The sequence below is a fragment of the Pholcus phalangioides genome, unplaced genomic scaffold (genome assembly GCF_987345545.1).
Source record: "Pholcus phalangioides strain wild (caught in Gottingen) unplaced genomic scaffold, Ppha-v1.0 ptg000032l_1, whole genome shotgun sequence".
Taxonomy (NCBI): domain Eukaryota; kingdom Metazoa; phylum Arthropoda; class Arachnida; order Araneae; family Pholcidae; genus Pholcus; species Pholcus phalangioides.
The window spans coordinates 2,518,965-2,586,270 of NW_028301622.1; the positions used below are offsets into that span (position 1 = coordinate 2,518,965).

Genomic DNA, 67,306 nt, shown 5'->3' on the forward strand with positions numbered 1-67,306 from the left:
CAGGATTGGTAGTTAAATCTGGATTTTTTTAAAATATATACTGTATTTACATGATAATCACAATCTAGTAATTCGTTGCTTTCAAAATTTACACTGTAACTTGAACATAATTAAGGCACAAATTCAAACTACGTAAAAAAAAGCTAACATTTTCCTCACTTAAGAAATAACGACAAATCAATTATCAAAAATAATTTATTCATATTTATATGGAAGTATTTGAGATTGCTAAAAAAAATAATGGTACGTATAACACACACACAAACATTGTAAATAAATATTGAGATTTTCTTCCGTGATTGAGTCAGCTCGTCTTCAGTGGCCACATTTTATCAGATGTGTTTTTACCCTACTTTTGCTCCCAAATACTTGTTTCATCTGAAAAATTAAAAACATAGTTTTCATGAAAAAAAATTTCCCTAAAGAATGAAGCAAATCATACTCATGTGTTGTGATTTCAAATACAGTGAAATCATACTGCATAATACGAATAAAGCACATGTAATCAGCAATCACGTGGTACTAGTTATGTAATGATAGATTACTTAAATATTATAAATTTCACTCAATCATTGCCCAATGCTGGCATGAACTGCACATAAATAAGGTTCCAAAAAGTAATTTCATGAATTTTTGAATTGGTGTTTTGAGCACGAAAGGTATGATCACACACTAAAATCTCAATAAAATGATATTCTGCAAATCAAGAAAAAATATCATTGTAGAGGGATTGCTGTTGTATTAAGATTAGAGATGTAAAATTCTTGAGAATATTATAACGAAGGACTACTATTGTAAATAACTTGAGAATATTCTTATTATTCTTAATAAGAATATTCTCCAGTTATTTATAATATAATTATATATAATATCCTAGAGAATATTCTTAGGAAAGACTACTTTTATAAATTACTGGGGAATATTCTTATCAAAAATAATAATTATTCTCAAGTTATTTCTCATATTAATATTCTCATCTCACATCTGTAATCGAGTGGCAGCAGTTTAACATTATACTATAGGAATTTCCAAACAAGACTTTCAAAATATTGATGTAGAGGGATTTATTTTTATATCAAGTATCATTGTAGTGAGGTTTAACTGTAAATAATAAACGAATGAACTAATATTTATATGCAAAATACTGATGCACAAATAGAATGAAATGAGCTGATAATTATATGATTTTGGATAATGAGAGTGCATCACAGAAAATATTTTTTGTTGTGCACGTGTTTTCATTTGTGCAAATACTGTGGATTCTGCTTATAAAGGGTTTTTTTTTCAAAAAATTACCATGAAAAATGTAACCGGGGAAAATGCTTTAAACAGGAAATCTTAATAAAAATTAATTCGAGTACTAAGCAGGAAAATATTATACATGGGAATGTCATAAGCGAGATCGACTGAATATAGAAGGAAAATGTCATGTTTACACACAGCAGCAAAGTATCAAATAAATATATTATTGCCAAGAGGTAAAAGCTAAAAAAGGGTAATATATTTTGCTTGGCATTAATATAAATATTTTCATATTAGAGACGAAACATTTCATACACAAATCTATATTTTAGAGTGTTGGTGAATATTGTATTGTTTAGGAATTAAAATGCACTACTGCAATGATCGCTTTTGCCTAGTACAGTTTGCGAGTTCTTAATGTACGAGGCTCCTCAAGAGAAAAAAAAGCCCCACAAAAATGAGATCTGGTTGAAATTTTCTAGAATTTACCAGGTAGGACCACAGAAAAATTTCTCGTCTCGGGGGGGGGGGGGCATCATGCTCTTAAGATGGTCCTGGTTAGGGAAATTTTTTTTTTTTGTATACAAGTAATACAAAAAAAATTTTTTTTTGTAAACACTGTCATTAATATCAATACATGAGTATATTACTCATATTATTAAATAATCATTATTTGATAATGATCATTTTGTTAGCGAATGAAGTTCAGATTTGAAGGAAATCATAGAAAAGTATCATTACTCACCTTCTTTCGTCACTTGTTGATGGCTTCAAGTAGTAGTTGAAAGCTTTCATTGATCGGGGATAATTACTTAACATATATTTAATACCTAAACGCGGTCACTCATCACCTTATAATTAATAAATTATTCTAAATTCCCTATTTCATTCCGGGTCATCGTAAAAACAATTCAGCGCGACTGCCATTACTATGTCGATGTTTGCGGCGATGATAATGTTCACTGCGCATGCGCTGAAACTCGATCCACCCTGCTGGATCGCCGATATCGGAGATTGAGTTTCAGGCTCGAAAAGCTGGTCCGTGGATCTCGATTCAGAGGTGGTGAATACCAATTTTGAGGTGAAACGCGGTTTAGAACCTGGATCGCGTTCTGAACCTGGACGGTGAATACGGCCGTAAAAGCCATCGTTTAAAGCATAGTTTCCCAACTTTTTTGTCCCACCTCCCCCTTCTTCACAAAATTTTTTCTCCCATCGCCCCCAACGAAATCTAACCCATAGGATCCTACGTTATGATCCTTACCCATAGCTTCTACCGCCCCCTGGAACTTTCCATCGCCCCAAGGGGGCGTTAACGCCCGCGTCTGGTGCAAATGTTAAAGTTTGTAAGTAGATAAAAAATCTTTCTTCGGATTTATTTGTCCAAACTTTTTTTCGGAAGAAAGAAAACAACTACTACTGAGATACTCGGATGTTTCCCGCGCTTTTATCCCTTTTTCTTTCCATTCCCAGGCTTTGTTTGGGCTATATTTCCGTAATCGGGTTTCGTGCCAACTTGGCGAATTTTTTTTCGGTTCGGAACAGGTGCTGTATAATCCAGAGATTGGCGATTTCTGGCGACTTTTTTTTCGGCGCCAAACATGTCCGACGACCCGATCAAAAGTCGCCAAGGCCGTTAGACACTGCGGACGTCGGAAAAAAAAAAATCGCCAGCATGGAAAACAATAATAAAAACGGAACAGATAAAGGGCAGCTTGACGATTTTTGGCGAAATTTTTTTTTTCGGTGCCAAACATGTCAGACGACCCCATCAAAAGTCGTCAAAGCCGTTAAACACATTACGGGCGCCAAAAAAAAAATCGCCAGCATAGGAAACAATATGAAAAATATCATGAAACACAAGAGAAATGGAAAGAAATAAGATCTGGATTATAAATATGATTTCTGGGTCCGTAAATAAATATGATATGAGGCTGTGGGACGCTATTGACGCTCAAGCGAGCATAAAAAATGTTAAAACCAACAAGCATAATTATAATAAAAATATCAGGAACAGCTGTCGTATGGTCCGCCACTTGGCGATTATTTGGCGCCACACGTCTGATGGCCCGACGAAGAGTCGCCAAGGCCGTCAGACACTACGGACGCCGAAAAAAGAAATTATGAAAAGCTTGGTTGAAGGTTCTTTAAATTATGAGTGCTGCATTATGGATTGAATCAAGGTGGGTTATGCGGTGTTGATTATAATCAGCAAGCTTCCTCCTAAGTATGTATTTGAGGTAATGGTATTTTCCTGCATGTAGATTTCAAATCGTTCATACACAAGTCTATGTACTCAGAGCCAAGACCTTTTCCATTTGGGATTTGTGAATCTTTTACATAACTTCATGCCTAACAGGTTCAAATCCATCTTCCAAGGGTCATAAATATCAATAACGAATGCGTGGGAAACTGGAAAGAACCTCAATTATAGAAAAAGATTACGATAAATTTAGGAAAAAATGTCTATAAGGCAAAATAATGGCACAATGAACAAAGGAACCACTTTATTTAAAATAGACAGTTCACAAAATCAGCAAAACATACACATAATTAGCAAAAGAAAAATAACGACAGCCCAGGCTTATGAACATGACAGCAAATAGAGAACCTCACACGTAACCTCATCTGCATTGAAGCCCACATTTATTTTTAAGCTAACGTCTAAAGAAAAGGTTGTTACAATACCTAGTACCTTCTTATGCTTACCTGTAAAATTATATTTGAAACATCTTTTGCACTGTAACTTAACATATTCATCTTTTTTTGAGTTTTGCTTACTACAATATAATAAGAGCCAACTCTAACCTAAACGACGGAAGACATAATATATATATTACAAATAATACACTAAATACTGATTCACCTCCAGTGTTCTTCCCTGAGCCATTTCACTAGGTGGACTAAACGGCAATTTCAGCTAAATAAGCTAAGACTTCATCAAATTGCAAAAAGCTTATGAATTTTATAACCCTGCTCTGTACACAAGCTGCCACCCAGCCAGAAACTGATTGTGTGAGCACCCTGGGCCAGACTTCTAAGTAGCCCAGCAAAACCTCAAATTTACACTTTTTTTTTAATTTAACAGGCCCAATATTTTCTTCTGTGCTTGGGGCCTCAATCCACCTCAACACCTGCCTGTGAAGAGAAGTTCTGGGGAAGAACATTGACCTCAGTAAAAACATTTTCCAGAACTTTACCATTAAAAAAATCTTGTTTTAAATGCTGATTGCAATGCAATTAATATTTTATTAGTCTTATATTGATTGGTGAACTTATTTAACAAAATTATGAAACATTAAAAATTCAATATCAAAATCCTTAATAGCCTTTGAACATCTTGGCATTAAAAAAGATAAAAGTATATACTAAAAATCGTACAAGTTGATATGCAAGATTTTTTTTTTAAAGATGAGACATGATTTAGAATAAATTTTGTGCTTCAAAGATGATTTCGGTCAGCTTTAGTGAAAAAAAAAACATTGAAAATCTCAAATCAATAATGATTACTAATATACATTTATTGCACCAATTTCTTTCTCGATGAAGAAATTAAATGGTCTGACTACAAAAAAACAAGTATTTTAAAGTTCATCAACCAAACATTTGAACAATTTAAAAATGTCTGAAAAATAAGATTTGTCTGTCTAGAAATTCAGCTTGAACGGCCAAGGTGGTCAGTTGTTCATGTAATCGAAGTCAGCATCTCGAAGCAAAACAAATGTCGATACCTGCATTTATATTGCTTCACAAAAGGGCATTAGTTATAAAAGCCAATTTTTGGAAAACAGCAAGTCTGTTGTAATCAATACTGCCTTTTCTCAAGCAATTTTATGACATGGCAACATATCGTGAAATATTTATAATTATTACAAAATTCTCCTCCTCATAAACTAACAAACTAGAATCCCTGCCTAATTATTCTGAACAGAGGAATTCTTATGACTGGTCGACATCAAAGCTCCAGAGTCTACAGGCAAACTCCATAAATGAACTTCGGAGACTTTCGGTGTTTGTGCATCTCTTTTGGTCTACGTAAGTTTTGTGGGGAAAAGAAGCATATCATTAGCTTTGGACTTTTTCAGACATTTGGTGATGGTTTTTCAAAATTGAACAAAATTTCTTGTCTGCGCTTCTGGAACAAATTACAGTAGAGTTTCGTTGATCTGAGGTGAACTCAAATTATCCGAAAAACAAAAAATGCTTTGAATGTTGGTTTTACTTTAAAAAAAACAAAAACAATACTAGCATACTTACTAGTCTTGAATAAGATTATTAGATAATAGATATAGGACTATAAGATATAGATGCCATACAATGTGCTTCAAAAAATTAGAATGTGAAAAGGGTGCGAAGATGAGAGAATGATTGAGAAGAGTGTTAGGGATGGGATCGATGGTGAATGATGCTAAGACACTGATAGCTTTCAACTGCCTTTCCAATGATTTTACACAAGCAATTAAAGCAATGCCATTGTCCACCATTACAAAGAAAGTGGTCAAACTTGCCCCTCTTTCTCAGGGACCCCTTGAAAGTTAAAATGGTCTATATCCATTCAAAGGAGTTTAATATTTTATTACACCAATCATACCCATTATAAGGCTGGGGGCTGCCCTTTCAAACTGAAATTACTATACAAAACTTAAGTACTATGTAGCATCCCTGGAGAAAAAGAAATTGGGTTCTCGTGGGGGGGGGGGGGAAGAGAATGAGGATCTCAAGAGGAAATTTGAAATTCAAATTTGAAAATGCCTCGTATTATCTGGAAACTCATAATTTTTTAGACTTGGATTTTTGAGAGACTACTGTAGTATGGAAATTACAACCAGTTCACGTTTCTAAATACCCTATTTTTCAATTTACATCCTATGATTTCAATCAAGGTTCAGAAGATATAGGACAAATTTTGGTCTCCCGATGTATGAACAATAATGTTTTTTTATCAAAATTCTTTTTGCATCTGGATACTCTTCCACCCCTTTCTTCATTAAAAACAGCATCTCGTACTAACTCACACCTTTCTTAAAATTGGAAATATTCATTCAAACTACACAATGCTCATTTCGACAAACTTGGCACCCACGGGAAAAAAAATGTTCCCCCATCAACTTTCCAGGACAAACACAAATCGTTAAACTATTGTTAAAGATCATCCACCATGTATTCTACTACTTAGCTATACATACACTTCGTAAACAATGAATAACTTCTAATGAATTGGTGCAGGTCGAAACCTGTGTGTGTGTCTAACATATTTATATTGTAAGAGTTATGCATATATCATGTCTACCATGTTCAATAGAATGATGCCCTTTCAGCATAAAAGACATGAAAAACAAGAACAAAAATGAAAAACGTAAAAAAACTAAATTTTTGAAAAAAAAATAGACTAATGCCCTTTTTGCATGAAGTGAATTCATTTGCATTTGAAGCAAATACAGTCGAGGCTCATTATAATGACCGTGCATTATTGTGACTACTCCAATATAACAACTGGTATGATAAGTTCCAGATGTTGTCCTATTCACAATGTTATTTCTCATGCAATATATCCACCAAGAAATATCATTGCATCCAATGCAAGAACAGAACTCAGCTATGCTTTACTTTCTCCACTCATTTTTTTCCGCAATCTTTTTTTTTCCTTTTTCACAGAAATGAATAGAATTTGTTCTTTAGTGCAGTGCTCTTCAACACCAGTCCGCTGTCTTTTTTGTGTTTGGGAGGAGAATTTCCTTCCTAGTCTGCAAAACATTTCAACCAATTTATACATTGGCATATATCATCACTATATTGGTTTTTATTCCTGTCTTAGCTGTCAGCAGATCTGCACATTATTTCTCTTATTTATTTTTTGTTGGTCTGAAAATTATTTCTCATTTCTGCAGGTGAGCAGAATTTTTAAACTATTTTCACCTGTCAACAGCTGTAAAAAGATTGAAGAACACTACTTTAGTGCATCTAACCTCAACCTTTGATACTGGATAATTTGGTACATAATGCATGCATGCAATTAATTATTGCAATAGTATTATTTTCTAACCTCATGCATTTTCATTGCCAACTGCCTACCTTACAATAAAATGGCTAATATATAATTTTTTTTACATTATTTGGCAGTTGAGTGGTTAGGGAAACTATGCAGGCCTGGGTTCGAATTATGGTTCAGGCATTGATGTCTTCTAGCACTAACAATTCCCTGGACAGATCATACTGGGGGAGGGGGACCTACCATCCCCTGATGCTTATAAAGAATAATCTGTTCTCTCAGATTGTTTCACAGATATTATGAAAAAAAGACGTGCATGTCAATCTGTTCATATGTGACATAAAGAAGGAATATTCAGGGAATTTTTCCCCCCTTTTCATACAGCCAATAACAGGCATGCATTAATTTTTTTTTTTAATTTTTAGAGATACTATCATTGCACTCTCTCACGTGTTTATTATTTGATCCAAATATTGAGGTTCACAAGTGTAGCAAGTGTTTTTTTAAGAGTATTTCATAGTTTAAATATATTTCAGCATAAATTTTATCATTTGTAATGTTTCCTGCAAAATGTACCTTGACTCCTGAAGAGAGAACTGAGGAATAATTTAAATTATATTCACCTCCCCAAACCTTTCTGCCTTTCATTATTGCAATATATAATAATTTTGCAGTGGTCAGTTAAAATTATTAGGTTTTCTGTAATGTGATATTATTACTCACGCATCGATTTTGATTGATTGAGGCCAACAGTTTCAAGAATTTAACAAATTGTACCTCATCTTGTTCATGTTTTTCATCCAACGTAACATCTATATTGCATACAACCATCTGTAGTTGATATACAACTTTTTTCATGCAAGTGCATTTTAATACGTGAATTTGAAATTCAGTTTGATCAATTGTGTGAAATGTTGAATGAATTCCTAATTTCGCGAGCCAAATTCGTCATTAGACCATTTATTTCACAAGAAAAATTACTTTACGGATAACAAAATTAAAGTATTTAATGCTTTTGTGATCGTATTGTATTATTTTTCAAAAATAAATTACATTTTTTTTCCGCAAGTGCAAAATACTGTAATTGGAACCTCAGTGAGTGGTTCACCCCCACTCCTTGTCACACAAAGCAAAAACGATGCTTGTTCAAGCTTCAAACTGGTATATGAAAATTTCTTTTTTCTTCATGAACGGTGCTGATTATCTTGTCTCTTGGATTATTCTTTATAAACATCAGGGGATGGTAGGCCCTCCAGATCTTTTGGGAATACATGAAGATCACACTATTATTCTGTTCAAATATGTAATTTTCTTGATAAACTAATTTTTTTTTCAAAAACATTTTTGACATAAGTTCCCAATATAAAGTCTATTTTTCAGTGGAATGATAGTGGGAGTTATAACGAGCGTCGACTGTATATTCTATTAAGATTAACTGGTCTCACTGTTATTCGATGAAACAATACAACTGGTATACAGTATTAAAAAATGATTAAAACACACAGAAATAAATCTTGACTGTATCAGAAAATGCCAATCCAGTAACATAAGTGGAAATGTTTTGCCGTAACAAATTGAAGACATTTAAAAATACACAAATATATAGTATTAATCGCATTACTGCTGGAACAATACTGTTTTTTGTTAAATAACCATACATTTCCAATTTTTTTTTCCTATCAAAATATTTTCTGTATTTGATTAACTTCATAGTTTCTGATAAACTTTACAAATTTTGAATGTGGATACATGAAAGTCAATATCATCAGTTCAGATTTCGTATTGGTACTCAAACAGTACACACATTCCTGTACACGTTAAGCCTACAGAATTTCAAGTGGAATGATTAGTTTAAACTAGATAAAAACATATCCCATAAAAAAAAATTCTACAGGGCTTTCCTCATCGACAGATGTCTGCGATTCAACTCTCTCAACCCAATTATTACCAGTTAAGAATACAAAGCATACCTGAGAAACACATCCACAGTGAAATTAGTTCACAATCACGACAAAGAAGAGAACTAGCTAAAGTTTTTCAAAGCTCTTTTCAGCAAGGAAAAAAAAAAAAAACTAAATTATAGTAGTAGCGATTTGAAAAAAAAGAGGGGGTCACACTCATAAAGGTTACTATATCAAGGGTTACTTGACAACCCTACAATACATCAACATTTTGTCACCATGCTCACAACAACAAATCTATAGTGGAACTTGTTTTGGGTAGAGTCTCCGATCCTGCCGAAGCTAAACAGATCAAAAGATATACATACACACACACTTTTCCACATAAGAGGTCATCTTTAGAAGTGCTAATGAATATTTTCTAAATCTACAGAACAAGGGGAGGGAGGAACAGAACTCTGACATGAAAAATCGCTTTACAATGACATTATCACAGAATGAAATACATGTAAAGACTTTTAACGACGAAGAAACAAAAAAAACAAGTTTTGTGCTACTGGGATAGATTATCACAGCATCACAGGGGACTATCTTCACTCAAGGAAGGTAACCAGAAAGCCTATTGAAAAAGTGCAAAGAAAACACATTAGTCACAAAAATACCAAAATAATAAATATAAGAATTCTCTCTCTCTAATTCTTTAGCAATACAACGCTAAAAGCAGCACGAATTATATAAATGTCAAAGACAATTCCTACACTGGAAGAAGCCAAAAAAGGTATGTATGTGTATGTATATATATATATATATATATATATAACTTTTTCCATTTCTAAAGCCGGGGGGGGGGGGCAAGCACCCCTACCCCCTCTGAATGACGGGCCTGATGATTTTGAAATTAAAAAATCTTTGTGGCTGTTTTAAAATCTCTAAAAAAATCATTATAGAGGGAACTGTCGTAGTAGATGATATCGTTCAATCAAGAGTTTTACATTAAACTACAGGCAATTCCTAACGAGATTTTTTTTTTAAATTTGTTGTAGAGGAATTCATTATATCAAGGTTCCACAGTATATTCTGCCAAAAGTTTGAAGCTAAGTTTTATAAAAACATTACGAAATACTGCAAAGTGGAGCTTTATAGTTGAATGAAGGAATTTGAGAGAAAAATGAGATACTGAAGATTTTTTAGGGTTTTCTTTTTATTCTACATGATATACACAACCTAGTCAAGATGATGGGATTCTTAGTATGTAATGTGGTCCATATTTTCGTGTTCATATTTATATATGCTTTATATCATACTTATGCAAAAAATAATATCCCTGAAAGACATAAAGACTTCAGTTTGATGCTAAGAGTCTTGCATGGAAAGAGCAAGTGCAACGAAAACATTCAAGTTTAAGCTCTTTTTGTTATGCATTTCTCTTAGCTCAATCTTTTCACTTCATAAAAATGACTTGAATGCTTTCTGAGAAGAGGTATATCTGGAAAGTGAGTCTGAGGTGGAAATAAATAGACAAGTAAAAGTAATAAACGATGAAAGGGCCACAAAAAATTCAAACACTGTTTTTCACGTTAAAGTGTCAAATGAGCAATGCTTTACAATGCTGTCTCGTGAAAAGTGCCTGGTAGTCTTTCAAGTAGTTAAAAGAGCATGTAAAGAGGTTGCAAGTGCAGGGGTGGGAAGTGACTAAGTCCATTTCGGAGCAGCTTTGGAGCAGCAAAATTCAGGATTCGGAGCAGTTTTGGAGCAGCAAATTCGGGATTTGGAGCAGCAAAATATGGGATTTGGAGCAGATATTTATAAATTGGAACAGTGAAATTAACAAGAATATTTTCGTTAACCCTCAACCCTTTTCAAAATAAAACTGCATTGTCTTTTGTTATCAAACATCTTTTCGTCAGCTTGATTTTTGTTTTTGGTGTTTAAGGCTTTTGACACCTTGTTTGAAAGAGCGGCTATCATAAAATTTTTTGCACCTGTCTATTTAAGATGATTTTTGCTTACTGTGGGCACTATTTGCTGCCTTGAACAGCAGCACTTCAAATGAGCTAAAAAAATTTTATAAGTTTTTAATTTTTTTATACTTGGAAAGAAATTGTTGCAAAATGGGAGAGAATTTCGGAACAATCAACTCGATGTTTGGCGATTTAGCACTCATTATCTGGCGAGATTGGCGATCTGACACTCGCTATTTGGCGAGATTGACGATTTAACGCTCGTTATTTGGCGATATTGACGATTTAACGCTCGTTATTCGGCAACATTAGAGATTTAACGCTCGTTATTCGGCAAAATTAGCGATTTGACGCTCGTTATTCGGCAAAGTTTCTAAACTAACATTCGTAATTTGGCGGATATGCGCTTTTTACTCCCGGAATGAAATTTTTTTTTCACGAAACATCGGGATTTAACACAATGACAATCGACTACAGTAATTTCTGCTGCTTCCAGTGACGACTTTTTTTTTTTTTTTTTAAACGGGAACACTCGAATTTGCACTTTAAAGCTGAAAGGCATTGCAAGCCATCTCCAGTTCCACGATCACGGACAATATCGGGGTTTCGCGATGGTTAAGCCCGATCAGGGGCCGATAGTTTAAGTATAGTGGGATAAAACACGCTTTTCTCTCTCGTAAAGAAACGTTTCGTGGCTAGCAGGAACAAAATTTTTTTGGCGTCCTTTCCGAAATTCCGGACATACTGAAGCAAAATTCGCTATTTGGCGCAGAAAAATGCGAAAATACGCTATTGGAGCAGGATGGCGCAAGATATTAGTTTTGGCGCAGTGCGGCGCAATTGGCGCAGAGTTCCCACCCCTGCAAGTGTAAACGTTGCTATGGGCTACACAAAGTTTTTTTTGCAATTTTCCAACATTTTCACTTTTAGCAAATACACAACACACCCTTACCACTTTTACCCATCAATTAATCAGGCTCAAGTGACAGTAATCCTGATGAGTGTGCAAAAACTCAGCTCACAATGGTGCTATGTTACGTGAGTGAGTGCATTTATGTGAATAAAATGTCCATTAGTTGAATCTGCATTCAGCCAAGACTGGAAAAGCTTGGTAAAAACCTTAAATAGCTGATAAGGTGTGTTCGTTTGCTGAAGTATCACTGTAATTTGGCAAATTTTTTTTAATAAATGTTTAATTGAAAATTTCTTAATAAATGTTTAATTGAAAATTTTTTAATAAATGTTTAATTGAAAATTTTTTAATAAATGTTTAATTGAAAATTTTTTAATAAATGTTTAATGAAAATAATACACTCAGTAAGCCTTTTTTTAAAATATATTTTTTTTAATTGAAAAAAATCAATTCTAAGATTTTTATATGTATGAAAATATATATCCTGAATTCAAATAATTCATCAAGTTGAAATATCTGCACCAATTGTGGGAGGGGGAATTATAAAAAGAATTTACCATATTCGTGCATGCTGAGACCAACATCATAAGCTTTGGATTGAACTGAACACAGTGTATAGGACCCGTGTAGTTGCAGTTCAGAACAGCTGTTTTTAAACCGCTTTCAGCATTCCATACATGAATGGCACCATCTGTTGATCCTGTGCAGAGAATACAAAACAAAAAAAAATTTTAGTCACAAACAGGAAATGCAGTGCACAGTACAATGAGAAAAAATGCTGTTGGTTTGTTTAAAGCTTTCACATACAAAATATTTGAGTGCAAGTAGAAGTGTTTTTAGTTAATAGTTTCACTTGTAACTTGGAGATTATTTGCAAATCAAGATTCTTCAGGTCAGGGCCACTCTCATAAGGCCACACTCTCTGTCAAGACTGCCCCAACATGTTCCACGGGCAAGTAGTGCGTGGCCACTAGCAGTGAACGCTGGACGCTGGAAGGTATTGAAAAACTAGTCAAGTACCTGTCAGCTTCCAACCCAAGTCAAAGAAGCTGCCTTCCTTCCCCCATCTTCCAATCCGTGTATATGGCCATACATTGGTCGAAGAACAACAGTTACAACCACCATATTTTCTGGAAAAACTGGTTCTGTGTTTTTTAGCAAATATTTGCAATGGCTATTGGACCAGCCTTGACACGAGTGTGGACATGGCTTTACTTGTGGTACCACTATTCCGATTTGCTGACTTTTGATGACAAGGTGGGGGGGGGGGTTTGGATAATGCTTACGTCATCAACCACCCTTTATGAAAATATGAGTTAGGATTCAGAGGGGCAGAGCTGATGACGAAATTTTGCTGACGGGGGGTGGGAGTCAAAAATGGCTAAAAATTTTGCTTACATAATACTTGAACGGCCCCTATCCAAAAAAAGTGTCATTAACACGTCTTATATGGGTGATTTTCAGCTGCAATGTGGTAGGCTTTTTATTCTTTCTTCTAGATGCAACACTGGTGCAATAATGCAACACTAAAGACAAGATCCTAATACACACACCCTTATCTCGTTCTTGTCCCCCCCCCCCCCATTTTATATGTTTGCACCCCAACTAAAATTAGACAAAGAAAAGGGAAGGAAAAGTGATTTGGACACTATTTCTTTTCCGTTTTTGAAATATGGCAAAGGATTCCACTTTCAGCAACTTCCTGCAGCATAAAAATGAGTTTTAAATTCAAGTCAGACAAAGCTGGACTGATATCTTATTCCCCCACTTGCGATGTGCTAATATTCAACTGATCAAGAACAGTTGAGATTAGCAGTTTAAAAAAATAAAATAAAGCTGGGAGTGTGTGAGAGAAACTTACCAGAGAACACAAACTGAGAATCGGGACTGAATGATGCCTCAAGCGGGATTCCTTTATTATTCAAAAACCCCTGAAATTAAACATTAAAAATATTAGAATTTCAAATTCAACACACACTATCCTAACTAATTTTGTAATAAATACCTCTAGTTTTTCAATATAATGATACAGTCAAATCTTGATAAGTCGAATGTGAAGTGGCAGACAAACAACTTCAAGTTATCATTAGTTCAACATCACAAATTCTGATTTTACAGTGAGAAAAAAGATTAAAATAAAAGTGCTACTATTCACTAATATTGAATTAGTAAAACGTAAAACATGTCAAACTATTGGATATAAAGAAATTTGGAAAGATGTTGTTCTTATTTAATCATGCATAGTTATTGAATTAGAATATCAAGAAATAAACTAGACGTACATACTGTATTGTGAAAATGGACGCATACACATAATCGCATAAATGAAACGAATTATAAATAATGTGAATGCCCAAGATTATTTTCTGTCAAAAAGCAAAGAGATTTTTGACTCTCTCTCTTTGTCCTTTTGTGAGAAAGCCATTCTATTTTTGTTAGACAAATTAATCTGCTAAACGAATCTGTTAAATTCCACTAATAAATGCTTAATTCTATTGCTAAATGTTGAATTATGTTACAAAACGCTATGTTCCATTGCTAAATTCTATTACTAAATGTTATTTTTTAAATTTCTTTCATTCCGGAAAACTTTAGACTTAAAAGGAGAAAACTTCGAGTTAAGGAAAAATTCTAACGCTAAAATATGAAAAAAGTTCTGGGGCTGAGTGAAAACTTTGACTTAAACAGCCATTGGAGTTATAAGAGTTTGACTTATTACAAATTAACTGTATTTACTGTAATAGAGCATACAAATATTGTTATCAATGTTCATCAACATGAAGAACTGAAGTTGCATTGAATTTTTAACATAACTCCTCCTACTTCCAAAAAGATAGGGTTTAATCGAATAACTAAAATCAAATTAATAAAGTGGATGGAAAATGCATTAAAAAATTGATAGCAGCAGCAAAAAAAAACCAAAAAAACATTATTCCCTGCAAGTTCTTTGCCTGCAATAATTGTGCTGAGACAAGACCTAATTCGGTTAAAAAAATTCCTGACAAAAGTTTTATTGTTTGTGGTCAGAAACTATCAAGTGTCAGTAAATGACGATATTGAGATTTATTTATTTAAATGGCATAGCTACCAATTTTGGAGAATGAGAACTAGGGAAGTTTACTTGTCGATCAAAATTCCACACAAAAAAATCACACAAATATAAAAGGGATTTTTATTTAATAAAAGCAAAATTATACAGACTTTTTCAAATTTTGGGAAAACGTGACATCATGCTAGATACCGCTAGTCAGCATAAGTCACAGATTACCACCCAATAGTGAGTTAAACTACCTCTTATTACTACACTCAAATCAAAATCAGCCACCACAAGAAATATCGCCTTCAGACCTAAAAACAAAATGAAAATCCCTTTTATGCCGCCTGGAAGTTGAGTGGTTAGGGAGCTAGCCTCTCACTGTGAAGGTCTGAGTTTAAATCCCAGCTCCAGCATGGATGTCTACTAAAACTAACAAATTCCCTGGACAGATCGTGCTGATCCCTTGGGAATATGTGAGTATTGCGTTGTTAAAAACTAACAATGATTCAATAACAATTATTTCTTTTAAAAGGTGCCCCCCCCCCCCGTCGCACAATATAACATCCAACTGGCAAAAATACTTGGTGCTTCCCGTGTTTTCTTCATACACTGGGAGCATTGAAGAAGTTACAAACCATTGCAAAGGAATAAACATGTATGAATCACACTGTTTGTGAACCCTAGCGACCGAAGTAAATATTCAAAAAGTCATTGTTGAGGCTCATGAATCACTGTTGCCCTACAGTTTCTGCCCATTTCGGGCATTTGCCTAGATTTGACAAACTTTCAAAGTATCCTATCATTCAAGACCAGTCCTGTTTAGTATGTATGAAAAATTTGGCGATCGGCCTGAAAGTAGGTTTGTACAGAGAACATACACACACACAAGATAAATTTCATATATACAGATTTTAAATATGCTCTTGCCTCAACTTGCATTGTATTCATTCATACTCATGCACCTTATACAGTCTATGCTTGTTATAACGAACTAATCATTCAGTCAAAAATGGATGTTATACTGGGTGATTGTTGTATCAAAAGGATAAACACATGATATTGATTACATAAAAACACTTGGTACTTATCATAATGATTATTATAATGTAACAGTCACACTATAACAAATAATCATTATAATGAATGTCAACTGTATATTTAAAAAAAATATAGAAATGGAAATTTATGCCGAACATAACTTACTGTAAGTGTGCGCAAGTGAACACCCTGATATGCATCTAGAAGATGAACAACAGAGCTGTTGGTGGATAATAGAAGCATCTTACCATCCGGACTAAACTTCATCCCAGTCCAATCATGTTCATTACTCTTTGGCAATTTGAAAGTGTTAAATGGGCCCTGTAAATGCAAAAACCAATGCAAACATATTAAAAAAAATGGGGTAAAAAACATTACTGCATTTCAATTCTAAGAACAAAAATAATGATCATTGTAACAAATTTTTTTTGAACATTATAAAATACAAAGATTAACAAAAAGTACAATGGTGGGAGGGGGAAAAAAACAACTAAGGCCAGGAGGAAATTTGAGATTAAAAAAAAATAGAATTTTTCAAAATTTTTCTCAAGCAAAAGATTGTGAATTGGATGGAAAATATACGAGCTGATCTCCCCTTTAAAAAGTCTCGCCGCAGAGAGCAACAGACCTACAAACAGTATAAATGTACTTCAATCATAACACATCACTCAATTCACTTCTGAAATATACATGGCAGCACTGAAAAGTCAAATTAACACTACATAGCACTCAGACTCTTAGGTACACACACACACTTACACTTCCGCGGCACAGCTCACTAGGTAGTAAACCCCTCATAGATGGTGATAGACTTGAGTTGTGCTCGGTTTGAAAGAAAAATAAGAAAGAAAATAGACTCTTGATAATCCAGCTATACACTAATATACCCTGCCCAGTAATCTGGTGTTTTTTAGACTGGTTTTCTTCGAGCATAGAAAATGAGAACACATAACTGCGTGTCTTTCTACAGAAATTTATATTATTTAAATGGGCTTTTTGAATTAACTTAAATCTGGTAATCCGATACACCCTGGTCTGATATGTTCTGGATTAGTGAGAATCTACTGTATCTCAAAACTTTACTCATGAAATTGAAAAAGATAGGGGTCTATAAGACACAAGAGAGAAGCTTATTTTCAAATGGGAGCATTTCCACATTTTTCAAAATCCACTTTTCAATGGTTTCTGAATCTTTGGGATGAGCTCTATCGACTTATGCAACAGAGTGTGCATCTGAATCAAAAATGTTTTTGATAAAAATATTGATGTAAAGTTAGTTGTTTCTACCAAAAAGAAACAACCATCTCATTCATTCACTTCAGCATTTTTTCGTTGAGCTTCTTGATAACATCCCATAGCATAGCTGTCAACATTAGGGAGTGAGAATTAGGAAGGTTTGTGGCGAGTCCAAATTCTCCATACAAAAATGAATGAAAAGAGTTTTTGAAAAACGTAGAAATTTTTCATTAATAAAAGTCAAATTACAGGTATTCTTTTAAAAAATAAGATTATTCAAGGCATCGCCAATTAGCACCAAGTCACCAATCATTGCCTACCAGTAGGTTTAATTATTGCACCCCTGCCATTACTACTCTCAAAATATTGCTATTATGAGCAAAGCAATTGAAGAAAGTATTGGGTCTGGAACTGATCCCTGAGGTACACCTGTATCTACTGCCCTTATCCCACTTATCTTATTATCTATTTTAATGGTCTGTCTTCTATTTGTTATAAAAGATCTGAACCAATCAAGTGGGAGCTTTTTTACTCCAATATTTTTTAGGTTTTCTAATAAGATATCCCAGTTTACTGTATCAAACACTTTATTAATATCTATAAATACAGCTGCTATTTTTTGTTTTTATTTTAATTTGTATGTAATCCATTAATTTAACCAAAGCCATTTCAGTATTTATTTTTTTCCCTGAAGCCAAATTGATGAAGTGATAAGTAAGCAATGGAGTGTAAATAACTATTTTGTTGTTTTGCCCATTTCTCTAATAATTTTGCCACAATAGGTAAAATCAAAATCGGTCTGTAATTGTTCATTTTCTGAATATTTATTCCCTAAACTCAAAACATTCAAGGAAACGCTTTCAAAGCATATGGATAGATAAAGTCTAATATAAAGACAGATAAAGCAGTATTGACAGTTTTTACTGAAACAACTGGTGAAACTACGACTTCAATTGATCTTGCTGAATGTTTTAATGACTTTTTTTCTGATTTTTGTAACAAATTTTTTCCTATTAATTGTAATTCATTAAATTGTTCATATTTGAATTTTTAAGAAATCTTTTTATATATACCCTACGGATAGTCATGAAATATTGAGTATTATAAATTCTTTACATTCCAAAAAATCATCAGGATTTGATGAAATTAATTCCATAACATTGAAATGCATTGAGCCATATGTAAGTGATGTTTATAGTTTATTTTCAATTTAAGTTTTATCACTGGTGAATTTCCAGAGTGGCCGAAACTAGTATTCGTTTGCTTAATACACAAAAATGGGGATAAAAAGTGTATTAATAATTGCAGATAGATTTCTTTACTATCTGTCTTGTCAAAGGCCATAAAAAAATAATTAAATCCAGAATAATTAAATTTCTTGACAGCATTAATTTTTTTTAGTGAGAAACAATTTGGATTCAGAAAGGCAAAAAGTACAGAGGGCGCTCTTGTTTATTTTCTTTCAAATGTGTATATAGTAGATAACAATAATTGTAAAGTTGCATCATTATTCTCAGATATCAGCAAAGCTTTTGATACTGTGAATCATAGTATTCTTTCAACCAAACTTGAATATGAAGGAATTCAGGGTTTGCAACTTATATTTTACAAAACATATCTTACTTTGAGTTCAAAGTGTAAAAGTAAATTCCGTTTTGAGTTCTAAAAGACAAATTACATCTGGTGTACCTCAAGGATCAGTACATGGACCTATTTCATTCCTAATATACACAAATGACCCATATAACTTTAATTTGAAAGGAAAAATCACTGCTTTTGCTGATGATTTAGCTCTTTGTTATTCAAAAGCTCTTCAATTAACTTGAGAAATAACATGCAAAATGATCTTAACTCAATAAATATCCGATTTGAAAATAATAAATTAAAATTAAATATAGATAAAACTAAATTTATGTTATTTGGTTCTGGTACTTTTAATGATTATGATGTTCTAAAATATCATACTATGACAGATGGTTGTATCTCGGATTGTATGTGCACAGTTGTCAATAGAGTAGACACCTTTAAGTATTTAGGGATTTTTTTAAATTCAAAACTATCCTGTGGATTAATATATATAAATATTAATTATTTGAGTGTAGAATTAAATCGTAACATTAGGAAATTTTGTCAGGAATAAATGTTCCCAATTCATTTTAAAACTGATTTATTTTGTGTTAGTAGAATCTAGATTGAATTATGACATTACATGTTGGGGGAGGGGGGGGGGCATACTTCAGCAATCTTTCTACACTTTTCGTGAAGGACTGTGACGAAGGTCCTTCACACCTTTGAAGTCCTTCATCCGTATCATTGAGTAAAAATGGACTCACACATACATTTCCACTTTTCAAGCAATTAAAGATGCTCCCTTTAAAGCATTTGTAAGTTTATAAAAGTTTAAAAATGCTTTATAAAAGAAGTGGCCATCTCACAATCTGAAATTGCAAAAATCTGGAATACAATTTAGACGTCATACTATATAAGTACCAAAGCCAAATGAAACTTGTTTCCAAAAATATTTCCTTTATTTAGCTCCCAAAGTATTTAATTTACTTTCTCAGTTAATAAGTAAACAATCTATTTGACACTGTAATGTAATCTTTCCTTATCTTGCATACGCCACTAAATGCCAATTTTACTTTGTCTATCATCTCCATTCCTGTTGCCACTTATTTCTTGGTGTTATATATATGCAGATTATTATTATTATTTTTGCCAACAGATATGTATCTGTTATTGTTTTGTGGACTCACAAGCTTGCTTAGCCCCTAAAACAGGCTTGTAAACCCCTTGTAACTGTGTTTCAAAATTTTAAACAAAGGAAATATCTATCTATCTAAAAGTTAGGAAGTTGGTGGGAGTATAATTGGATAGGAAAACGCACCAAAGAGACAAAATGTAAAAATCTTGAAATAAATTAACACTCAGAACTAGATTGAAAACTGTTTACTGTGATGTGTGAAAAAGTGATTGAATCAAATTTTGTTTTTATTGGTCTGACACAAAACCTTCTTACCTTATCAAATGAACGAAGATCATACAGCTTTACCATTTCAGCATCTATTCCAACAGCAAATATCAAGCCTTCTGGATCAAAACTTGCCACCGGTCGACCTGTTTGTGACAAAAAACCCTGAAAGAAAATGAAACGTCGATGAATTTAAAAAAGAATTAATGCAGGCATTTTTCAAAAATGTGATAACTATTTTTTCTCCCATTTATCTCTAAGCAGTAAAATCATGGAAACTTTGAGCTCAGAGATCGACGTAAAATTATAAGCATTTATAGAAACTTTTATATGAACGCAAACCTATCAGAAACATCGGAGCATAAAAATTGTAAAATAAAATTCAGTCAACCTGACAGTTAGGTGACCTCAAGTCCCAGAGACGAATAGTCCGGTCCAATGACCCAGAGAGGAATGTATCATCTGTAGGTGACATGCTGAGCGATATAACTCTACAACACAAAAAAAAAATATATATATGTGTAGGTCTAGTATTAATTTCACGACATTTTAACAAATCAAAAGCAATTTTATGAGTAATTTGGTTGAGCAAAACAAAGCAGATATGAATGATGTATTGATGTATGATGTTTTATCAGGCCAACCCAAATTTTTCTAGAAGATGACAACAGCACAAACATGAAATGAGATCACAAAATATGATAGTCAAATACAGTGAAAATTCTATACAGCAATACTATATATATTAAATATAATTAATAATTAATTAGTAAATAATTATATTACTGTCTGGTGGTGTTGCATTTTTCATAATGTTGATATACTTCACCTATAACAATATCTTTCTCCAATTCCAGTACCTTCAGTACTGCTAGGCCCGTCATTTTGGGGGTCAGGGTGGACCCACTCTTTTACAGTAAATTTAAAAATACAATAGAATACCACAGAAATAGACAAACAAGGGAAATATATATACATATATTGAGTATATTTTCTTGGCTCCCCCTCGAGAAAAAGTTGAAGTGAATGGGCCTGGGTATTGTTATACAGCCATTGCACAGTGTGTATATATATATGCATTCAAGTAAAACATAACTGGTCTTGTTACTCTAATTTCAAACCCACTTATTCAACCACTCTTGTCACTTCCTGAGACAAAGTCAGACATAATCTTTTGTTATTATTTTCAGCTATGATATTCTGGCACTTAGTGTACCAAATAGATACAAAGCAACATGTTCAAATTTTGATTTAAATGGAACTAGAAGTTGTATATTAAATAGATCCAGGGAATATAGTGAATAAGACACAGTATAATGTTTTTTGGTGATAGAATTTGATGCGCTCAGAATCGATGCACTCGCTCGTACCAATGCATTATTTGTGATCTGATTTACGACACTTCGCTGAATAGCTGATAACAGACAGACTCAACCAAGCAACACGTTATTAGAAATCTCAGATTCTATAGAGCAAAAGTGTACCGTGGGATGGGTGAATTTAATTTTTATATGTCTTCTTCCCAAAATTTCTGGCATGTAACAATAAATCGCACCAGTGACTTTGCCTATTCACCATACTTTATGATCAAACTCCATAGTATAGATAACACTATATACAATTTAAAATATACAGTGAAACCTCCCTATGCACCCCACCTTCTTGTTTGAGAGCTAATCTTCATTTCATGTACAGTTTTCCTAGAAACAAGCCATTGGCTCCTCCACTTATGCGACAACTTTCTCCACAAATAATGGGAAAGAAACAAAGCCAACAAATAATATCACACAAAGTGCTGAACTGGCATCTATACCCTGTACTGTCAGTTGCTAAATTTGCAGCGCAAAAATACTTTTTCTTAATCGATGAATGAAAAACTTTTGTTAATGATTTGATTCTTTACTTTAAATGACTTTGAAAAAAAAAGCTATCCAGTATGGCTTTCCGACCTCAATGTTGTGACAACCAACCAATCACAGCGGATGATTCTGAAATGTACAATCTACAGTCAGTTACCTTTTATAGAGATGGACCTTGATTAAAATGTAATGTGAGACACACAATGGAAGCCACTCAAATGGGCAAGAAGTTTGGTTTTTTCTTACATGGAGCAGATTTTTATGACGTTTGTTTGAGAATATAGTAAACTTCTGATAGAGTAAAAAAAAACAACAAAAACATACCAAACAGAAAAAGATTTGTATCATCTAGAGCAGTGGTTCTCAACCTTTTTAGACTTGCAGAGACTTTAGCCTACAAGTCATTTATTCATCAATTTAGTGATTTATTTTATTGTCCTGGAACAGCAGTGGAGCACAGGTTGAAAAGCCCCGAGACAGAGGCTCCTATGATTGTGTGATGATTCTTTTTTTCTCGGACTGAGTGAAGGGCTACTATTAACTGAACAAACAGCTCGTACACATTCCTCTGAGGACTTTCTAACAAATCTTTCCACGTTGGAACATGTTGCGTTAGAGTGTATGTAAGTCCTATATGCATGGTCCTAATGTTTTTATGTTGTTAGAGTTGTTTTTGTTTCATGTTCTTGATAGTTCTACCATCTGTGTTCCATATTTGAAGTGAAGATAGTAAATTCATAAATTTTTCATATTATGTATGTACCATGTTTGTCTGCCTGGGCTCTGTGAAGAGACTTTTTTGAATAAAATTTGTTAATACAAGATACACAGGAACTGGATGTTGTGAAGATATTTATTATTTGAGATGTTAATTTTTTTAAGGAAGGAAAAACTCATCTCTGCCTCTACCGGGAGTCGAACCCGGGTCCCTCGATTGTCGGACGAGTGCTCTTCCTCTTAATTTGTTAATTAAGAGGAAGGTAGAATATCCAATTTTTTTAAGCAGTCCCAGATACATAACCAATGTAGAACAGGACTACTGGGAGTCCAACACTGATGCCTATTTTTTCCCCTCTCATTCACCATAATCATGCTTGATACCTCTATTTACCCCCCCCCCTCCTTCCCCCACAGACAACCACTATTTCAAAGAACAGCAAGGAGGCAGTTTTTTGGAGAGATTTGATTATAATACTACAACACATACATATCATTCAACATGTTGTACTTACTTTTTTGAATGCCCCGTAAAATACCTGATGTACTTGTTGTCATGAAGAGATAAATACCTGATGGTATCTGAAAAATTTAATGAAAAAGGAAGTTAATATTTTTTCATTGCGTGAAACACTAATATAAAATCACATATATGTGGGGGAAAAAAAAATATATATACATATATATATAACACTCATATTTATTTCCAATTTAATAAATTCTATACTTCTTAGAGATGAATTAAAACACTGGTCTAGGTCTGCCCTACAGTTCCGAATATTTTACTGTAAAATGTTTTCCCCCAACAACCCGCAAAAGAATGTCAGGAGGGCTCAGGTTTGGAGACAGAGGCTAATTGAGAGGCAAATTTAAAGCTATTATCCCAATAATAAAACTCTTCTCGAAGTCTACCAGTGCATGAATCAATGATAAATGCCTTGAGCGGAACGGATAAATGCCTTGAGCATTTATCCGTCCCTCAACCAAACCAGACTAACAATGAATATGAGTCAGTTTATAAAAGAAGTGAAGGAATGGAAAGACCAGGGTAAAAGTGTGATGACTAAATTGCCAGTGTTTCACCATATTACTTATGGAGCATACAAATCTGAAAGTTTTTTTTGGGTCATTTTACTGGAGTGGCTTATACACCGGAATGTCACACACGTGGTTCAGCTCCCGACACTGCAGCTGACCATTATATGTTGACCCTCTAACAGAGAGAAGTTGGCCACCTGTCTATAGGATCACAGTTGAACCTCAATAAACTAAGTCCCAACGAAATATTTAGCACTAACTTAACCAACAAAGATTTGATTACACCCAAAGTGAAAAACATTTACTTTGCATTATGCGAAGACTCTCATCAAGTTAATTTTAACAAGGCTTGGAGGTAAATGATTACAAACAATTTAATTTGCAAAACATCAATTTCAACACCTACCATCGATTTTTGTTGAGCTATGGACAGCTGAGTTTTCGGCATGAGTGAAGCGAACGAGATCTGCTCCATATTTTTTACTCTGCAATGTTTTCTTGTGCCTTAAAAAAATCAAACAAAAATAAAATTAAAGTTAAGTAAAGTTAATTTTCATAATTTCATATCAAAATACATATTTGTGTTAGCAATTTGACACATTTTCTGTAATTTTTTTTTTCAAAAATACTCGGACGAACAGCCTGGACCAGTGGTGCAAGAAGGCAATCTGAAGCAGTGCCATCTTTATGTGTGGGCCGTGCCCGGGCCCACCCGGCTATTATTTTGAGACCATTTAGCACCTTTTTATCACTGCGCTCCTTAAAAATGTTACTTTTATTTTTTTGACCCACCCTAATGAGCATCTTACCGCCACGCCACTCGGACGCTACACTTCTTTACCTGCTGGTCAATCCAATATAATTACCGTAGTGAAGTTCGTCCAAAATTGATAATGAAAAAAATTCAAGTAAGAGCTTGACAAATCCCAGGATGCAACAGCAACTAGAAAACCAGTATTGGAGACTAAAATGCTCTGTACGAAATTTTTAAATTGCTGTCTAAAGATGACACAAAGTTTTCAATTTCGTAATTGTTGCCTCCAATATCAAAACATGTCATTAAGTTTTGAAAAAGTCAAAAAGTAAAAAAAAATATTAACTGTTTTTCTTGGGTAAAGACCATGCTCTGCTCCAAAGAAATTTGGCTGGCACCTAAATTGTTTTGGATTTGTCAAGCACTGAACTAAGTATGTATGTTTCACCATGTTAAGAGATACACAAAATGGCATGTCGAATAATGCCTCTTTTCAGCACCAACTTGATATTTATACTTGACACTCACAGTGTTTTCCTCTAGTTTGATAGCTCATTTTCAACTCGGACAGCCACTAATAGCAGAGCCGCACTTAGATGTGTGCGACAAATGTGGTCACGCCGAGCCTCACACTTACACCGAAAGTGAAAAAATATGTGTTTTACATTAATTTTTTTCCTTTTCGTAGTAAGCAAAACATCCAGGATTAAACTGATTTAATTAATGATTAATTTTCTATTTGATTATTAATCGTAATGATTAATGAATCCTTACGAAATTGTGAATGGCTCACAAATGGCAAATTTTGTTGGTGATGCTGAGGTGGAGATTATGTTCTGTATTTTAAACTTTATTTTTCAAGCTATAAATTCACTATGAAGGCACCCCCAAGGGAAGATCCCAGCCTAGGGGTCCTGCTCCAGAATGTGAGGGCGATGGAAATGTGTAAGACACATGATCTCAGAAATGCAAACAAAATATGGATAATGCATCCTTTTGTGATGCGTAGATGACTCGCATGATTGTAGAATTGCACAAAAAATGTGGTTAGCTCTTCTCTGAAAAATGCCTGCCCTTCCCCCCCCCCCCCTTCAAGGTTGGAGACCATGGTGATTCCCATGACATTTTTTTCACACTATTAATGCACTATGGGGGGGGGGCTGAAGGCAAAGATTTCAGCCTAGGGACCCTCCTCTAGGATGTGGGGACATGGAAATGCATATGAGACTTGTTTAACCGCAGAAAATACATAAAGATGTGCCATAAGATGTGCAAAAAATATGAATATCCCTTTTCTGAAATGCACATACACCCTCAAAGGGTTCCAGCCCCCAAAGCAGAATGTTTTGCCCTCAGGTGACTGAAAATGTTCTGCGGTAAAAATTCGCATATACATAATAGCGTTTTTCTACACTATTCTTAAAATTCTTCCAGATTGTTCTGCGACGTACATTGCACATTTTGGCACATTCTGCTTTGGGGGTTCCAGCCCTGGGGCCCCATGATGATTCTCATCATTTCTTGTTCCTGCACACTAGAAATTCATTTTTGGGCGAGCATAGTGAAGATCTCTGCCTAGGAACTCTGCTCTAGGATGTGGGGACATGGAAATATGTAAGAGAGAAATGCACAGAAAATGTGAATTACTCCCACTCCTTTCCATGATGTGTAGATAACTCTTGATTGCAGAAATATACAAAAAACAAAAAAATTGGATATCCCTTCTCTGAAATGCTCACGCCCCCCCCCTCCCCCACAAAGCAGAAAGTTCAGCACTGCTCTGCGACGAGCCCTCCTGACTGGAAATGTTCTGCGGTAAAAATTCCCATACATGTAATAGTGTTTTTTTTCACTTTTCCTTAAATTCTTCCAAATTGTTCTGCAGTAGTGCTAATTGTTCTGCAACGTACGTCACAGATTTTGGCACATTCTGCTTTGGGGCATGCCCCTAACAAAGGTGGAGCTGATAGGACCCGGGACGACTCTAATCATTTTTTGTTTCTTCACATTATAAATTCACCATGAGAGACCCTGCTTCAGGATTTGGGGCCATGAAAATACGTAAGAGACTTGAGTGAACACAGAATTGCACCGAAAATGAGGATTACACCCCCCCCCACACAATTCGTAGACTACTCCAGTGATTATAGAAATGTGCAGAGAATATGTATATCAATTCTAAAATATGTATGGTCTCCATAAAAGTGGGGCTGACTGGACTGCAGGGCTACAATTTTCGTCATTTTGTTTTTTCACATTATAAGTGTACTACAGGATAAGGGGAGGGGCTGCCCCAGAATGTGGTGACCCCCCACATGCTGCAAAAGAACCTTTTAGTAAACAATGTTTCGACCGGGTCCTGGCATCAGCCGAAGAGGGCTACAAATGATTTACCATTTTATTATGTCATTTATTTCTCCTTAGTCATGCTTATGATAGGACCTTACACTCAAAAAATGAATTCAACCGGGTTGTGGGCTGAAAAAGACCCAAGCACAGATTCAAAGTTGGGACAATGACCCCTCCCAAGAGCCAAATAATATGGAGAACATTTGTCTGTACCCAGGGCCGGTCTTAGACCTAGTGGCGTCCGGTGCAAAAACAGTAGTCAGTGCCCCTTCCCCCAGGCGTGAATCCAGAGTGATGTGTCAGAGGAAGCATTTTTTGCTAGTCATTACTGTCCCGTAAAATACAGGAGAGATTCATTCTACTATATTATCAGACTCTTGGTGTGGTGATCATCCCCATTCCCCCCCCCCACCTCTTGGTTGGATATTAACCAGTCAACTGTCCAATTCATTTCTCCGAGCGTTACCCACAGTGCCCACTTTTTTTTGAAGATGCGCGCGCTTTTTCCCTTTTTTTGGAAGTTTGAAATATTAAAATATTTTTTATAGCTCGAATGTGTCCAGACATAATGACACCCCAAAAGTGGGGAGGGGCGGTCATAATGTCCTCTGACTAAAAGAAATGCTGTTGATGGATTTATATGGACCCATAATAGTTGAACCTTTGCTAAAAGACATATGAGTAATAAAACAGATGCATCTTCGCAAGGGAATTGGAAATTGAAACAAAAGCGATGGGGATGCAGCTTTGCAAAACATGACAAAGATAATAGTAGTAATAATCTCAGACCTTGAAATATAATTGTCAACTTCCTCTAGTGATGAGATAATAAAGTAGAAGGATGGCTGTACAGAGATGGCAGCACATGTATGATAAATTATTTCTTCATATTTATGTGAAAAAGACAGAAAAGTCTGCGTGTCGGCAAATGCCGTCGTAGGCAACACCATTACGTATATCAGCGACGGCAAATGGCGTCTTGACCACTTGACTGGTGAAAAAGATTGAAAAAAGTCTGCGCGTCTGCAAATGCCGTCATAGGCACCAATATTACATATGGCAGCGACGGCAAACGCAGTCGTAACCACTTGACTCGATTAACCACTACCCTACGTAGTAAATTCTAAAAAATTTTAACTAGATCTCATTTTCGTGAGGCCCCTTTACACTTGATGCTCCCAGGTGGACCCATGTGTTAAGACGGCACTGAGAAGGGATTGTTTTTTTGGGCTGAACATCCCTGAGGTTAAAAAAATATCTAAAGTGAAAAGAAGCAATCCACACGTTTGTGCATACAGGCCCAAAGCAGAATGTGCCAAAATCTGCGACTTACGTCGCAGAACAATTGGCGCTACTGCAGAACAATTCGGATGAATTTTAAGAAAAAGTGCAAAAAACACTATTACATGTATGGGGGTTTTTACCGCAGAACATTTCCAGTCAGCTGAGGGCTCGTCGCAGAACAGTGCTAAACATTCTGCATTGGGGCATCCAGGGTCTAAAAAGGTTATGCATAATCGTGGTAAAAGTGATAAACGTTGTGAAATTTATCAAACTTACCACGACAATTGGTGATTATGCATTACCGATATGCTTTACAGATTCAACGCATTTACCATAACATACATTTAATTCCATATTTCATCAGCTTCAAAAATCTCATTTCAAATATAAGAAGATACATATCCAAAATTTCTCTTATACGAAATGGATTTGCTGCCGCCCCCCCCCCTCCTTGTTGTTCTGTATATGTAAGGTACACTACTTTATTTCCATGGAAGTCCAAATTAATCTACCTATTCTGCTGCATATAGTCTGTAGATTATACGTTAAAAAAAATTACATTGAAATAAAAACAAAACGTCGGAAATGAATTTCTTATTGTGGATCGAAGTTGCATGAGAAGAGTCTTAACTTGAGAAGTGGCTTTAGTGCGGATAAACCACTGCGTCTTACCTATGGCTTTATTTTTTTCGAGAGAGAGGTTTCATTAGTTATAATTATATTAAAAATTTATTAACAAAAACATATTTTTTTAAATATTTATGGATTCGGTAGATGCCAGTACAAAAAATTGACATTTTCTCTACAAAACCATGTTAAATAACCACCCCTCACCTCCACCTTGAGAGATTTTATACTGATAAATGAAATTTTCTCATGTGGGTTATATACCGCTGCAGACTATACATGGTGCTTTTTTTTCCCCTCACATTAGCGAAGTTTGCATCTGCAGATTATAAGCAGCAAAATTCAATAGGTTTTGTTTAATTCTTATTCAAGATTAATGTCAAGGAAATGACTTGCCTTCAAAATGACTTTAAGATGATTAAAACTCTTACAAATCTTATAGAAAACTAATACAACCAAAATTAAAATCGCAAATTACACTAGGATCAACAGGTTTTCATTTCGATTGAATTTATATTGAAGTTTTCGGCCCTTCTTGATAGTCGGTTGGGAAAAAAAGCAAATTCAATTTCCAACATACATTCCTCGTTAGTTTCCTTGAAAGCGAAAAAATGTCTTTTTAGAGTCCAGTTGTGGCCACACCTTACCAAGGCCTCCTAGATAGAGATACTGTCTAGGAGCTTCATAGGAGGCTTTACCGTTACTCACCGGGTATCTGGAACAAAATCAATGGAACTCCTAAAAGATGTTCAGTTGTGTATATGTACGGTTTGTTAAAATTCTCCACACACACATATGTTGCACTCAGGGGCAACTCAAGGCAAAATCTTTACCCGAGAGGGACATTTTGGGGCCCCCCGATCTCCCCCAATTAAAAAAAAAACTTGTTCAATTGCTTCATTTTGATGCATTCAAAAGAACAGCAATATTTTGTCATAACATATCATGTCGAATTTCTTCTGGCCTTTTACCTTGGATTTGGCGCTAGAGCGGGCAGAAATCATTTTCCCATTTTTTCGCCCTTTTACCTCGAACCTAACGCCCCCTTCTAGAGAGGGCACGAATAAGTTTTCCTAATTTTTTTTTGCATTTCCACTTCGGATATAACAACCCTCCTATAGAGCGAGCAGAAATAATTTTCTGTAATTTCTTTTACCCTTTTACGCCGGATTTGGCACTCTTACTAAAGGGGACAGAAATCATTTCCTTTAACTTTATTTTGCCCTGCCTACCTCAGACTTGGTGACTCTCCTACAGCGGGCACAAATAATTTTTCCAAATTGTTTTTTTTTTTTTTTGCCCTTTCACTTCAGATTTGACGCCCTTCTGGAGCACACCCAGTGACACTGGGCTGCCCCTGGTTCAACTAACATGAAAGTCTGGAGACTGGCCAGTGATTGGGGGGGGGGGGGCAAAAGTGCATGGGTTTTTTCGTGTGAGCACATTTTTGCTTCTCCTCGTGTGACAGGTAGGAACAAGGCCCAAGTGCAGGATCCCTATTTAAAATAGTCAGCTAATCATAGGTTTTGATTCATTTTTCTTAAATGTTTTTTTTTTTCGAAATACTGTACTGTATTGAAGATTCGATTCCTCATTTTCAATAAAAGTAATACAAGTCGGGAAAAAGGAGGCGTGAAAGGCCTCTGGCTCAAAATCTTTCCCACATCAGAAGACACCTTCAATCCCTGTAGTACTCCCACAACACAGGAAAACACTTTTGCTCTCGCTAGTCGAAAAATTGGGTGACCAAGGGAGATTCCTCCATCATTTTTATTTTTTACTGCACAACAACAGAGAAATTGCTTCTCCCCCTCCCCAAAGTCTCCTGCAGGAAAGTGTAAACAAAAAGAGCTCGAGAGAGTGTATTTTTATCTGCCCAAAATGTACTGTACATATGTAGATGCACTGCTCAGGGCCGCAACTAGGGGGATGTAGGTGGCTCTAGAGCCCCGGGCAAACCTATCCTTCAACATCATGAGGTGGCGCCAAAATGTGTGCTTGCTTCAGCTGACCAAGCATCATGTCTCTGTCATTTTTTACATATATTTTATAGTTATTTTTGTATAAATACGTATATTAAAGATATTTTTCTGTAATAATGTATATTTAACGCATTTCTGCACCCCTCCTCATTTGGTGCCCAGTGCAATTGCACCAGTCGCACTGCCCTAAGACTGCCTCTGTCTGTACTGTACAATACGGGATGATCCAATGCATCTACATGCTAAGTCTTTTCTTCAACACATCACCCTGGATCCACCTGCCACTGCTTCATTCACAGCTGAAGATATCTGCTTCCACTCTATTCACACAGCTGAAGATATCTGCCTAGGCTTCATTCTCACAGATAAAGATGCCTGCCTCCATTCCGTTTGAAGTTGATGTCTGCATTCGCAGCTGAAATTCACAGCCTTTACTCCATTTGAAGAAGATGTCTGCCTCAATTCAATTCGCAGCTGAAGATACCTGCCTCAATTCAATTCGCAGCTGAAGATACCTGCCTCAATTCCATTTGCAGCTGAAGATGCTTGTCTCTATTCTATTTGAAGATGTCTACCTATGCTTCATTCTATCTCTCACAACTGACAAGGCATACCTCCATTTCATTCACAGCTGAAGATATCTGCATTTGCTCCATTTGAAGCTGAACATGTCTGCCTCAATTCAATTCGCAGCTGAAGATACCTGCCTTGATTCTATTTGCAGCTGAAGATGCCTATCTCTATTCTATTTGAAGCTGAAGATGTCTACCTCTATCCTTTATTCTATTCTACCTTCATTCTATCTCTCACAACTGACAATGCATACCTCCATTTCATTCACAGCTGAACATGTCTGCATTTGCTCCATTTGAAGCTGAACATGTCTGCGTTCGCTCCATTTGAAAGTGAAGATGTCTGCATTCGTTCCATTTGAAGCTGAACATGTCTGCATTCACTCCATTTGAAAGTGAAGATACCTGCCTCCATTCCATTCACATCTGAAGGTATCTGCTTCCACTCAGGTGTGGATCCGGGGGAGGTGGCCGATTGGGAATGACCCCTCCCCCCCAAGAGCTGAATAACACAGGAAAAAAATTTCCCATCCCGTAAAATTCACCCCACCTCCCCACATGGTCTAGGATCCGCGCCTGGTACGGCCATCTTCCAATATGCCGATGAGGAAAGCCTCTCATCCTTTTCCCCCACATACACGGCAACGCCCAATTCCGCACATGCAATTTCGTAAAGCATTAATAGTTACAATCACCTAAAACCTCATCATAAAGACGGCCGTAGTCAATTTATAAATTAACGAAATTGGGACTTCGCGTATAATTTGTATCATTTGAACCCCCCCCCCCTCCTCAAATATATATATTTTTTTCACAGAGAGCTTAATTTATGATAAATTCTTTATAAATTATATAAATGGTGAGACTCACGTTCCTTTCTCGCAATCATAGATCACTATGGAGTCGTCATCACTACTCGAAATTAAGCTCTTTCCGTCAGGGGTGAAATCAATGCTATTTATACGGTCTGTGTTTTCCCTGAATATTTTAGCTACTTGGAAACTTTGAACGACGCATGTTACTAGTTTCATTTTTCACAATATTGTAACAATAATATGCATGAATAATTCAATTATTTTTATTAAATAATAATTATTAATTATTTCCTAACGATTTATGTATAAGAAGGGGGGGAAAAAATGTCTTATTTCAACTATCAACTACTACAGCGTGCTTTCGCTGAATAATAATAATAATAAAATTATTGATGGCGTCCTTGTCTCTTTCGGTTGTTGCTACCGGCGAGGAGGATCCGTGGATCAAGTTGAAACGAGAAGGGAAAAAAGAAAATAATAATAAATAGATAATAAATTTGAAAATCTAAATTTTTACAATTGCTGAATTTATTTCAATGAAATTTCTTAATTTTTTTTAAAATATATATATATATATATATTTGTTAAGTAACAGCTGATCGGCGCAAATGTTTTCCTAGATCGTAGAAATAGTCACGTACAGTGTGCTTATAAAATATGTTCACTTCACATGCTGTGACTATACGTCCCGTATGGTGATTTTTCCACTGATTTTAGTAATACATAGGGTGACCATACGTCCCGTATTTCCCGGGACAGTCCCGGTATTTTCTGTTTTTTTTGGTCGTCCCGACTTTTTGGCAAAAGTGTCCCGGTTTTTCCCGTATTTTACACGAAGCCTACTTGAATATTTACTTTTTATTGAAGTCAAAGATTCACATTATTTTTCAACTCATAAGTTATTTTATGAAATTACAACTATAAAAGAGAATATTAATCTCCCACATTCGTCTTGGTGAACGTTTTTCTTCGTGGAATTCATTTTAATTCACTTCAATTTGCAGTAATGGTTCCTTTCCCACCATTTTGATTTTTCCGTAATTTCAACAATATTTGGCAACCTTTTTTGGGCGTCATTTTTAGCGATAATTGGCAATATCCCGTATTTTCCCGTATTTGGAATCCCAATGTCCCGTATTTCTCTCGATGAAATATGGTCAGTCTAGATACAGTAGATCAGTGTTTCTCAACCTGGGGCCATGTGGCCCACTTGTGGCCCTGGGATGTTCTAAGAAGACCACGGGTGAAAATCAGATGAAAGGGGGAGCCACGACAAGTGCTGAAGTGGCCACAATGCAGTGTGAAGAAATAAAGCTTCCATGTGAAATATGGTGGACAGAAAGGTGACTTCTTTCAAAATCTAGCAGAGCTGTCTTTGGTACCAGAGCAACTTTAATCTTTGTGCCCATAGCATGGCCCCCCATATCCTGGAGCAGGGCTGGCTGAGATCTTTTGCGGGGCTCCCCAACCAGATTTTCACTGACCTCATTTTATGATGAATTTATAGCGTGAAAAAGCAAAAATATTGTGAAAATCGTCCCGGGCCCAAGGCTGGAGCTTGTCAGCTCACCCCTTGTGAGGGCGATGGTCCAACTATGGGGTGTGTCCATCGGGACTACATCAGTGTTTCCCAAAGTAGGCCATATCGCCCCTCCCACGGTGGGAGATGGAATGAACCGGGGTGACAGAAGTTATATAGAATACATAGAATCCCATGAGTTTTCACTTGAGTTGGGGGAAAGGTGATGAGAGGAAAAAACTTCTGATGAAAGGGGCGATGGAACGAAATGTTTGGGAAACTACCCTACCATGGCCTACATGATGCTATCTGGTGCTATATGATTTTCGAGTGAAGTATGCAAATATGTAAGCTTTTACCCAGCCAAGTATGGGCCACAAGAACACCACTCTACCTGGGCACCTATGATATTGAGACTGCCATGCATAGAATCCCACATGAAGGATACTCACTGAAATCTAGTCCAGGGTAGGCACGGATCCAGGCTGAGGACCCAACGGGTCGGGAGGATTGATTTATTGCTTAGGTTCGTTGAATTTTCCCCATACAATTACCTTGTTCGGTGGGATGAAAAATGGATCCGTGCTTGACCTAGGGTTCAGGAGACAGGGCCGTCTTAAGAGTATCATGGGCCCCCGGGCCAATTGATTTTTCTGAGGCCCTACCAAACAAATTCTCGAAAATTTCAACCAGATCTCATTTCTGTGAGGCCCCTCTTCGCTTGAGGCCCGGGTGGGCCCATGCCTTAAGACGGCACTGTCCAGAGATACTCTTTTTTTGTAAAAAAATTTTCATTTTAAATTTAGTGCTGATGGAATTCAATCCAATAAGTCGAAAAAGTCTCAGATGAGAATACGGGGAAGGGGGAATAGATAAGACCAGAGATCACGAGAAGAAAATATTGGTCAAAGGCGCCACGGACTGAAAAAGGTTGAGAAACACTGCAGTAGATGACAATTTTACTTACTTGCTTACCTTTGGCATCATTTTTGGCGGTAATCGACAATCTCCCGAATTTCGAATCCTTTCTTTTCGGGAAATATCCCCATTTTTCTCCATGAAATATAGTCAGCACGCTTATAGTCTCGACAGCAACAGAGCAACAGATCTACAGTCTGTTTCATGTTAACTTTGCAGTGCAAAGAAAGATAAAGAATGTATTCCTTTGCCGCAAAATATAGTTCCCATGTATCGGAGGCTTACGATGATCATTCATGCAGAATATTTCAATTTTTTGAATGATTGAACAAAAATACTGAGAAAATATCGTTCTGAACCGATCTTTATTCGTTTAAACTTTTTAAATTAGAAAAAATATTGGTTACCATTATACGTAAAAAAAAGATTTGTCTCAGTGAGATTGGCGATAAAATCAGCTATACCTTACCGGTACCGCGCATCGATACATTGGCTGAAAGGCTTTCGTTGTCATAGCAACGTGTAATGCGGTTCTCTCGTAGCTTCCCGTTTACTGCAAAGTTAACTTGAAACGAACTATAGGTACGATTGGAATCATAAAACTTAACTATATCACTACAGTAGAACCTCTCGATAACGGACGCCCGTGGGACTAAGATCTTTTTCCGTTAATGGGGTAGTGTCCGCTAGGGGAGGTACAATATACACGGTAACCTCGTTTATACGACTTTCATAATTATACGACGTTTGGCTTCGGTCACCATTGGTTCCAATGTAAGCCTATATGTTATTGCGCGTAAAAATTACACACCGATGATAGCATAGGGTGACTGTAAGGTTCAGGAGAAAAGAGGTTGGAAAAAGGCCGAGGGGAAACAGGAGTCGCGAGAGAGAGAAACGAGAACGTTTTGAGACATTCGAAAAAGATGGGGAGGTGTGAAAGTTTGTACCGGTGTTGGATAATAAATTAAATAAAGTGTTGCTTTCTTCTTTTTGGGAGTCTAGAATCCAGTTATTTCGTCCTGGAATCGTAGTGGAGGTACAGCCGAGGACCTACGACCGATAAGAAGTCGGGGGAAACTTTACTGTGACCATATTTCCTCGAGAGAAATACGGGAAATTGGGATTCCAAATACAAAAAAATGCGGGACATTGTCAATTATTACCGAAAATGACGCCAAATCCGAACAAAGTTGCCAAATATTGTTGAAATTACGGAAAAATCACAATTGCGGGAAATGAAGCATTACTACAAATTGCAGTGGATTAAAATGAATTCCACGGAAAACAACGTTCTCCAAGACAAATGTGGGGGAATTAATATTCTCATTTATATTTGTAATTATCACAATATAATTTCTGAGTTAAAAAATAATTTCAATCTTTGACTTGAGTAAAGAATAAAAATTCAAGTAACTTCATGTAAAATACGGGAAAAACCGGGACACTTTTGCCAAAAAGTTGTAACGGCGAAAAATACAGAAAATACTGAGACTGTCCCGGGAAATACGGTATGTATGGTCATCCAAACTCTATATTTTCCGTCTGTGATTCATTTTTTCAAGCTCATTTACATTGAGCGCAGTTCTCGAACTACTGGATAGGTGGGCTGACCATATTTCCTCGAGAGAAATACGGGACATTGAGATTCCAAATACGGGAAAATACGGGACGGATAGGTGACAGCAAAAAGCTTCCTGGACTTCTAATTGGAGTTTTACTTTGCTGACCATATAGAGTTTGATTGTTTCGGTACTACTTTCCAGGAAGGTAGGCTGGAAATTTCTTTTAAGAATCTGGCAATACTGCTCTACGGTCTAGGATCAACAAAACAACAGTCATCCACGAATGATGATGATGCTGTGGTCCAATGACTACAGTATTTAATGGGTTTTCATTAGCCCTTGTTAACGGATTGGTGTGTTTTTTTCTTTTCTCCCCGCTCATGTCATCGATCGAGAAGAAGAAGAAGATTCAATGCCTCTTCTCGACTTGCTGTCGTTTTTGATTCCCTCCTCGAAAAGCGACGGGTTGAACAGTTTGTTTGATGCGTTACCTGTTCATGTGCAAGACTTGATCAATTTCCTGGTCACGTCGTTTCGTGAGGTCGACGAATTCCAACTGGTCATTATACGGGTCCTCCTGTGCGTCCTCGGTTTCAATTTGTTTTGCATCTACGTTTCGTGGAAGAAGTATGGAGACATAATAACCGAACGTTTCATGCGCCCAGGTAATGGCTATTATCATTCAATGACTTGGGTGGTAGGACATGAAGTAAACATTGGGGTTGAGAGTTGCCAGTCAAGTTCCTTCCTTTGTAAGATTGTGGGGGGGGGGGGGTGTTGCATTATGTATTCATTAATTATCGTGCTGCTCAGCAACCTCACAAGATTTGTTAAGGGAGGGACTGAAATAGCCTCAGCTCGATGTTTATTGTTGAAGAGTCACAATTTTAAAATCAGGTCATGGAAGAGGTATAACTTATGGGAATGCCCCCCCCCCCATAAGTAGGGTCGTCACTAGAGGCGGCAACTTCCCCGGGTGGCAAAATTTAAATGAAGAATAATGTTATAAAGTTATCGAATTTAAAAGTTGTGTTGGGTCATGTGCTGAATCATGCTTGCCCTGGGTGGCAAAAATCCTAGTTAAGGCCTTGCCATAACCCTTTGAGATTGGGAAATTTTGGTGCTGTGGTCGTTAACAGAAAGCTCGCTTTTCCAGGGAGGAAGAAAAGAAATCGGTTGTTATTCCGCCTGCACTCAACAGGGTCATCCATACAATCACATCTATGGTTCAAACAATGGGATTCTCAGTTCCTGGCATGTGGAATCACTGCTCATGCCACTAAATACCACACATTGCCACAGAGAGTGACAGTGCAAACGGCGAGCCCATTGTGATTTGTTAAGGCAGGTTAAGTTGTCTCCCGAATCGTCTCATTTTATAAATGCATGTATAATTTTGTACTTATATGTACAGTCGAATCCTGTTATAATGAGATAAAGAGACTGGAGAAATCACTTCGTTATAATGAAATTTCATTTTTCCTATGTAAACTTATCTGAGGGAATTAGAAAAGTGTTAAAACAAGATTTTTTTTCTTATAACAGGATTCGACTATATATACATTTTTTGTTGTTGTTGTCTATAATTAGTTCGTGTTATCTGCACTGAAAGTGGGGTACTTTGTGAGTGCGGTCGTTAATGGAAAGCGCTCTTCCGGAGAGGAAGAAAAGAAATCAGTTGCCATTCTGCTCGACTCAACAAAGTCTTATCTTTTGTATGAATAAATTTCTTGTTTATTTTATGCTGTTTTGTGTAACTAAAACATGAATGTTCGTAGAGTAGTTCACCTGACTGATAAATCAAGCTCGGTCTTAAAGGGATAAGAGTGGGGCTGACAGGGCTGCAGCCCTGGGATCGCTGGGACGATTCTCATTTTTGTTGTGCTATAGATTATTTATAAAGGGGACTGTGACCTATCTAAACCTTTTCTTTCAAACCAAGCACAACTCGGGTGTACTCAGGTCTGTGGCGAGACTCTTGTCAATTTTTGGGTGTGTTTCTCCAGGGCAATACATATTGTTAGAATGGAACTGTTGTCACCTGTCATATGTGCTGGGGAGAGGGATGGAAATGCTTCACTCCCATATTAATAACAGGAGCAAAAAATAGATTTCATAAAGCACTGGGGACGGGATGTGTCAGCATTATATTTGTGTCCTACATTTGATTTGTATCTGTGTGCTTAAATTTGTTTTATTCGCATCAAATTTCTTCCAGCTTCTAGTCCCGAAGACCTGAAAAGAGAAGCAGCAGAATTAAAGCTCCCATCAGAGCACACGCCTAGGATTTAATCCAAGAACGTCTGGAATTACAGCACCGCCAGCTGAAAACATGGATAAAATAAGGAATTTCTTCAAGGAGAAAGAATTGAACCGAAAATTCAAAAAGGCAGGCAGGGGTTATAAACTCACTGATGACAGACCAAAACAAGTGTCGGCACCGAGAAATAGCGGGAAACAACCTCGGGCTGGTTCATCTCAGGAGCAGTCTGAGGCTAGAAGAAAAGCAGCTGAAGCGGCACTGTCACGAGCAGAGCGAAATCAGAACAAACCAGTCAATTGGTGATTCTTTATTACTTATTGATTTATACAAAAATTACAATAGAGTTTTTATGTCTTGTTGAATTTGTTGCTCGATGTACAGTGTAACCTTGTTTTTACATCACCCAGTTATACGATTTTCATGTTTATACGACATTTGGCTTCTGTCACAATTTGTTCCTATATATTTTAATGTTAAAATAATTCATTTATTCCACTCAAAACCTCAATTACAGTCGAATCTTGTTATAACAAACTCCACGAGACCATAGAAATCACTTCGTTATAATGAAATTTTGTTATATAAAGGAATTCCAGGTTTTTTGCATTGTTAGTATAAAAATTTATCTGGTGGATCAGGAAAGTGTTCATTAAAACAAAATTTTCACTATATTGGTATTCGTTAAAATGGGATTCGACCAGGGCCGTCATTTCAACTTTTTCCGGGGGGGGGGGGGGCAGAGAATATGTACTCAATGTATTTATAATTACATATATACAATTTTTAGTGTATTTTCAAAAACCTGGGGGGGGGATGCCCCCCCTCCCCAAATGACGGGCTTTTTGAGCTACGGTCGAATTTTTCGCAAAATGTGAAACAAAATCGTAGAATGCGAAGAAAGTAGCAACCACTTTCGCAAAAATGCGTACAGGAGGTACAACGAGTAGACGTCCAACCATCAATCATTACATCAGCATTGGAGCATTTTGCTAAAGCTTTTCCCCTCATTTTCGCTTTTTTGCAAAAGGAATTTTTTATCCAGTTTAAACCCTGACCTGAATTCGACTGTATTCACCATTTTCACTTCAACTCAAACCCCAAATCTTTTGAAAAGACGCCATTTATATCCATCAAATACACAAATTTTTGTATGCAGTGAAAACGCCATGCTGCAACAGTTCTTCTTGCATACTGTCAGCGCAAAAGCAATAAATTTTAGGGTTATTGCTGATGTGTATGAAAATAGCCATTGAACTGACTGATGGCCCTTCAGAATGGACACTCAAGTGCTTTGTTTACTGCTTGTTTGCGATAATACGTAGATGATGTGAGCCCCAAAGAAACAGGTTTCAATTGTTTTGATAATCATATGTCCTTTCCATTGCCCCAACATCCTGGAGTTGGGCCCCTAGGCTGAAATTTTTCACGGGCCCTGTGCTATAGTGAATTTATAGCATCATAAAACAAAAAATGATGGTGGTTGTCCTGGGCTCCAGGGCTGGAGCCCTGTCAGCTCTGCCCTTGTGGGGAGGGGCCGTGGTCTTTTCAGAATTTTTTTTCTCCCAATGTTTTCAGCGTTATCCCTAGAGGGCGAGAAAGACCACATTGTAAGCATTAAGAGGGTACAAGTCTGCCAATAAGAGACACATCCGGTACATACAGTAAGTTATTTCTCTCATTTCTTGTAGAATTTTCCTCCATTGAGGGGCTTCGCTTGCTGGCTGTGCCAAATCTGTTGTTTGTGTAATGTCGAGAAAACAAAAACCATTTTATCTTTAAAAAAAACCGAAATTTTTATTATAATTAATAATGTAAATAATTTAAAAATAATAATTGTTAATTATGTAAGTTGATTTTGCAAAAACAGTTTGATATCCCTTGTGTCAACTTTGAAAACAAGTATAAAGCAGAGGAACAAACTCAAAAACCAAAACTCGTTGGTTGCAAATTGCCAAAAAAAAAAAAAAAATGATAGTCGGAGACAGGGTTGTTTGGTTTAAACCAAGTGGTTTTTTAAAAAAAATCAAATAAAAGTTGCCTAAATATCATTTTTTTTCCTTGAAAAATATCATATTGGTTCATTATTAGCCAAAATGTTTCATTTTTACCACATTTTATATCCTTGGGGTACATTCTGATGGTATATCTTTAAATGACATAACATTTTATATGTGTTTTTTTTCAAAAGTCTTATAAAAGTGGCCTGAATATATATATATTTTTTCATATGAAGTATCTTAGTTATTTAAAGTTATATATAAAAGCCAAAATTTCTCATTCTTACAACATTTTCTAACCTTTGGCTACATTCTGATGCTCCATCTTTAGCAAATTCATGAATAAGGATTGCATCACACATCTAAATGTGGTGGTGTATTATCTCACAGGGTTTCTTTTTCCCCTTCACAAAGAAGCAGCTACAGTAGTGACACCATCATGCTAGGGGTAGGTGGTCCTATAATCCAAGAAAGACACCAGCTGTCCTTAAAGGACAAAGACTAGTGTACTAGTTGTTACATTACCTCACATACATTTTCATTTTCTTTCCCATAAGAAGTAGCACATCTCCTACTGTATATCTCCCAGTCTTAATATTCAATAGTTGTTTTTTTTATACTTTCACACACACACACTGTTAAGCCCAGTTAATCAAGGTTCTACTGTAAAGTAGTAACAGATTTATGAAAAATAATCAGCTATATACAGGGTGATTATAATTTAAGTTTTGATTCCAAAACTATACAATAAGTACTGATCAGAATGACTTGAAAATTTGCACGGATACTCCTGAAGCAATGGAAGTTTCTTTCACAAAAGAAAAAAGTGCAAAATGTGCAAGTAGATGATGCTGTACTACTTGGCCAGCAGTATAATCTATTTTGTGCAACCACATTATTTCGGCACTTCCACAGCATCAGTGTGTGGATAGAACTTCTATCAAGATGCACATTGCAGTACCAGCAAAGCAGCTGCTGAAGACCCATTTTGACAGGATGCACCTTAACCCTTGCAACTTCTGGCTGAGGGGGTACCTGAAAATGTGATAAACAGTGGTCAGATTGCAAACTTTGGTGAATTGCAATCTCCAGCACATCATTCCCTATATGTTAGAAGTTCCTCAGGAATATTAACGGTGGGGGGGGGGGCACGTTTGGTTTAATAAAGCTGAATTTCAAGCACATCCACATTATGACCATGGCCTACTCCGATTCTGTTGTTGAACAAGAATTTTTGTGCTTTCAACCTCATAGCCAGAACATGTTGTGGACAACATATTGAACATTTCTTAAGTAAGTTGTAGTTATTTGTTCAATTACTTTGTTTTTTGTGATGTTTCCATGAATTATGAAATCGTGAAATGCTATAATTAAGGTATCATTCTGCCATGACTGGCTATCGTTCTAATTTTACATTTTTAAGTATTTTTTTCCCCTTTATCAAATAAAATTGAATTTTTTCAGGAATATTCATGTCAATTTTCAAGTCATTCTGACAATCGTTCTTTTTTTACAGTGTTTTGAAATCAGAACCTTAGTTATAATCACCCTGTATATCGTAAATCATTGCTAATTAATCTGCATTATTTATGCTTCATTAAATATATTATATTCACCTAATTTTTATTACTTTTTGCAAAATAGCTTCCTAATTAAGTATACTGAAAGTAACTAAGGAAAAACCTTTATATGTTATATGATTAATAATAGCATTAAAAGAATTTTCAAACACAGTAATCCATTGAGTTAAGCAAAAAATAATTGAATTGCAAAAGTTGGTTTTTGTTAAAATGTAATAAATATTTATTGATTAATTAGCATGGGAATAGTGTTAATTACATTAATAAACATTTTATTTTTGTTAATTATTGGAAGTTTGAATGATTTTTCAGAAATTTCATTGTTTTTAATGTTAATACTATTTAAAACAAAAAAAACGGTTTAAACCAAAAAAAACCCGGTTTTTTGGTTTTTTTACCAACCCTGCATGGGGATCATGAGGTGTTAAAGTGGTATACTGGGAATCATTGTTGAGTAAATCTGAGATTGCAGAATCCACACCAATGAAGTCGCTGGTAACAGCTAGTTCATCATGAAAAAATAATCCATTGCTTATTGATGATCAACAATGTTTTTTCTAATATCAAAGTGATAACAGGAGATGATTTTAAGCATTTTAAGGGAGTTAATTCATCTGGTATCCACTTACTTTATTATCTTTTAATTCTCTGTTATTATTCCTTTTAACGTTTCGTTAGAAGATTCTGAATAAAATATAGAGTTAATGGAATTATTCAATATATTCTCTTCTGCAACAGCATTTGTAATTTTTTTCGTATCATCTCAATTTCTTCTTATAGTCATTATTAAAACTTTCCACCATATCTTTAGGATCACTCACTAGGTCACTCACTTATTCACTGCGTCACTCACTCACTTACTCACTAGGTCACTCACTTACTCACTCATCCACTCAGTAGCTCAGTCACTCACTCAATAGCTCACTCACTTGCTCATGGACACAGTAGCTCACTCGCTCAATCCCTCGCTCACTGACTCAGTAATTCAATCGCTCACTACCTCTGACTCGCATTGAACTGTTGTCTGTGAATTTTCCGTAAACCTGTTCTGCCTCACTGTGCATAAATACATCTGCCGTTGGTTCATCTTCATCACTTTCAGTCATCCTGATCAACTTGATTGTTCACTTTTGTAACCCTGTCATCCAAAAAAATTATATCCCGGATCGTTACTATCAATTTTCAACCATTGAGATACATCCTCTTCATGACAGGACTGGAATACAGGGAGTTCCTGAAGCATATCTAAGCATTCTTTCGAATCTGGAAGATTTTGATCGTCTTCAGCGGTTGCGTTAAAACCATGAAAATATGGGCATAACTTCTTAAAACTTTGCGAGACTTTAGTCCGTCTGCTGTTTTCAAACTGGCTGCAAAATTTTCTATTTTATTGCAATTTTTTTTTTTAAATTACTGATGGTTGCCACACCTAGTTCGTATTCAGCTGCAAGTTTCCACCATCACCCGCTTTCAATCTTTTCACTATTTCCACTTTTTTTTCCAATGTTTAAAACAACGTGGGTTTTTTTGTCGCCATTCTGCACTTGAGAGAGACTAAAAGTGTTGACACTACTAAAGCTACAGAAAAATTGAAAAATATCTGCTTAAAAAGCAAGCAAGGAAATATATCCCCCCGACAAAACCATGATAAGAACTTTTGTTGTCAAGAAGACCCTTGCCTCCATTTCATTAAGGCACACCCACAGGATTAAGATGAATTCATAGACAAAAAAAAAAAAAAAAATGACAGCTAAATCTGCTCCTATTCAAGGGTTTGTTTGCTTACGAATCGTTTATAACTATATACACTGTACTTGGATTGTTTACGTCTATAGCTCACAGGTACGATATGTGGAAGTGGATTATTGTACAATAGAAATGAAGCTATCAAAGCTAAGAAAATACAAACTGTTGAGCATCATTGACTTTAGAAAACTAAAAATGAGTTAGGTTGAAAAGGTGTTCGGTTGACCGAGTTGTTCGGAAAATTGATGTTCGGATAATTAATGTTCTACTGTACTATCTCTGCAGGTGTGCCTGTTGTGGATGCCACAGGTTCGATAAAGATTTCAAGACGTTTTCCACATTTCTATCCGCTGACAGTCAGTGTGTAGAGTGAACCAAGAATGATCCACATGAAGCACATTCCCTGTTGTTGTGGACTGTAAAAAAAGGTGATCTCGATACCAGTTCAACCTTGCCATGTGATGTAAGGACGTTAATGAGATGGCAACCATTGGTTGTGTCACCTTCACACAGTCATAGAGAAATTGTGTAGTGTCATACCACTCTTTCTGTTGATATTATTCCTGAACCAATTCGACAAGCTGTGTATGATCTGTGACATTAGGCTTAAAAACATTAATAATGATCATTGTCGAATAGCTGTGACTCTTAGACATCGCGAGTCTCTGGGATACTGTCCTTCCATTTTGATAGCAATTTATTGGCTACTACTGGTGTATAGCGGTGGTGTTTGTGCTCCCTATTGCTGCTCGTGGAATATTCTCACTTAAATGATATGTATTTGTCTTTTAAGATTTGGCTTTTCCTTAACAACAACACAATGAGAAGATACGGAACCTGTTCAAATGATGCCATATATGTATCAAATTTATGCCACCCAGAAAATCCTGCTAAGCAAATTTTCTGCTGTATTAGTTTTGGCTCATGTTTTTCATTTCGGGCAAAATTGCAAATATGGTAGCTTTTTGTTCTTACTGTAACACAGTGACAAATTTTCAGTTTGTTGCTAAATTTTTGAGCATTGGTGTAGTCAATTATGTGTTGGTGTGTCCACTGTTTTTTTAATTATTTGTTTTGTTATTTATTTTATATAAATCTGTAATTATTTTAATTCATCAATTCTAAAATTTATATTAGCTTCAGGAATTGTTTCTCTGGACCCGAAAATCTAGCCTCAGACATTTTTTCCTCCGACGGTTTGTTCATGATGTTTTGTGCCTGGTACATTTCGCCCCTGAAATTTTGCCTGCTCCCACCTTATGAGTGACCAAGTGAGTGGCTGTGTGAACAACCAACTGATTAGGTGAGTGATCATATGAGTGACTGTTTTCATGATCAAGTTATTGATCATAGCCGCTGTGGTGGGTGAGTGGTCATAGTGACAGACTCGCATCGCGAAGACCTGGGTTTTAACTCCCCACCGTTGCCACACTGATGGTCGGCTGAAGTTGGTTTCCTGTGGTTCTTAACTTTGAGACACGAATGTGAGCCAATCTCCTCATTATTCTCACCACAGAGATCAACAGGCCTTTAACAGTTCAGTTATTCAATCATTACACTTCACTCATAGTGTGAAAAATTGATAGCAGCACCACATAAATGCATTACACAGAAACAAACTTCACTTTAGGTTCATCACACATACACGCACATTCCTGTGTGTACCAATTTATTAGAAATTCTGTAGGGAATGTGTGCGATTAAGCAGTAGTTAGTGACTGTATGAGTAACCACACTCACTTGGTCTCTCATATGGTCACATACTATCATCACATACACTTATATGGGTTACCCAACCCACTCACTTGCGCACTCATACGGTCACGCACTTGATCACTCATCCACTCACTCACGAAGTCAGAGCAGGCAAAATTTCTGGGGTGCCCCAAAGAAGAATATGCCAAAATCTGTGACCTATGTCTCAGACAATTAGTGTTACTGTAGAACAATCTTGAAGAATTTCAAAGAAAAAATGTAGAAAATAATATGGGAATTTTTACTATGCAAATTTTTACTGTCCAGTTAGCCGAGGGGTGGTTGCAGAAGAATGAAGAACAATCTGCTTTGGAAATGGGGCGTAACTTCCGGGAGTGAAATGTACCTGGATGAAATGTATCAAGGACAAAGAGAAAATTCCATAAACCTGTTTCTCTCAGCTTTAGATAACATTGTGTTGAATTTTCATCAATTTTTTTGTGTTAATTTACATTTGATTGTGCTTTTAAATTTTGTAAAAGAATATTTGCAGCATTACTATGTATATTGAAATAATAGATGATTTCCCCTCTCCCATAAAATATATAAAATTTGGGCAAAGAAGTCCTAAACATTTTTGGTGCCCCGAAATTGAGACATGTCTGATCCCACTTCTGGTAGGAGTGGCTCTGGTAGCACTTCTGAAAAACGAAGCTTTGCATAACTCTATGGTAAATATTGTACGACCACTCAAGGTGCTGATCTATGGGGGGAGGGGGGATTGGGGGGGTGATGCAATATTATGATATTTGAATTTCGCTTGGGGGGTGATCGCCCTCCCAAACGAAATGCAAATATGATAATATTGCATTTAATAAATCCGTTGAAAATTACCTGTATTAATGTTTTTGATTAAATAACAAATTCGACGGAAAAAACCGGGGCATTTTTTCAAAACAAGTCAGAACAGAATGAAAACCATGACTGTTCCGGAAAGTACAGTACAATATGGGATGTGTGGCCACCCCATTCACAATGTGGGGGGAAATCATCCCTCCCAACAGTGAGCTCTAGATCCGTTCCTGCCATAGGCGGAGATAGACTTGGAAGTTTAGGGGGGGGGGGCACATCATTATTGCTGCCGGGGCACGATGATGATGATGTAAATTCACATATACATTTATACATTAGATCAGTCGACTTCACCTTTGACGCTAGGGGGGGGGGGGCCCATGGCCAGTACTCGCAACACTTTTTGGGGAGAGATACATCAGCAACAGAGTTGATTGATCCAATGTATATCATGTGTACTATGCAACATTTTCCTGCATGCACAGAGTCGTCTGAAATTTCCCTTAAGAACTTTTATGGGGTTGTATATGCACCTCCACTTCCAAAATCACGATATATATTTTTATTTATTGATTTATTCACTATTTTCATTAGTGACACCCCTTTCTTACCATCACTTAGCATATACTGTTACTTCAGTTCCCTGAGGGTGGCAAACACAGCCCCTACACTCAACAGCAGGGCCCTCTATTCTGGGCTATTTGATGGATCTTCACTACAGACTTTTACAGGCCCTTATATAGTGAATTTATAGTGTGAAAAATTATAAAAATCATCTTGGATCCGTGGTCTGGAGCCCTGTCAGCCCTACAAAGGTAGGGCCTTTCAAAGCATAGACACTGGTTCTGGATTTTCCCCTTTTAATTTTCTGTTTTGTTTTAAAACACATCTGGCTTAACAACCTTCTCTGTGTGTCTCTGAAAAAAGAACGGGTTGGTGAGGACCATGGTTCGATAAAATGCTAGCCCCGATGAGGGCAAAAGTAATAGACTTGAACTAGGTTTTTTTTCACTAAATACAACATTTTTAGCTATTTTCTGGCTCAAAAATGAATAGAAAATATTACATTGTTTTAATTTTAGTCTTTCTTCCCAGGTCTCTGTCAGCTGTGAGAGCTCAAGCTAAAAAGGAATTGCAGGAAGAAGCAGAAGCTGCTGAGAGAGCGAAAAAGGGTCCGAAAGAGGTTTGTATATTGCTAATTTTTTTTAGTTCTTTTCTTTTAATACACTACATGAAAATAAAAATGCTAAGAAGTCATGGGGTTTCATGATCTTCAACATGAATTGCATTGAGTTCTATATGTACACATTTTTCACCCCTTCTTGAAGCACCACCACGCTTGTTGAAACATTTCTTTGAAAACTGCAGATAATTTTTTTTGTTAATTTATAGATGATGGAATAGAATTGTTCAACTACATACACCATAAGCACACATACATACATAAATTATATTTATGTGAAAGCAAGATCAAATGAAACCTCTCTAACTTGATATCTGCTAAAGCTGACATGTTTATCGATACTTTTAGGGTGTCAAGTTATAGAGGCTCCACTGTACTACATGCATACATTATATTATATAAACATTGGATGTGCGAATGCTCAAGCTGTCTCCACACACACAATGATAACCTGCATCTATAAGTATATTTTTCTAGATCCTTATAATATTGTTATAGACAAGTTTTGTATTATGTATCATGTAGGTAGTTCAAGAAAGCTGTCCGGTCTTGACTGTATCTGGAGTCTACTTCAATTGCCCATTGGTTGGTCCGGATGTTTTACCGCGATCTGAAATGGAATATAAGATCAAGGAGTTTCTGTATGAACAGCTTCCGGAGGAACGAGGATTAACTTCGTGTTTGATAATCCATACTTGTAATAAAGACAAAGAAAAAGTAAGTGTCATTATTAGCTTCATTTTGAAATTTTTTTCCTCAACATTTTGCTCCTTATAGCTCTATCAACTTATGATATTTTCACTTTATTTTGATAGGTGAAGGGAGGTATCGAAGTTCTGTCCAGGTATCTGACGAACATAATTGATGATCCCACAGAAGAGAAATATCGCAAAATCCGTGTCAACAACAAAGTTTTCAGAGAACGTGTTGCTTCATTGGAAGGGACCCATGATTATTTGCTGGCCCTGGGATTCGAATTGAAGGAGCTGGAAACGAGTGATGGAGGTGAAGTTGAGCAGTTCTACATATTTCCTGAAGAAAAACTGGCTGATATCGAAAATTTGATGATGTTGAAGGAAGCTTTGCTTTCCGCTGAACCAATTCGTCCTTCTTTGGATCGTAATGTTAAAGTTCTCTTACCATCTGCAGCAGCAGAGGAAATCACCTTGCCAGATGATTTCTTCAATCTGAGTGTGGAAGAACTTGTCAAAGAACAAGAAGAAAGGTATGTTTCACTGCCAGATATGTGCTTTTTTGATTTCACCTGTTTGTATTCACAACCAGAATATTTGATGAATATTCATTGTCCCTTATCACCAAGCACATAGTCCACTGAATGGTGATTGTTCCTTATCATTAAAAGTGCAATAATCCTCTTGGCCCCCCAAAAGTCACTTTGGTGTCCTGTTCTGCACAATCAAGATAGATCTAGTTGTGCTGTAAGTGATCAAATCCTTCTCTATTTTTTACTTGAACTAATTTTATCTTGAGAGATAGATCTCTTCATGATTGGAGAAATCTTTTCATGAGATCATAAGATTAACGTGTAAGGCTTGAGATTTTCTTTCTTTATATTATCTCTGCCCTGTCCATTGTATCAAAAGCAGAACTTTCAGCACTTAATTTTGAATATCAAAATCTAATTGATGACCCATTGCAAAACAGCCAGATATCTCACACACTTGGAAATTGCTTTTGATATTTTTGATGTTATGCTATTCTCAAGATATGCAGCGGTATATCTACATAGCTGATCTTGTGGCACCCTAAAGTACAGCAGCACACTATTTAGAAATTCGTACACTAGATGCTTATTGGTAGAGCTCAGAATTTTTAACACTGAAAATGGTCGAAATAGGCAGGTAAAAAAGGCACTAAAAATACCTGAAATAGGCACTGAAAAGGCATTATGGAAGGAAGGAAATATAACTAAAAACTAAAAAAGGGTCCAAAAACTAGCTGAAAAATTAGTTGCACTTAATTGGTCTATTGTTTTAATTATTGTTTATAACAACTGCATTATTATCTAAGTTAAATTGAATTTCAAGCCCAAAATAAAGTATTTCAGGTCCCTCAGGTCAATTCCAGGGCCATCATTACCAAATGTAGAGCCCAAAGAGAAAATGATCTGAGGGGGCTCCTTCGAATTGCGAATAATTCTCATTTATTTGATGTATAATTTGGAATAACCACACTATCATTTCTATAGTTAAAGTATAGCTACCTTGTTCTGTCGTTGTAAAAACTTTACTTTTTCTATATTCCCACATATTCCAGACTTCCAAGCAACGGGACCCTGTGTGTTGCCTCATCTGTCATGCACCCCTGAGGGCGACTGGTCAATTTAATTGAATATCAAAAAATATGCATGCAAAATAAATAGCCATAGTTGTTTGCATTGCATTTATGGTGTAAAAATAAATAAAATCTCTCAAAATCAAAATAACATGGGCCTCTCAGAACTCTGTCTTCTCCTACCCTATCTTGGGTGAGTCATGATGTCAACTGATGACCTCTTGAGACATTCATTGGTCAGCTATACATATACAATGCAATTCAATGCTTGAGTGAGACGTGATGTAAAGCATGTGGAGAAGGGGAAATTTTTAATTTTCCTCGGCTTCTTTAACATGGGCTGCGTTCATCTGAAACCCCACGTCTAACACCCATGGCCCCCCACAAGGGTGGGCTGACAGGGCTTTATCTGGAGGCCACCGGGACGATTCTTACCATTTAAAATTTTTTTTCATGCAATAAATTCACTACTTTGGAGCCCGTGAAACATCTGACAAGGCAGCCCACGAAAGGTCTCGGCCTAGGGGCCCATGCTGCAGGATGTGGGAGTCATACTAACAACATCTGGTTAAGGCAAAGTTAACTCATGGCAATATTAAGTTCCTTATTTCTCAGATCACTTATTCACATTTAAATGGAGCTGGAAGTGGGAGAGGGATCTTTCTGATGAAAATTGGTATTGGAATTTAAAAAAAACCCTTTTCTTTAGTGTTTGATGCTCAAAATATCTAAGTTTTGCATATTATGGCCACTGAAATGCACCAATAAACCTAAAACTATGTTAAAATAGGCATTTATGGCAGAAAAAGGTCAAAAAAGGTATTTTTACAGAAAAAAAGGTATTAACGGCATTTTGTCTGAACTTTCGGGCTCTACTTATTGGATATGGTTAGCTTGATGTCCAGTGTTATATTGGTGCATAATAACTAATTCAGAAGAAAAAAAATTATATCATTTTTGTTATAATGTAAGCAGTGGCAGAGAGAGAGAGAGAGAGAGAGAGAGAGAGAAAAGAAGAACCCAATTCTCCAATGTATAAAAAAAACAGATTTTGTACATTTCTTTGCTAAAAAAGGCAGGGCTGTGCTGAGTTCTGGCATTTTGATTGGATGGTCTTTGTAAATTGTTAAATTGGATGAAAAATAATATGGAATGAATAGGGAAAAATTTTAGACTTATTGTAACACCATTGTAACTAGAGCCTGGATTATATGCTCTAAGAATATGCAAATAAGCACTTAAAAATTTAAAAATATGCACTAAAAAGTCCAGAAAAGTTACAATTTTACAAATTATGTACCAAAATTGAGAAAATATATGCATTAAAAAATCACCATGCAAAAAAGATATTTTTTAAAATTCATAATCAGTAACAAAAGAATTTTGACATTATTTCTAAAAAATTGAACATTTTTGACATATATCTAGAAGTAACCTTACAATAAAAGGGTTGATGTTTTGAAAATACAGTGCTATAAACATCTCTCTAGTAATTCACTAAATCTCACCTGCGAGGCAAAAAAAAGCAATGTTATGAAAATATAAGGAATATTTATATTTGAAATATTGTTAATAAAAAAAAGTGATTGAGCTAAAATAAAGCTTCAAAAATATGCACTTATTCTGAAAATTCTTTGATTTTATGCATTAATGCTAAAAAAGAGCCAAAATATGCATTTGCATATAATCCAGGATCTAGTTATAACAGAAGGTTGCAATTACATGTGTTAATTATATGAGCGTCCACTGTTTAATAGATGGAACTGAACATGGGGGGAAAAATGTCCATTTTCAGGTTAGCCTATATACTTCAATGTCCATTTTATATGCATTTCACTGAAATATGCATCACAGTTGAAGGGTTAGCTTATGTACTTCATTTAAAAATAGCAGTTGAATAATATGTATTTTTCATTACTGTCAAATTTGTCTGGCTCTCTTGTCGAACTGTCAACAACCTTTCTTTTCGGCTCCTTGGCCCTACAACTTGATCCGTTTACCATATATTATTTCATCTCACTTCCAACACAGAATTTGTATTACCTGTGTTGCACCGTAAGAAGTCCTGCCACATTATCTCCAAAGCAAAATGTTTTGCATTGTTCTGTAACAAGCCCTCAGCTGACTGGAAATGTTCTGCAGTTAAAATTCCCACCAATATGCGGTAATGTGGGCATCGTTCTGGACTATTGTCCTGAGGATCCAGGTTCGAACCCTGTTGATGCTGTAGTGGTGGTCGGTTGTAGCTGGTTTTCTGCAGTTTTCCAGCTTCAAGGTGCAAATGCAAGCCAGTCTCTCATTTGAAAAAGTCTCTACTCAGAGCACAGGCAGACTTACACGATACAGACATAACATGAAAATTCAAGCATTTCCATCTTTACTTCAGAAAATGGAAGACAGATAGCAGCATGAACACTAAACCAGCGCAACTAAACAACATAAATACATTAGGGGCCACACATACACTCGCAACACACATTCTGACATGTGCCGATTTGTTAGAAATTCTACAGAGGAATGTGTACGAAGTGCATTAAGTGTGGTTAAGTTAGTAGTAGTAAAAATTCCCATAATAATGTTTTCTACACTTTTCTTAAAATTCTTCCAGATCGTTTTTTGATGTAGGTCATAGATTTTGGCATAATCTGCTAAAGGGCACATTACAATAACCTGCATCCTCTAATGGTTTATTGCACTTATTGCAGCAAATCTGCCAGAAAAATATATTTGATTTTTGGTGAAGTGCTGCTGTGCTCTCTCTCTAAAAACACCCTCTACCACCTTTGCTAATGCGATTCAACCACACATACGACAAAGTATTCTTGTTTATCACTCTAATACCAAAGTTTAAAGTTTGCCCCTTGAATTTAGGATCACCCTGTATGAATAATTACACAGTAAAAAGTTTTTTTTATTGTATTTCTATTTCATTTACTGTTTTGAATATGTTATGTTATTTCATTTACTGTTACGTCCAATATGTAAATTATTTTACTTATTCCCAAGATATATTTTTTTGCTAGAGCCGCTTGGAATACATTGGTTGTTTTCTGTTGTCTCATAGACTTGTGTTTTTCCAGCATCTGTTGGATTTTATAAAAAAAATCATAATCTCTACATTTCATATTTTTTCAACAAAATTCTCACCCCTGCAAGCAGTGCAGCAACTAGGTACTTTTTCAGCCAGGGCAAGCGTTCATTTTGGCCCCCTCCCCCACATAATATAGAAGGGGTAATTAAAGGGTAAATTCAGCGTCCCCTCTGGTCTAACACCCAGGGCATCAGACTAGCCTGCTCTCCCCACCCCCCAGTAACAGCCCTGCCTTGCGAGATTTATTTTCAGTACCCTCTGATGTATAAGTCACAGTAGTAAAATAATCCAGAAAACTCACAGATTTGTAGGATATACAATATCACTGGTGCTTCATGCTTGGTGGAAACATGAAATTTGGCATGACCATGGTTGTCTAGCAGTGTTGAAGGCCTTACATTATGCTAGACAATTCTTTGAAGTTTTAGAAGTCATACTTTTCCAAGCTTGTACAATACTCCAATCCACATCTTTCATGTTCACCTGTTAGACATAATTGTGCCCATTTTTATAGAGTGACAAAAGTCAATGTTCTGTACAGGAAAGTGATCCCGTAGTGAATTGCATGGATCAGTGAATGCACTCATCTATTGGCTGCAAACAGAAGTACAGTGGCGAATTTTATTCTCTCGCTCAAAATAAGAGTATTTTGAAATACTTTCTCATTTTCATTCAAACAAAAAAGAAAAGTGAGCCAAAAATATTTGAAACTGATTTTTAATTAATTGGGGAAAAAAACCCCATCAGAGATCTCTAAGGGAAAAAAAATATGTGGGCTGACAAATATGTCTGAATTATGAATCGGTCTGGATTAGGGAGTTTCTACTGTACTTGTTGAAAAAAAAACTGAATTTCCTGTCATTGCTTTAGGTATTATGGCCTTCTTCGAGCCAATCTGTATAATTTCTATGAGCATTTTTATTGATTTTTTTTTTTTTTGCCTTTCAGAGTAGCAGCAGTGGAGCTGAACAGCCAACTTCGAACAAAAGCGATGAGGCAGAGGGATGACATAAGAGAGCTTCGCTATTACCGGTATTCACTAGTCAGGGTTAAATTTCCGGATAACATAATATTACAGGTAATTCATACAAATGTTTTCCTAAACTATGTATGATTCGATGTTGTGTGAGAATAATTATTTACTTTAGTTAAATTATTTGCATTCCCTCTATCAGGTTTATTTTTCAGTTTTTTTTGCACAACTGTTGCTATATGTCCCGGTAATCCAGTCGGCTCTAATTGATCGTGAATTTCATATATTAACGATCTCTTTCCCAGTTTGTTTTGGAAAACACTGTTGCAGAGTGATAATTCTCATATCGGAACAAAATATAAGTTGTACATGTTAAATGAATATTTTAAAAATCGCTGGTAAAGGCTTTTCTGAAAATATTTATACAAGACTGTTTAAATGTTTCTAAAAGTGAAAAACTTACAAGGAAAAATTGAAATATTGACAAAGTTTTGCTTCATTGCTGTGGTTTTCTGTTATTACGGCATCAATGACTCTACAGTCAAATACATCAAGAAATAGTGAATTAAAATTCAATTGTCTGTTGCTGCTACTATACACCCCTGGATCCCTGTGTCTCTCATGTAGAATGTGCTGTTTTTTTGTGGGTGCAACAAAAAAGGTATGCAAGTTATGTATTGATTAACTTGCACACTATAGCCACCATTATTTATTTTGCAAATTCGTGAGATATTAATGAAAAGATTAAGCTACATCTCCCAGTATTTTGTATGAGCCCCTATGGTGGTCGAGTGGTCATAATGACAGACTTGCATCGTTAGGACCTGGGTTCGAACACCACCGTTGCTGTAGTGGTGGTCAGCTGAAGTTAGTTTTCTGTGGTTCCCAACTTTGAGGCGCGAATGCAAGTCTATCTCCCCATTAAAAAGTTTCGCCACAGAGAGCAACATGCCCACAACAATACATTTATTCAATCATTACATTTCACTCATAGTTAGAAAAATTGATGGCAGATGGAAGCACTACACACAATGAGCATTACACAGAAGCAAACTTTACGTCAGGTTCTCTACACATATGCACACAATTTCAACATGTACCAATTCGTTAGAAGTTCCTCAGAGGAATATGGACGAGGTGCATGTCTGGTTCAGTAGTAGTAGTATTTTGTATGAACAGCAGGGGAAAGCTTGGATTATGAAAACAATTTGTCTGTATTGTTAATGGAGAAGGATTCACTGGTGTAAAGATAAAAGCAATTAGAGAGAATTAATTAATAGCAATTCCAAAATTAACAGAGGAGGTATTAATGGAGCTGACTGCTTGTGAAACCGAAGCGAGACCCCCATGGAGATGATCAAGATTGCAAATCATAAGACACGTTCATTATGAGCAACATGGTAAAGAGTTTTGTAAGTTTAAATCAACGACTGTTTCCATGAAATAGACCCATCTGTGGTACGTTTTTCACATGTAGTAAAATTGTTAAATTAAGCCTTGCTACTATATTCTAACAGATTAACTGGAATTTAGAAGAAATGACTGACATTATGTTGGTCTTTCCCCAGAAAGAACCACCTTGAATCACTGGATAACCTCCCCCCAGTTTTTCCACAAAAAGCAGGTGCTATGCAAATTAAATGCCTAAAGAACAAAATTTTAGGGTTTGGGTTATTGGCAGACTTTACTTATTTGCTGTCACCCCTTGAATGCAACCCCACAAATATGGAGGGATGACTGTATGCTTCCATGTCATTTCTAAAATTAATCATTCGCTTTATGAGTTTTATTGCTGTCAAAATTTTTAGATATTTCACAGAGGAATTTTTATTAGGTAAATAGAGTTGGTAGTAAAATTTTTTAGGGTAGCATGGGGGGGGGGGGGGTTTGGCAAAAATGTCAGGAGAAATCTAAAGATTCTTCCCATTTGTCATTTTTGATTGAGCAAAGGTGTTAGAAATGCCTTGCAAAAGCATTGAAACAGAGTTGCCAGATGATGCGGATGGTGAAAATCACTGAGCTCTTGATGGATGGGAGTTTTTTTCCCTACTACGAAATGGGATCCTTCGTGAAAAACAACCCTTGACTGACGATGATTGTGCATTTCGTCATCTTCGGCCTACGGCTGTAATCACTCGTCTGGCATCAGCGAAAAAACTGATTTTTGTTTTTACCTGTTTTTTGTGTGCAATGTTTCAGAAAACCAGTTTGCTAGCTCATACAAATTTTTCACTCGTGAGAATGCTAGGTTGAGTGTATATGCAAATTCCTCCCCCCCCCCCACACCCGTTTAATTAATTCTATCACACCTTAAAATCACCTGCATTGTCCTCATCCATGCTTCCAAATCGGTTTTTGTTTGGTTTGGGGGGTAGCACCTGGATTTAATTATTTTGTGATGAGGCTGTAGGTATCTTGGAGCACACCAACTTTACAAAGAATAGAGAGTTTTTATAATTGAAGTACCCAAAAATTTGACCTTTTACTCCCAGGCAGAAAATCACTTGGAATAGGGATGTCTTCCATGTCCCAGAACAGATATTAAAGTGGCCTAACAAGCAGCTTGAAATAAACACAAATAAAGAATGAGTTTTTTGAGGTGAGACGTATGAGTTCATTTTCTTTCCACTATTTCCCCAACGTCAGTGGTAGGTATTGTATGGAAAAACACCTACTGGTGGCTAAGTATCACAGCTGAAGGTTTTTCAATTCACTCAATACATAACCAACCAAGAGTGTCTCTCAACATGTGCTGATTGGGAAAAATGCACCATATTGTATGTTCATTTACAATTGGTAGATGATGATTCAGGAAAATGTGGTTTTTGATTTGTACAATATTGCTTATTCTCTCTCAGATTTAATGAGTAACTGTTAATAGAATAAAGGCTGGATCAGCGGGTCTTAACCAGGTAAAGCATTTTTTCTGGGGTGCGAGATAGAGATGAAAAGTGAAACATTCACAGAGAAATTTGAAACATTCACAGAGAAATTGAAATGACAGATTGGCAATGGATGACAACCATTTTGCAATCCTAGTGCTGGATGAGGGTCTTCTCTAAATTTTTCCATTTTACTCTTCCTGATGCTTTAGCCATCCAGTTGACTCCTGCCACTTTCCTGATCTTGTCGATCCATCTTGCGTGGGGACCCCCTTCTCAGACGTTCAACACCACGGGGGTACCAATCCAGAATTCTTGTGGTCTATCTGTTGTCCTGTCTTGCAATATGTCCAGTCCATTTTCATTTTAAACATTTAATTCTTTCCATGATATGTACCTTTGTGTGGATTCTTATCCAAGTGATTCATTTTCATTCTTTCCTTGTGATGCGTAACATACATCTTTCCATGCTCCTTTGTGTTATCTGTAGCTTTTGATCATCTTGCTTGTGAGTGCCCATATTTCATCTTCATAAGTTAGTGCTGGTAGCACACTCTGGTTAAACACTTTTCTTTTTCAGGCATAACTACACAGTTTTTGCCAAAAGTGCTCATCTGACCCTGATCCTTCTGTTTATTTCATTAATGATTCAGTTGTCCATGGTAATTTCTTGTCCCAGGTATGCATAGCTTTCTATTTCTTCTATCTCTATGTTGTTGAGTAAGATATTCGTCTTCGAAGCAAAGGAGTTGAACATAACTTTAGTCGTTTGCAGATTCATTTTCGAACCCACCTGAATACTGGCCTTCACCAGTTCTTGTATCCATTTCTTCCAATTCGTCTGAATTACATGAAATGATGATACATATTTTAAATTCAAAGATACGAACCGTACTTATATTTTCACACCTCACAAACCCCCCATAAACATTTCTTACATATGTTGTTGCAGGGCCGGAACTGGGAGGGGGAGCAGGGGGGAGGGGAAACTGCTCAGGGCGGAAAAGATTATGGGCAGACTATTTTAGATGGGAACATTGGGAACAAAGAACACTGTTATAAAATTACTGACTTCTAAAGTTCTGGGGGCAGCAAAATAATGTTTGCCTTGGGCAACAAAAATCCTTATTACGGCCCTGTATTGTTGAGTGTTGAATATTGTGAAGTATAAAGATTGTAACTACTTTACAATTATCAGATGACAGCACAAGTGTGGGACAACTAGTTTTTTAAATATGTTAATTAATAAAATTCCATTAAGATGTTTTGCCCCGTTAAGATGTTTACCTCATTACACAAAAGTGTAATGCATTAAAACACTGCTTTTTCAAAGTGTTCCCTAACAAATGCATAAAAGAAGTTATGGTTTTCTTTGTTTCAAAATAGGAAAATATTCATTATTATATATTATTCAACACATTTGAATCAGTGTTTTTTTTATTCTTAATTATAAGCGATAGTGCTGAAAAAACTTTCAAGTACCAGGTTAGTTAAATCATTGTTTACTAGATCAGTGGTGCACAAACTTTTTGGAGCATGACTCCCACATAAGCTGACACATGTCTCGTGACCCCATTTTTTGCCAGTAAACATGTTTTCCCGAAAGCTCTTTTCGGATTGCTTGTTTCGATTTTGATTAGTCAATATTTTCAAGAAGTATACAATTTTGAAATTGAGTGATTCTCTCCAAGTCACTCTGTAAAAGCACTAACTTGATATTGTCGTCCACATGCAAGAAGCATGAATGTACAAAAATTTTCACCTTTTCTTTTATCTGCTGTTTGGATATCTTGTTTTGCTATCTAAGTTGTACCTGAAATGTGAATGTGTATCCCTATTTTGAAACATGCTACCAAACATTTTAGGAAAACAACTTCCATAGAGTAACATGGGTGGAGTAAATATTCAAACATCATTTCTCACATTCTTTTTTTGCAAGGACATTGCACATTCGTGATTCTGTCAACCCATGGTTTGTGCACCACTGTACTAGACAATATTTTGAATTTTGTTTTTAGGCTTTAATTAGAACCGAAATGACCTATCAAAAAATGTAAATAATTATTTAATTTTTTGTAATGTGGTACTGAAATGGTTGAAGAGATTTAAAGGGCACACTCCTTTATGTAATTTTTAGACTTGTGTTTGTAAAGTTTCTTTTTCTATTAGCGATATTTTATGTCCATTTCTTTTTTTACTTTAATTCTACAAATGATTGTAATTTAGTAAATTTTTGTTTCATTGGAATGTGAGCCAGCTCATGTATTCAAATTGAATTTAAAAATTCTTACTTGAAACAATTTTTGTTGGAATCGTTCCCAAAACTAGAGAAAAAAAGCTTTGCCAACACTTCTAAAATTTTCCACAGCCTTTTGTGATTTTCACGAATTGGGGTTCTCACCACTTTTTACAGATGAAAAAGAAATAACCTCAATTAAAAATACATTATAATGAAAAAACAGTAACAGATTAGTCGCTAAAAATCGACATGCACAGTAATTTGAATTTTGTTGCGTTGATACCTGTGTATTTCTTATTTAATAGATTTATTTTGCAATTATCTTTCAATTTTAGAATTTTTGCGACAATTAATTAGTGGATAGTTAATATAATTAATTGCAAAAAAAAAAAAATTCCAACAAATAGACAATATTATTCGGGGGGGATTGCAGGATGGGAAAAGGTTAAGAACCACTGCTCTCTACATGTGCTAGGGCGATATTTCACTTGTATAAAATAAGTTAAACTGCAAGTGTAATCTGTAATATGTCACAGCTAAAGTTTATAATTTCAGGGTACATTCAATGTACGTGAGAAACTAGAGGCCCTTGTCGAGTTTATCAGAGATAATCTCGAAGATCCAAACAGGTCGTTTTCTCTGTTAGGTCCAGCTGCCGTCAAGCTCACAGATCTAGATAAGTCATTAGTGAATCTGAAACTGATGCCAGCTGCACTTCTAACATTGCAGTGGGATGTTGAAGATGCTACACCTGAAAGCGAGATTGCTTATTTGAAACCAGAAACAATGGGCTTGTTGCAAGACATGTGAAATTTGGCTTGTTATTATTAACTTGTTAATCTTGATATTGTAAGAAAAAAAAAGATGCTATGTAATATATATGTTTGTGTTTAATAAAGCTTTTTAATGTTCCAAATTATTTTGTCAATTCGAAATGCATTTAACTTTTTTTCCCCTATGGATGCAAGATATTGCCAATTGTGACTGATAAAGTTGTCAAATGGGGGAATCATTGTCAATTGCAGGTGAATAGTTGCAGATGGGCGTTAATTAAAAGGCTACTGCAAACCACAGTGTATTAAAATGTATTTCTTGAAAAAAAATTGAACATAAATTTGTGAGAGAAAAATTTGACAAAAAAAACAAAAACAATTTGAATAAGCTTCTTTGAAAAAAAACAGGACATTAATATAAAAAAAAGATGGTACCGCCAAAATACGGAAAAATACAGGTCCAATGTATACCGTGAAGGAGGCGCGTCCCCCCCAGAAAATTTCGTCATTAATTGAATTCTTCAAATGTATTTGATACGAACTTAATACGATTGGATTTCTTTATTTTTCAAATGAATTTGATTAATTAGAAAAATATTTTCGGGGAAGGCACTGATTAAAAAAAATTGTTCCTTAAAGTACGGGCCATCAAGGTTCCGCGGAGAGAGTTTTGTATTATTCTTTCCTCTTTATCCTTTTCCTCATTTATATATAGGCGCTTCCCGTCGATACGATATACTCTTGAGAAATACGAGAGAAAGGGGATTGTTAGCACAGGTTATTGCGCTCGTTTTGGCCGCGTTTAAAACGCGCCGCTAATACTGATGCCGCCATCTATCTTTCAAATTGGAATATATTTTGAGTATAAAAAATAATATAAACTGAAGAGCCAAAAAAACTGGTTCACCTGCCTAATATCGTGTAGGGAGCCCGCAGAAGTGCCGCAATACGACGTGGCATGGACTCGACTAATGTCTGAAGTAGTGCTGGAGGTAATTGACACATTGAATCCTGCAGGGCTATCCATAAATCCGTAGGAGTAAGAGGGGGTGGACATATCTTATGAAGAGCACGTTGCAAGGCATCCCAGATATGTTCAATAATGTTCATGTCTGGGGATTTTGGTGGCCAGCGGAAGTGTCTAAAGTCAGAAGAGTGTTCCTGGAGCCACTTTGTAGCAATTCTGGACGTGTGGGGTGTCGCATTGTCCTGCTGAAATTGTCCAAGTCCGTCGGAATGTACAATGGGCATGAATGGGTGCAGGTGATCAGACAGGATGCTTACGTACCTGTCATCTGTCAGAGTCGTATCTAGACGTATCTCCATACCCATACACGTCCATCAGCTCGAAGCAATTGGAACCGAGACTCGTCAGACCAGACAACGTGTTTCCATTCCTCAACAGTCCAATGTCGGTGTTGTCGGGGCGAGGCGTAAAGCTTTGTGTCGTGCAGTCATCAAGGGTACACGAGTGGGCCTTCGGCTCCGAAAGCCCATATCGATGATGTTTCGTTGAATGGTTCGCACGCTGACACTTGTTGATGGCCCAGCATTGAAATCTGCAGCAATTTGCGGAAGGGTTGTACGTCTGTCACGTTTAACGATTCTCGTCAGTCGTCGTTGGTCCCGTTCTTGCATGATCTTTTTCCGGCCGCAGCGATGTCGTAGATTTAATTTTTTAACGGATTCCCGATATTCACGGTACACTTGTGAAGTGGTCGTACGTGAAAATAAATCCAAATTTCATCGCTACCTCGGAGATGCTATGTCCCATCTCTCGTAAACCGACTATAACACCACGTTCAAACTCACTTAAATCTCGATAACCTGCCATTGTAGCAGCAGTAACCGATCTAACAACTATGCCAGACACTTGTTGTGTTATATAGGCGTTGTCGACCCCAGCGCCGTACTCTGATTGGTTCCATATCTCTTTATTTGCATACGCATGCCTGGACCAGTTTTTTTGACTCTTCAGTTTATATTCATAACTTTATCATTCTATATAAACTAGAATATAATATTGAAAGAAGAGTGAATTTTCACAATTTGCGAAATACCATTGCCGATGTCAACTGGTGAACCTAAATGATGATTTTCAACTTTGTTAAAATATCGATTAGGCCAGGGCCTATTCTAGGGTAGAATAGAGACGGCCGTAATTAGGCTCATTGCCAAGGGCGTAGCCCAGAAATTTCGTTCGGGAGGGGGGGGGGGAACCAAAGTGATAAAACAATAGATTTGACCATCTGTTTTCCTACCATTTTCTCACATTTCGAGCAGGGAGAGGGGGGACCCCCCCCAAGTCCCCCGCACTTGCTACGCCTTTACTCACTGCGTAAATTATTTACATTAATGTTTTGTTGATAGAGCATTATAATTACACTCGAAAATTCATCCTTTTTTTGTACTGCATAGATATGCAGATAATGTGAAAAACAATTCGATATGCAAAAATAAATTTTTTCAATGCAGTGCAATGCTTTACAATATACATAATTGTAAATACTTGACTACATATTTTCACCGATAGATAGCAGTAAATATTTCGAAATCTGCGCCGTCCATAATATCTGACCACGAGCCGTCACTGATACCATGTAATGTTTTACTTGCCATTGAAAGTATTGCTATCACTCGGAAATACCACTACTTTCAAGAAGTTTAGACTTATTACGCAAGAATGAATAAAGTAGCGTTTTCGGGCGAGAATTCCCGCCGCCCGTTCGCGCGCGAAAATTTTTTGCGGTTTTCTATTCCCGAACAAATTCCCGGGAAATCGGGAAATAACTATTGTGACTAGGGTGACCATACGCCCCGTATTTCCCGGGACAGTCCCGGTATTTTCTGTTTTTTTGGCCGTCCCGACTTTTTGGCAAAAGTGTCCCGGTTTTTCCCGTATTTTACACGAAGCCTACTTGAATTTTTATTCTCTATTGAAGTCAAAGATTGACATTATTTTTCAACTCAGAAATTATTTTATGATAATTACTACTATATATGAGAATATTAATCTCCCACATTTGCCATGGTGAACGTTTTTTTTTTTCGTGGAATACATTTTAATCCACTGCTACTTATGGTAATGCATCATTTCCCGCCATTGTGATTTTCCGTAATCTCAACAATATTTGGCAACTTTGTTTGGTTTTGGCGATAATTGGCGATGTCCCGTATTTTCCCATATTTGGAATCCCGATGTCCCGTATTTCTCTCGAAGAAATATGGTCAGCCTAGTTGTGACACATTAATACTGAAAATGAAATATATAGGATTAAAAAAAAATTAATATGGAAGTAAAAATCTTCTACAGCATAGCATTGCTTGGGAAAAAGATGGAGGGGGATAGATTTTGAAAAAAAGTGGAGGGGAGAGGGGCCTTCCAGTTCGTGTAAACTGTACTAGCGAACCTGTCTACTATGAGAGGATCTCTCATAGTATTAATACAGTATTAATACTGTTCTCAGGAAGTGGAAACACAGTTGATCGAAGGAGATAAGACCTGAAAAAAGGGCATGGTGTTACGATTGCAGGCTTGTGATTTCAAAATTTGTTATAGGGCGTCAATAGCTATCACAATTATTCTATGTGTGGGGTCCCTCCATTTCTGAAAAAGACTGAAGCTCTCTGCTATTCAAAGTCAAACATGCCTAAGGGGCCGTTCAAGTATTACGTCAACAAATTTTTTGTCATTTTTTTACCCCCATCCCCTTGTCAGCAATGCCCCCTACCTTCTAACGCATATTGGTGGGATCAGAAACGTACGCGGGAGGGGGAATGGGGAAGGGGGGCGACGAAAAAAAAATTAAAAAAATTAAAATTTCGAAAGAAAATACCTTTATATGTGTGTTATTATAATAAATTTCTGTTAATTTCAATGCTATTTGAAGGGTAAGAATTCAAAATATCTCTTTAAGAAGTTCATTGCGACCAACCCTTTAAGCCATATATAGTAAAACCTGACCCGCAGACCAAATTTGGCCCTGAAGGTTACCCCCCCCCCACACACACACAAACCTAATTTTGTAAACCTAAAATGAACTAAGCGGCACATTTAAAAATCGCTTAAATGACCAGTGGCACAATTCCAGAGCATTTAAGTGGCCTGTGGCACATTTTCCAATCACTGAAGTAGGGATCAAAGATCACATTCACATTCAAAGGTCAACTAAATAACCCGCAACACAGTTCCAGAACACTTAAACGATCCGTGGCACATTTAGAGATCCCTTCAGTGACATGTGGCACAGTTTTAGAGAGCTAAGCGGCCCCCGTTGCGGTTCCACGCGGAACATTCCCAGATTACTTAAGTGATCCGTGGCATAATTACGGATCACTTGAGTGATGCGTGGCACACACAGTTCCAGAGCACTTGAAGGATCCGTGAAACATTTAGAGATCACTAAAGTGGCTCTGTAGGGGACTTATTAATAGGGAGAATGTTAATTCAGGTGCCCAATAACTATCGAAAGTTTTTTTCCGTTTCTGGCCCACCGAATAAGATGCCGTTAAGAATATTTCATATTTTAATAAGGGGTGGTTGATGACGTAAGCATCATCTAAACACCCCCCCCCCCCCAACTTGTCCTCAAAAGTCAGCAAATCGGAAACCACCTCCTCCATCGATGCTGACGTAATACTTGAATGACCTCCTAATACGTAATATATTTTCTTCACTCATCAGCACCCCTTACTTTATGACTTTACTTGAGGGGACCCCCTTTTTCTAAGGAGAATAATTGCGTAATATCATTACCTCCTAGAGATACATGTAATACCCTCCAATGCTTTCTTGCCTTTCGTCTCTCCTTAACACTTAAAAAATTATCCCCTTTGTCCTTCTCGTGTAACCACCTACAAGTGATTGAGAGAGGAAGTTTTATGGCTTTACGCTGCCCACTTTGGTAAATCCCTTCCCTGGGAAAATTTGCCCGTTTATTAAACCCCAGCCCGTTTTATTAAGAATTCCTACCCGAAACTAAAAGATCGATGGAGGGGATTACAACTGATCACGATTGCCTTTCAATCTGAACGGCTTTAAATGCTAAAGTAAAGGGGGGAGACCCAGGGCCGTGTCTTAAGAGCATCATGGGCCCCCGGGCCAAGTGATTTTTCTGAGGCCCTACCTGACAAATTTTGGAAAAATTCAACTGCTACTAATTTTTCTGAGGCCCTATTCTCTTGAGACCCCCGGGCCGTGCCCGGGTTGGCCTCATACGTTAAGACGGCACTGGGGAGACCTTGACGTACAAGTGGGAGAAAAATCACTTTATACAGTAGGAGCTAACAAGTCGCGAATTAGACGCAGTTTAAAACGCAGAATTCTCGAATTTTTCTTCTGTATTAGTGGGTATGAATTATCATGTTTATCAATAGTGATGTGTAAGCAGCATAATTGGGACACTCATACTGTCACTCACCAGGTCACTCATACAATCATTAATATGGTCAATCACTTGGTCATTCATTTGGTCACTCCTACAGTCACTCACTTGGTCAATCATACAATATTCATATGTTCAATCACTCGCTCACCCACTTTGACACTTACACGGTCAATCACTCGGTTATTCACTTGATCACTCACTCGGTTATTCACTTGATCACTCACTCAGTGAATCACTCTATCACTCATGTGGCTAATCATTTGGTGACTGATAAGGTCAATCACTCACTTTGGAGCTCATAGAAGCAATCACTCGGTCACTCATACAGTAAATCACTCGGCCACTCATGTGGTCAATCACTTGGCCACTCATACGCTCAATTAATTAGTTAATCACTTGGTCACTCATACGCCCAATTAATTAGTCACTCACTTGGAAACTCATACAAGTATTCAGCCGATCAGTCACTTGGAAACTCATACAAGTATTCAGTCGGTCACTCACTTGGTCACTCATACGGTCAATCACTCAGTAACTCCCTTGGGCACTCATACGGTCAACCACTCAATCACTCGCTTGGATACTCATACCGCCACTCACCTGGTTACTCATACAATCAGTCATATGGTCAATCACTCAATCACTCACTTGGACACATATACTGTCACTCACTCATACAGTCAATTCCACGCTCATAGATACTGTCGCTCACGTGGTCAGTCATTCTGTCACTCACTTAGTCATTTGTACGGTCACTAACTCACTCCTAAGGCCGATTTCACACTCACATGGCTACTCATGCACTTATATGGTCACTCAGTTAGTCACTCATACAGTCGCTCATGCGTTCAGGGCAGGTGAAATATCAGGGTGCGAAAATTTCGGGGGCGAAACGTCCCAGGGGCCAAATGTACCGGGGCAAAATGTCAGGGGCGAAATTTCCGGGGATGAAATGTGACGGGGACGATACGTTCCAGGGGCGAAATTTCCGGATCCCAAAAATTCTATGATGGGGGGGGGGGAAGTCCACCGAAAGATCCCAGTCTAGGAATCAAAACATCTTCATACTGAAATTACTCACATTCATTGAAAAAAGGGGACAAAATGTAACGAAACTCGTTCTTTAGCGGAAAACAGATATTCTGAGAAGGAATTTCGAAACATTCCCAGCACTTCGGATTATCCGAAATCTCTAGACACGAACTATTGAGACTCTACTGTATCAATACAAGATTCATTGAAAGACTGGTTATTTGTGGAGATGAAGATTGCAAGGAAGAAAATTCATCACTGCCCCCACGGGGACTCGAACCCCGGTCTCTCGCTTGCCGGACGAGAGCTCTACCATCTAAGCTATGGAAGCAGATAGAATATTTCAACCTTGGAGCGTATATATATATGTTGAAAGGCACCGTGCATGGACGGCGTCACCAATCAACTAATAGCTCGTGAATGACAAAGGCCATATGCATATAGAAACGTCCTCTCCACTTGTCAATACAAGATTCATTGAAAGACTGGTTATTTGTGGAGATGAAGATTACAAGGAAGAAAATTCATCACTGCCCCCACGGGGACTGTACTGTATTACTGTATCAGTAATAATGTTGCAACTATTCATTTTGTTGAAAGTCTCGTTGAATAGATTAAGTATGCATCAACTACTAACTATCAAAAGGTGCCTATGCGGTGTCCATATGATTTTTTTTTAATTTTTAACCCCCCCCAAAAGTTAATTAAGTAATACATGTTTGTATAATTGTACATAAACTCACGAAACAAACTATTATTTGCGTTTCTGTTTTGCGGCAGTATGAGAGATGCAGACTGAAAAAAAGAAATCGGGAATATTCCCTTTTTTTCGGTATCATAGCAGCTTGTATACAAGGGTAGAGTTTTTTTTACGGTGTAAAAAAGTGCGTTTGGCGTGATTTGAGACGTGGAACCACAATTTGTTGCCAAATTTTTGTTCACTTTTAACAAATAATAGATGATATGACTGGACCCCTTTTTTTATTTTATCTGTTCTATCAGTAATAAATGGAAGCTTGAGTTCTTTTCCT

General features: G+C 36.6%; 2 protein-coding genes and 1 non-coding gene across 3 annotated transcripts; 1 reads left to right on the top strand and 2 right to left on the bottom strand.

Annotated features, from left to right (window-relative positions):
* Positions 1-6,892: 6,892 nt before the first annotated feature.
* Positions 6,893-32,707, bottom strand: LOC149066220 (WD repeat-containing protein 82-like). Its single transcript, XM_089253263.1, has 9 exons — positions 32,341-32,707; positions 24,309-24,406; positions 23,380-23,446; positions 20,680-20,779; positions 20,337-20,453; positions 16,247-16,402; positions 13,868-13,937; positions 12,564-12,706; positions 6,893-9,751 (listed from the first exon to the last, which is right to left on the bottom strand). The coding sequence occupies exons 1-9, from the start codon at positions 32,499-32,501 to the stop codon at positions 9,710-9,712; spliced, it is 954 nt and encodes a 317-aa protein (XP_089109389.1). The 5' UTR covers positions 32,502-32,707; the 3' UTR covers positions 6,893-9,709.
* A 3,694-nt stretch (positions 32,708-36,401) lies between these two features.
* Positions 36,402-59,999, top strand: Gint3 (GDI interacting protein 3). Its single transcript, XM_089253126.1, has 7 exons — positions 36,402-36,952; positions 38,506-38,849; positions 47,516-47,603; positions 48,129-48,320; positions 48,419-48,828; positions 53,938-54,067; positions 59,639-59,999. Exons 2-7 carry the CDS (start codon positions 38,620-38,622, stop codon positions 59,891-59,893), a joined length of 1,305 nt encoding a protein of 434 aa, XP_089109252.1. The 5' UTR covers positions 36,402-36,952; positions 38,506-38,619; the 3' UTR covers positions 59,894-59,999.
* Positions 60,000-66,534: 6,535 nt separating this feature from the next.
* On the bottom strand, positions 66,535-66,606 carry TRNAA-GGC (transfer RNA alanine (anticodon GGC)). Its single transcript has one exon. It is a non-coding gene; the product is annotated as a tRNA-Ala (tRNA).
* Between the last annotated feature and the right edge of the window lie 700 nt (positions 66,607-67,306).

Coding starts and splice junctions, on each gene's coding strand:
- LOC149066220 (XM_089253263.1), bottom strand. CDS start 32,501: ATGAAACTAGTAACATGCGTCGTTCAAAGTTTCCAAGTAGCTAAAATA. Junction 13,938..16,246: donor TTCACTTGCGCACACTTACA/GTAAGTTATGTT, acceptor GTTTAATTTCAG/GGGTTTTTGAATAATAAAGG. Junction 9,752..12,563: donor TCTCAGCATGCACGAATATG/GTAAATTCTTTT, acceptor CTTTTTCAATAG/GCTTTCTGGTTACCTTCCTT.
- Gint3 (XM_089253126.1), top strand. CDS start 38,620: ATGGATAAAATAAGGAATTTCTTCAAGGAGAAAGAATTGAACCGAAAA. Junction 38,850..47,515: donor CAGAACAAACCAGTCAATTG/GTGATTCTTTAT, acceptor CTTTCTTCCCAG/GTCTCTGTCAGCTGTGAGAG. Junction 48,829..53,937: donor GTCAAAGAACAAGAAGAAAG/GTATGTTTCACT, acceptor TTTGCCTTTCAG/AGTAGCAGCAGTGGAGCTGA.